This window comes from Amblyomma maculatum, chromosome 8 (genome assembly GCF_055883805.1).
Source record: "Amblyomma maculatum isolate TAMU_Amacu chromosome 8, ASM5588380v1, whole genome shotgun sequence".
Classification (NCBI taxonomy): Eukaryota; Metazoa; Arthropoda; class Arachnida; order Ixodida; family Ixodidae; genus Amblyomma; species Amblyomma maculatum.
In genome coordinates, this window is record NC_139351.1 from 81,179,092 (window position 1) to 81,231,285 (window position 52,194).

Below are 52,194 nucleotides of genomic sequence, written 5' to 3' on the forward strand. Positions count from 1 at the left end.
TGCACGCACTAAGAATTCACACTTCTTACGACAGGATGCAACAGCCTGGCATAATCATTGTGATTTTAGCTCTTGTGTAGCATTAAACAGTGACTCAAGAACAACTAAAAGATGACTGAAATTGGTTTTTATAATCTCAACTGAGGGGTCGGCAGAATTAAACGGCAGTTAACATCAAAAACAATAGGCATATGGTTGCTAGAGGTGCCACCATCAACTGTCGACCAATTGAGTATAGAAACACTACCAACTGGAGAAAGTTAAATCTCTCACAGATTGACTGTAGGCACATATGAAAGTAGGTAAACCAGAATTCATGCAATAAAGATTATTATTTGAAAGCCAATCCCACAGGCGCTTGCCGCAGGAATCCGTCTTGTAGCCCCACGAAACATGGTGCGAATTAGCCTCCAGTCAAAATAACCGGATTTCAACAATTAGTAAGTGGTCTAGCGATCTGGTGTCCTGAACACCATGAGGGGAATAAACATTCGCTAATGTAAACAGACTGAACCCTAGAATTTCAAAATCTAAAGCCAATAATTCAGAATCTAAAGTAGAATATTGAACAGAAATCTTAGCCTTATGTCAAAATTTCGAAGAAACAAGAATTAGTAAACCACCACCGCTTGAAATGCCGATCTTGTCGGAATGATCGATAATTTTGCAAATGAAAATGTTTTTCAGATGTAAGCCAAGTTTCTTGAAAAACAATTATGACTGGATTCTGTCTTAAAGAAAGGTAAACTAAATCTGTAATCGCTGAAAGAAGAGATCTACAGTTCCACTGAAGAACTCTTAACGCTCCTATGGTTGTGTAATCCGGGCAGCAACAACAGCCGCCTCAAAATGGTCCTTTCGTTTAGAGCCGAGCTGTTGCTTTTTTGGGGATCCACTGTGTTTTAGGATTTGCGTATCTGTCTTCACCATCTCTGCATCATGAGCCTCGTCTAACTTGTCAGAGTTTTGCATAGGAGATGTGGAGAGAGATTCATCTTGCGAGCAAGACATTGTAGCTAAGGGGTGCTGCACTGTTAATGAAGGCACAAGTGTCAAGGGAGAGACCATAGCAGTTTTCACAGCCTGAGTAATCTGAGCTGTCAGAACATTGGAGATGCACTCTGTGACCGCTGTCACAATCCTATCAACCATTTTGGCCATGGTCACTTCCACAGCAGTCGCTATGGCTTTAGACAGCGAGGAGTCTAATGTGGCTCCAGAACGGGCTGACACACCTGCATACCCGCGAGCTCTCTAATTTTTTGTATTGCCTCACGCCGCGAGCAATGTTTTTGGTCAAATATCTCCAGAATTTGCATTTCATGAGCCCACCGCAATGACAGCATTTGACGTTTTGATCTGAACATAAATTTGATTTATGGGCATCGCTGCATTTGCAACATCACAAGGAGGACTTGCAACCACCAGCAGTATGGCCATAATGCCAGCAATTGTTGCACAGCAAAGGCTTTGATGGAAGGGGATCTACACAGAATATCGAAGGCCATGATTTAATCTTTGATGGACAGACTGTACCTGCAAAAGTAGCAATTACCGATTCTGTTGGCACACAAACATTACTTACCTCCCGGCTACGCCGACAGACAGCAACAACACCTGCCGCGGAGAGAAGGTCAAAGGTTTCTTTTAGATTTAAGAAGGAATCAACACCTCGGACTAGACCTTTTGTGCAGGCCAGGTGTGAAGGAATAAAACTGCTTACCAGATGAGATGCAAGTGTAGAGATGTAGAGCAGTTTAGAAGATCCTTTAAACATGCCAGGTTTTGTGAACGGCACAAAATCCCGCCACAACCAAATTGAAGTACCTCAGCTATTCCTTCGTAGAAGGAAGTGGCTTCTTGAAGGGCAGCTCGAACAGCCCCTGGGTTGTTCATTTTAATGTTGCCTCCATCCATAGGAACGAGCGCCACAGGGATGCTGTGAACACCGGGGCTCTGAAAAGCAGATTAGGCAGAAGGGAAACCGACCAAGAGGAGTGCCCTTGGCCGGAGGAGAGCGTCGACATTATACCTTAAGTTACCAATCTCACCTCGTGCGTTAGGCAACAGAAAACAACGCAGAGGTGCAATGGGAAAAAACAAAACCAGGACCAGCAGCCCAATACTTAGCCAATCGGCGTGTGAGCAGGCCGAGAAGGGGCGTTCCTGTCTCGGGCGTTCCGAAGCTTTCAGCCCGGCGCTGCCTTCTCTTCGGCACGTGCTGGGCTCCTCTTTTCAGACGCCAACGCATGTGGTTGCTCCGGCGCCTGTGGGATCCACTTCGTCTTTCGGCGGGCACATGCCACGCGCGTTGCTACAGGTAAAAACGCCAAAGCGAAAAGTCAACAAAATGTATTGGGCAGCGTAGAGTGCAATGGGGATAACAAACATGACTGTGAGGTAACGGTTAGGTGTACGTACCTTTCTCCGTGGCAGTCGGAGAATGAACTAGGTCCCAACCACATAGGATTCCCAAAGCGCAACAAGCGACTGCGGCAAAGACATGCCAACAAAGGCGATAAACAGTTTGGGCAAGTTTGATAGCCGTGGAGAGAGCTGTAGAGAGTTCTGTGAGGAAAAGATTGGAGCACTTTCCTTCCTCCACTCCCTCTTTATAATTTTCGAACAGCACGAACTATTACGGCCGTTGCCTCGGGTGTTAAGCGGTACCGCTAACCACCACAGTCTACCCTACCGCTGCCGCACGAGAGTGGGTACACATGCGCAGATCACCATGACAGATGGTGCGACGTTCTCGTCAAATGCACACCAAACGATTCAGCATGCAGGGGCCAAAGTGCATTTATCCTTTTGCCTTCATGCCAAAGTATGTGCGTGGCTGAAGACACGCAGTAGCGGTAGAAATTCACAAGTGTAAGATGCCGAGGTAGTTGGTACTGCAAAACGAATATAACAGCGCAAAGCGTCCCGTTCTTTGCGCTGTTATATTCGTTAAGCAGTAGAGAGTTTACCGCGGCCGTGTACCACCACCGTGCGCCGCCAGCATAGCACGCGCTGATTGGTCCCTGCGTGCCGCGTCCACTGGCATTTAACGGGAACGTGGCGCCATCAGCGCATGCGTAATGATGCTCATGCAGTAGCGCTAAACTAAAAATTATGTATACAGACACCGCACACGTACATTGTGGCCGGATAATATTTTAGGACACTAATTTCAACGAAATACTGTTCCAAAGTGCATAAGCTACATTTCTCCTCAATCAAAACGAGGCTGCCGTGGCAAGTCTTAATAGTTGTCTTGAAGTGGACACCGTCGTCGCAGCGCCGTTGTCATGTCACAAGTAGCTAGCAGGTGTACAAAAGGCAAGATATTAGGAGCAGATGAACTTGATCCCTCCCTCAGCAAGCATCACACACGATTCACGACTGTGCTGCGACCAGCCGAGAAGGAAGACAAATTTCATGTGTTTTTCGTGGCGCCATTGTGTCATGTCACAAGAAGTTAGCAGGTGTGCTACAAAAGGCAAGATATTAGGAGCAGATTAACTTGATCCCTCCCTCAGCAGGCAACACACACGATTCATGACTGCGCTGCGACCAGCCAAGAAGGAAGACAAATTTCATGTGTTTTTAAAAACCCGTCCATTAAAAAGTTTATTTCGTTCCTTCACTGAATAAAGTTGTTCAATAACCAACACTGCAGATTCCTGTATCTGCAAAAAATACAAACTATTACAATATCTATAATGGCAACCTGAGGGGCAAAAATACATGACAATCAGCAACAAGACAGTTTGCTGGTGAGATCCTATCAGAGGCCGTATTCAGAGTTTGAGTCGTTTCCAAAAGTGGCGTTATTTTAACACATGATTGTTGGAAACGTCGTAACCAGAAGTGGTAGCCACTTCCGGTTCCAGAGTTTCCACAAATCACATGACTCGAAGTCACGGAGATAACACTACTGAAAACGAAGCAAACTCGGAATATGGACTCAAGAGACAAATGCAATTTTCCCGCTCTTAATGCATAACATTTTCATGAAGTAAAGCCAGCCTTGCTTTCAGCACCTAACAGTGAGAGCTGGGACTACTAATCCTTGGCAGCACTCAATAATAAAATAACATTTCCAGTTTCTACGCATATCTCTATAACATAGCGGCATATGCAAGGAACTTCTGCCTGAGATCTTTAAGGTTGGCAACAGTGAAAATGAGCACACTCAAACAATATCACTGAACTTCGATCATGAAGCTCCTGCAGCATTAACCCATTTTCAGTGGCAAGCAGAACATTTCAGTGCAGCAAGGGTCAGATATTGTAAAACTTGGGATGAGTATTATGCTGACTCCAAAACAGACTAGACCAACACGTACCACAGGTATCAATCACACTACATGAGGCCCTTGCACATTTAAATGTCATGTCAAGGCAGTCACTCCTCACTGAGACCCATCAGTGTAAAATAAACAAGTGAATCATGAAACAAGGTAATAATGCCTATGGCATTTGTGAAAGTGAAGCTCCCTCATATAGGAGATTGCATGTAAACATATAATAAAAAAGCACTGGTCAATTTCATGAAAAACTTCAAATACATTTGTTTTAAAAAAGCTGCAATAAAACGGTGGAATGTTCTACTGAATAGTAAAGAGCTCCTTAAATGTGCATCAGTTCTCCTGAATGTGAGTGGAGCTTTTTCTTCACTGAGGTACTCTTCATGGCATCTGCGACAACACCTGGACCAGATGCTTGTGGCTTGGAAGAACCTTTTTAGCTGGAGCAAACAGCTTGTTGACAATTTTGACTAGGTCAGCCAGTGCTCCCCAGGGCAGATGGCGGTTGCTTGAAAAGGACACCAGCATGTTGATTGCCTCGGCCCTGGTTGTAGTCGAGTTGGGAAGGGTGTCGTTGCCGAACAAGGCTTGGCACCTGGACAGAAGATCCTCACCGGGAGAGACTATTTTGTCGTAATCAGTCTCATAATCCGAACTGCTCTTTCCCGAATCTTTCTTGGGGCGGTACGGCTGCAGCAGACCAGCTGGAGGTATGATGCTGCTGATGGAAGCATTGGAGATGTCCTCAGAGTCGCTCTCAGAGTCGCCTTCTTCGAGCAGCCACAGATCATCATAGAAGCGCTCCTTGCGCTTGGCCCTTTGCAGTAGACCACTTGGAACTTTGTAGCTACTGTTTGAAGCATTTGACGAAACCTCGTCATCGCTGCCCTTACGCTTCCTCGATGCTCGCTTCGGTGCTGGATGGGCTTTGGTTGCAGTCTTCTTTTTGGAATGCTGTCCAGCATGCTGTAATGCCAAGTTGCCCTGGTATTCAAGCTTTTTATTTTTTGCCTTCCGAGCAGTTTTGTCTGCCTTATCAGCTTTAGGTCTCTTCTTTCCACCCGATAGTGATGGAAAGATGTGGCCTTTTGACGGCAGCTTCTCGGCATTTTCTTCCTCGGTCCTTTTGTCTGCCTTGTCAGAATTTTGCTCCTGGCTATCACCGGTAGTGGCAGCTGTGATGTCAGCACCAGTATTTGCGGCGATTGAACGAGCAGCTTGTTTGATGGGTGGGCTTTCTGCATCTGGTTGCAGCGATGACGGACCAGTGCCTGCGCGACCTCTCTTCATAGCCCTAGCTGCCTTCGCCGGCTGATCGACCTCCTGTGCACTTGGCTGCGGCGACAATGGATCAGCGCTGACCTTGACTGTGCCTGAACGACCTCTCTTCTTAGCCCTAGCTGTCTTCGCTGGCTGGTCGACTTCCTGTGCACTTGGCTGCGGCGACGACGGATCAGTGCTGACCTCCACAAAGCCTGCACGACCTTTCTTCGTGGCCCTAGCTGGCTTCGCTGGCTGATCGACCTCCTGCGCACTTGGCTGCAGCGACGATGGATCAGCGACGATCTCGATAATGCCTGCTCCTCTCTTCGTAGCCCTAGCTGTCTTCGCCGGCTGATCGACCTCCTGTGCACTTGGCAGCGGCGGCAACAACGAATCAGCAACGACCTCGACAGTGCCTGTACGACCTCTTTTGGTGGCCCTAGCTGCCTTCGCCGGCTGATCGACCTCCTGTGCACTTGGCAGCGGCAGCGACGACGGATCAGCGAAGATCTCAACAATGCCTGCTCCTCTCTTCGTAGCCCTAGCTGCCTTCGCCGGCTGACCAACCTCCTGTGCACTTGGCAGCGGCGGCGATGCCGGATCAGCGACGATCTCAACAATGCCTGCTCCTCTCTTCGTAGCCCTAGCTGCCTTCGCCGGCTGATCGACCTCCTGTGCACTTGGTAGCGGCGGCGACGACGGATCAGCGACGTTCTTAACAATGCCTGCTCCTCTCTTCGTAGCCCTAGCTGTCTCCGCTGGCTGATCGACCTCCTGTGCACTTGGCAGCAGCGGCGATGACGGACCAGCGACGATCTCTGCAATGCCTGCTCCTCTCTTCGTAGCCCTAGCTGTCTTCACCGGCTGATCGACCTCCTGTGCACTTGGCAGCGGCGGCGACGACGGATCTGCGCTGACCTCGATGGCGCCTGCACGACCTCTCTTCGTGGCCCTTGCTGGCTGATCAACCTCCTGTGCACTTGGCTGCGACGACGATGGACCAGCGACGACCTCGACAGTGCCTGCTCCTCTCTTCGTAGGCTTAGCTGGCTTCTCCAGCTGCTCCACCTCCTGTGCACTTGGCTGCGGCGACGATGGTTCAGCGCCGACCTCGACAGCGCCTGCGCGACCTCTCTTCGTGGTCCTAGCTGGCTTCGCTGGCTGATCGACCTCTTGAGCACTTGGCTGCGGCAACGACGGACTAGCGACGACCTCGACAGTGGTTGCACGACCTCTCTTCGTGGCCCTAGCTGTCTTTGTCGACTGATCGACCTCCGACGCACTTGGCTGCGGCGACGACGGACCAGCGACGACCTCGACAGTGCCTGCACGACCTCTCTTCGTGGCCCTAGCTGTCTTTGCCGACTGATCGACCTCCGGCGCACTTGGCTGCGGAGACGACGGATCGGCGACGACTTCGACAGTGCCTGCACGGCCTCTCTTCGTGGCCCTAGCTGTCTTTGCCGACTGACCGACCTCCGGCGCTCTTGGCTGCGGCGACGACGGACCAGCGACGACCTCGACAGTGCCTGCACGACCTCTCTTCGTGGCCTTAGCTGTCTTTGCCGACTGATCGACCTCCGGCGCACTTGGCTGCGGCGACGACGGACCAGCTACGACCTCGACAGAGTCTGCTCCTCCCTCCGTAGCCCTAGCTGGATTCTTCGGCTGTTCGACCTTCTGTGCACTTGGTTGCGGCGACGACGGATCAGCCCTAACATCCACAGTGACTGCGCCTGTCTTCATAGCCCTAGCTGGCTTCGAGGACTGCTCGACCTCCTGTGCCGTGGCGCCAGAGGTGCCGGCTTTGTTTAGCGCACCTGTCGGTTTGGCACCGCGCTTTGTCTTCGGTCGACCAGCGGAGTCTAGCGCCGCAGGTTGGTTTTCAGGTGCAGGTCGCGGTGCTTGATTAACTCCTTCAGATGAAGAGTCCGCGGTCCCATGAGGGTTGTTCCGAGGAGACGCATTGGCGTCGCGGGGGACGTCACGCTGTGATCGGTTGCGTCGCGCCTTTTTTACCGCCATGACGAGGAACGCCAAGAAGCCAACAGCGGTAATCCTGAGGGAGCAGCGCCGGCAATGCAGTGGTCGCAGAAAACTGCCGTGGCAGTAACTCCTTCGAAGGGCCAGGAACAACAAACTGCTGCTACTTTTACGGAAGTTTACTACGGCAACAGACACAACTGTCGACGCGTTTACCGCTAGCGCGACTGGCGACCGCGCAAACGTTCACCAAGCGCGCGAACTGGCGCGAACCGAAGGACAAAAGAAATAATGATAAAAAAAGCGTTTTTTTTTTTTTTTTTTTATCGTTGGCTCAACGTTGTCGCGGGAATGTAATGACGTCGGTCGAATCTGACCGCAGGCAAACTGAACAAAATTTTTATCAGTCATACACTACAATACCTAATAAACTATCCCTTTTATAACCTAAAATATTTTTTTATTTATGCTTTGTAGTTTACCCATTTATCTGTGCTAAATAAGGATTTAAAGCATTTATAAGCTTTGCAACTTGGCACAAAGCCAACTGAAGCCGTGCTGCATCGTTATCGTAGCCAAGATATTTTTTAGCACCACCATACCGGCACATGCGAAGTTTTCTGTTTACAACCCGGACAATTCAAGTTTCTTCGGCTTTCAGGTGGGGGCCTTCAAAGGTGTGCCGATGAAGATTCCCCCAGTCTGTGTCTGAATCTATGTCCCGTGTTCTTTTTGCGCCGCGTCTAATTGGCAGAACAGTGCTATCTGCGCACGCGCTTCAAGTAGGAGCGTCAACTGTTTACGTTCGGTAGGTCTACCTCCATAGTTTCAGATTGTCACGTCCTTTAGTCTCAGTAACTTATTTCACAGGCCCGTGTCAGATTTGTGGACAGAGTACGGTAACAGCCGCTCGCTGCTAATTGCAGTGGTGCACTTTTTTTTTTTTTTTCGCTTAATCTTGAGTCCTTGTTAACATTTGACCGTTTGATGATTCCCCAAAGTCGCAGTTCAGGACGCGCGCATGCTGTCTGTATCACGCTTGTTTGTAGAGCGCTGGAGCCGATATTTTAGTTCAGCTGCTTTAACCTGTACCTCTGCTGCTCTGGTTCTGCTTCAAACTGATTCCCCTGCTCATCCTACTCCAAACTGGCTGCCGCTGTGTTTTACAAATTTAACTCAACATGGGAACGATGGCAATGCAGTGATGGTAGAGGCAGAATGCATCTCGCACTGGGCTTAATACAATTAAAGTTTTCGAAAAGCGTGAAGCATAATATTTGTTCTCAAGTAAATTTAAAACGAGCCTCATGTGATTGGAGGGAACTAATTGCAAAAAAAAAAAAAAAAATGCGCTGTGCATGTGACGGCATCTCCTCCTCGCCTTTTAAATCGCCAGTGAAAGGAGAAGCAAGAGCTGCAAGCAAAGCAGATAGCGCAGACTACCGTGAGCTGGATGGATGATGGATGATGGATGGATGATAGTGGCTCTGCCCTTTGTATCGGACGGCAGCTTGCGCCGCCTAGCCAGAAAATTAAAAGAAATATATTTATCTCTTCCCTATTTTTAGCTTCTAATTCGCCCGTATCTGCCCCCCTCCCTTTTTTTCTTCTCTTTATTCTCTTGACTTTTTCCACCAATCCTCCAACCTCTCTTTTGTTATCAAAACGCATTCCTCATCCATTCGTCCATCTTCCACAGCAAATCCCAGCTCTTTCTCCAGATCTGCCGCTTTTCCCGCGGGAAGGGCAGGACGACGTTTTTGGCACCTTAGAACAACATGTTCCGTTGCTTCCTCCTCAGTTCCGCACGCCGCGCATAATATATCTACTTCCTGAAATTTTTTCCTGTACGTTTTTGTTCTGAGGGCCCCTGTCCTAGCCTAAAACAGCAATGAGCTCCCTCGTGAGTTGTCGAATAAACTTTCTTTCTTTATATCCTGTTTTCGAGTTCTATACATACCCAATGCTGATTTTCCGTGCATTCTTTCCTCCCACATTTTCCTTTCTGCCTCCTTTACCTGCTTTTCAATGCTGCTGTTTTGCTGCGGTGCATCTCCAAACTCTAGGTACTTAAATCTGAGCTTTCGGGTTCTGTTAGTCCATTTCGTATTCAGGCTTTTCATGAAGAGGTGCTTGTACATTTTTCGTGCCCACCTTGATTCCTCCATTTCGGTTAGTCTCTGATCATATTTTAGTTTGCTAATTGCCTCTCTAACCTCAAATGATGCCCAGCCCATATCTCCCTGGACTCCTTCATTAGGTGTGTTGCCATGTGCTCCCAATGCCAATCTACCTACCTTTCTCTGTCTGATTTCAAGGCCTGACTGTACTTCTGATTTCATGCACAGGACTGCATTTCCAAAAGTGAGTCCTGGTACCATAACACCCTTCCATACCCCTCTAACAACCTCATACCTGTTATAATTCCGGAGGGCCCTGTGTTTCATAATATCCGAACTCCTTTTCCCTTTGTCTATCGTAATTCTTTCATGCTTTTCTAGGTAATTTTTTCCTTCATTGATACATATGCCCAGGTATTTATAGCTCTCCACATGTTCAACCTTGGTGCCTTGTATTTCCAGCACGTCCCCCCTTTCATCATTAAATACCATTATTCCTGATTTTTCGCTGCTAAATTGCAGTCCCAGCTTTTCGCCCTCTTCTCCACAGATCTTAAGCAGCTCCTGCAACCCATCCCTCTTATCTGCCAGCAGTACAATGTCATCCGTGTACATCAATCCTGGTAGAACTTGTGTTACTTTCTGTCCTCCCTGCATATAGCTTGCATCGAATCCCATATTACTTTCTTCCAGGCGCCTTTCCATTTGGCTCATGTATATCATGAAAAGCAGCGGTGACAGTGGGCACCCTTGCCTAAGCCCCCTTTTTATTTTTGCTGGTTTTGTTGTTTCTGTCTCCCATACTATCACTGCCTCATTATCTGCATACACTTCTTGTATGAACTGAACCAGGTTTTTATTCAGGCCATATTCCTTCAACTGGTCCCACAGTTTTTTCTGATCTACACTGTCATATGCCCCTTTAATATCTAAAAACGCTATCCATAATGGTCTCTGACTTGCTGCTGCTGTTTCTATACACTGGGTAACCACAAATAAATTATCCTCTAGTCTTCTGTCCTTGCGGAAACCATTTTGTAGTTCTCCGAGGATATTCCCTCCTGCCCATTCCTCCATCCTTACTTTTACTAACTGCATTGCTACCCTGTATATAACTGACGTAACTGTGATTGGCCAATAGGACTTTATGTTATCTCTGCTTCCCTTGCCTTTGTATATTAGTCTCATCCTGCTTAATTTCCAATCTTTTGGTACTTGTCCGCCCTTTATTGTTTGTTCAATCAACTGTCGCAATTTTTCTTAGCTTTTTTGTCCTAATCTGGTAATCAATCCCATGGGTATGCTATCTGGTCCTGTCGCTGTTCCCAAGGGGACCTTCCGTTCTATTCTTTCCCATTCTCTTGCTGTCATCTCCTTGTATTCTTGCTCCTCGTCCCTGTGGTCCTCATTATTCTCCCTTTCTTCTGCGGCATTCACTTCCAGACTGGCAAAGGCTGTTTCTATTGTGCGCCTAACATATTCCTGTGCTTCCTCTCCCTCCACTCTTTTTCCTTCCTGTGTGGTCAGTGAGTGTTGGACCCCTTCCGTCTTTTTTGCTTGTAGCCTTATGTGGTTCCAAAACCTCTTTGCAGCATTTTTATCTTTTTTACTTATGTCCATCATCCACTGGACCCCAGCCTTTCCTATTTTGATTTGGATTAAGGTTGACGCCTCCCTTTTTCTCTCAAGGTACTCCTTCCATTTGGATTCTACTTCCCTTGGTGTGGCTCCCCTCTTCTTTGCTAATCTGTGCTCTCTGGATGCCTCTTGATGCCTCGTTATGGCTGCTTTAACTTCAGCATCCCACCAGCTTTTTGGTTTATATTTCCTCTTTCCTCTTATAATCTTGCCCTTTTTTAGCTCTCTTTTAAATACTTCTACTAGGTCATCGTATGTCCATTCTCTATTTGGTTGTTGGTTTACTATGTCCTCAATGCGCTTTGACCCTTTTTCCAACTGCATATCATTGAGTTTCTGGTTGCTTTCACATACCTGCATTTTTGTTGCGGCTGCTGTCCCGCCAAATTGGAGTTTAATTCTTTTGTGATCGCTTCCTAAGCTCTTCGCCCCTTCTTCATCAATTTCCATACCTACTAACCTGTCATACAGCTTGTGGGACATCAGACAATAGTCGATAGTGAAATGAGAGTTATTTCTTTCCCATGTTATTTTTCCCTCACACTTTATCTCTGAATTAACTATTGTGGGATCCTGGGTTTCACAAAATGTTCCTAACATTTTGCCTGTCGTATCGGTAGCTCCATCAAAAAATTCCATATGGGCATTCATATCCCCTAAGATTATCACTTCCTTATTCTGGCCAAATTCCTCTATGTCTTTAGCTAAACATCTGAAATGTTCTGAATTTTCTTCATTCGAGTCATTTCCTGTTTTTAGGTAAACAAACCCTAGTACTGTATCTAGGTTTCCCACTCTACCCTGGAGCCATATATGTTCTCTGCAGCTTTCTGTTATCCTTTTCCAATCTTGGCCTTTGATTAGCGCCCCCAGGCCACCTCCTTTTCGGTCCTTCCCTTTTATATTGCACCCCAGCCATGAGTATCCTTCAATGTGTGGAGGTTCTTCACTGTCTCTAAGGTGGGTTTCTGCCACACCATATACTACAAAATTTCCAGTTTGCAGCTGCTCCTGTATTTCATCCCATTTAATTCTACTTCTACCCCTTTGCATATTTGGGACGTTAAACCCCTCAAAACCAAAACCAAACCTTTGCATATTAATGAAGGCCAAATTTACGGGTTGTTTCTTTTTCCTCCTCCGTGCCTTCGTCCTGCCCTTCCTCCCTCCATCTTTGTCTCCTACTTCTCGGTATGCAGGGGCAATCTGCCCGCCTGTAAAAAAGCTAGCGCCCTTCGCCCCATCCGCAGCCCAAGCTGCCATCCCGCTGGTGCGGTGTAATGGATGCCATCAGGAGTGAAGGGGAGGTAGTTCCTATCCCCATGTATCACCCTGTTCACATCCATGACATCGCACCTGAGGGCCTTCCCTACCTCCCAGATCATCTCATTAGCCCTCAGTACTTGGTGTGCTACGTACGGGCCCTGTCCCTTGACTGCCGGCACTGTGCACAGCACTATGTGCACATTCTCAGCTGTAGCCCGTAGCTTCTCCACCCCTGTTCTTATCTGCCTGCCTAGGTTTTGTCCCCTGTTCTTCAGCACGTCGTTTACTCCGGCATGGATGATTACCAGATTTTCTCCTTCTCTATTTTCCCACAGCATATCCTTTGTCCTCTCCACTACCTGCCCAAAACACTCGCCCGGCCTGCTTTCCACTTGCACTTTCTCATTAAACTTCACTGTCTTTAAGACTGCCTTTTTAATTCTCGTGACATTAGAGCTCCCTACCACCCATACCCTCTTGCTGCCGGCTCCTGTCTCTTCCCTGTCAGTGCTATCCAGTCCCTGCTGCCTCGACCCCTGTGTCCCCTCTTCCCTCCGGTTACCATCGGGGCTCGTGTCCCCTAGAATCGCTTCATTCTCCCTGCGCGCCCCCTGTGACGCGTCCGCCCCCCCGTCGTCCAGGGTGGCATTACTGCCTGCATTCTTGTGGAGTGCTTTCCGTCCCTCTGCCTGTCTCTTTGTCCACTCTTCCACCTGTTCTTCCAATCTGCTTGCCTTATCGCGCACCTCTCTCAACTCGCGCTGTAGGCTCTCCACCTTGACGCCCCACTTCTTCTCGACTCTCGTCTCAAACTCCGCCCTTCTCTTCCTTTCCTCCTGAAGCTCCTTCCTCATCCGTTCTACCTCCTTGGTCAGCTCCCCCTCTACTTTCTCCACCGCCGTGCATATTTTGCATTTCAAGCTGGCCTCCTCAGCCTCCATCATGCTCTCAAACCCTGTCTCGTCCAGGAAGCTGTTAGGAAACTCGCCTAGGTTCAAAACCTACACCAGTTCCTTTGGTTCTGCTGTTAAAGCAAGCAGATACTTCACCATTGAGCATCTTTGTCAATGACAAGCGTTGCAGACCTACGTCAGACAAAAGCGTGCTTGAAGCGTGATGGCGAGGTGTGGTGAAGTTGTCATTCACTTAGAAACCTTCTCAAGAGTGTTGGAAAGCTACACAGGGTCTGTCACCAATATGTGAGAACTCGAGCCTCGGAACTGGCAGAAGGCAGTGAAGAAAAGAAGTTGAAGAATTAAAAGGCTGCCCTTTCAGTGCTGTCTATTCCTCCAGTGCTGGAGGCACTATACTGACCAGCATTTGGGAATTTGTCAGAATATGCATAGGATCAAAAAGGATGTGTACAAGATAGGGAGCTGAAATGTCATGCCCACTGATGTGAATTCCAGACTAGTGCGGCTGCTTGAGCACATCAGAGTGGTAGACTCCACGTTTGAATCCATCGAGTCAAAATAGGCATGAGCTTTAGGTCAAACTTGGTGTTCAGTTATGAAGTGCCTAAGCAAGCGTTCCATTTGCTGCTAGTCGTTTTCAAATGGTTGCTCAGGTCAGCCTGCATTTTTTTTTTTAAACATCTTTACACGTTTTGCCTATTTGTCTTGTCTTGTCTTGTCAGAGATACAGGCAGTTGGAAAACCACTGAACGTTGCATAAAAAAGAACCAGATGGGTATTTTTTATGCCATGAATTGAAAAACTTCAATTAGAATGCTCCAGAACTCATTTTACTGCTTTGAAGCTGCTTCAAAAAGTTTGAGCCTGCTTCCACACCTGCCACTGCTGCCTTACATGCCCTTGCAAATCAAGAGGCTCAACTCCTCACCATACATCGTCTGCTAGCCTCATGCTGCCTCAGTGTCATCGCCCACAAAACACAGTGACCTACATATCCTTTGGAGGTTCAGTGGATGGCGGGTTCGCCCCGCGTTGGCTCACCTTTTCTCTGGGCTAGATAGCTCTGTCGAGAAGAATGCTTGTCATCTGGCTCATTCATGCTGCTTCCCAAAACTATCATGCTGCCAAGATTTTGCATGAGTGCACATTAGGAAACTGTCTTCAAAAATATAATAATTTTTGTCATAACTGAGAAATGAAATATAATTGTGAACAGGATTGAATACCACTGCAATTCGCAATTTAAAAAAAAAAATTCACGAAAGAGGAAAACCTAACCCGTCACATTTTCACAGGAAATTGCAAGAAATGGCAAATTTATTCAATTTTAAGCCATCATCATTCCTGCCAACAAGAAGAAAACTCATCTATAAGCTTCGACAAGGCTTCAGATAATGCATTAAATAGAATAACCTAAATTCATCAAATATTGAATTTTTGACGCTACTCCTTAAGGAAAGATCTAAACAGTTCTGTTGAATGAAAACGTGTTCAGTTTCATATTTATTTTTAAATTTTTAGCTTACATAATGCAGCGTTTTTTAGTAAAGTGCCTGATATTTATAAAGTACTTAAAATTGTTTTTAGGAAATTTCAGTAAAATTTGAAGCTGTGGTAGTTTCCTTAATTTGAATCAAAATTGCCATTTCTAGATACATTTGAATTTTTTCTAATTTCAAAATAGTATTGAGAAACAATGGACAAAGCTAGAGGTACAAACTTTTGCCAGAATAAAGAACAAGGCCTGGACAATGCAGAGAAAAAGTTTCAATGGCAACACTTTAGTGCATCGTGCTAGAATGTAGAGCTTAATATTGATAATTTTCAGTACAAGCTCTCGGTTTTATTTTTATTTTTGTACTTTTAAACATTATAATGCAACCAGGATGTCGAACCAAACTGAATACCGGAACTGAACCTGAATTTTTTTCGCCATCTTGGAACGGAACCCGAACCTGAACAAATGAGAGGAACTGTTCCGAACCGGTTCGCGGTACTATTCCAACCCAGTTTTACTGGCAACTTGCCTTCATTATTTTTTCTTTTATCGCTACTTGTAAGGCTCTCTCCTCGCTGATTTACAAAGTTCCACAGCTCACCGCAAACATCACAGCTATATTGCAAAAAGGTCACAAGAACACAGGTAAATAATTGCCTCATGGAAGCACCAATCTCTTTTGTTGGGCTATTGTTTCGTCCCGAACATGGGTGGCCGCTGCGCCGCTCATGGAGAAAGTTGCCCCATTCGAGAGCCTTCCTAAGCAGTGAAATAATGGCAGATAATTTGTAAGTACAGTTAAATGTTTAGATAAATAAATATATAACTGTATCTGAACTTAGCACAAAGATGAATCCCTAAGTCGATTTCCCCTTCTGTCTTCTCTTCCTTTTGTCCCTAGCAATGACTGCTTGCTCATTTCTATTGGCAAGTTAAACAGTGCCAGGAATGAAGCTTCGATGTTCAAATGTGAAGACGGGATGGAGCAAGGAGCTAAGGGGAATTACTAGTAGCAGTACTAATTCACAAGCTCTATTTGGTGTGCTATTGTTTCGGCACACCTAACCTGAGGCTGGATGAGGACATAGCCACCTCAGAGGTACGGGCCACCCTCACCCACATCACTCATAGCACCGCACCCGGGCCTGACCAAATTACATACAAACTCCTTCGAAAACCTCTTATACATCACTCTCCCAACTCACAGCATACTACAACCAACGCTGGTGAGAGGGAAACCAGCATCTTGGAAACGTGCTACAATCGACTTCATTCCTAAGCCCGGAAAACCCCTTTTCTTAGACAACCTATGCCCCATTTCTCTCACAAGCTGTCTTGTGGCAAACTCTATGAATATGTAATCCTTATATGACTTCAACTTAAACTTGAATCTACCGCCTTATTTTCTTACACTCCAATTCGGCTTCCGCCCACATCTCTGTACCCAAGACATTCTACTACACCTGAAAGAGACCGTCCTCAACAACACCCTCCATGAACAGGCCATACTTGCCCTTGATATACAAAGGGCATTTTACAACATCAGCCACGACCAAATTCTGCTACCCTTGTCACAACTAAATGCGGGCCACACATCTGGCTTTACATTGAGGCCTTCCTATCCAAACGCGCTGCCCATATCACGCTCGCGGCTACTACACCTCCCCAACCATCCACTTACCCAACCGAGGCATACCACAGGGTTCAGTATTCTCATCCATCCTCTTTAACATCACTCTAACTCCCTTAGCACAGATACTCGAAAATATACTCGATCTTCAACACACAATATACGCAGATGACATCACATGGTGGACTACCAAGGGCTGCCTTGGCCAAGTTCCAGATGCTCTGCAACCGCTACGGATGCCATCCACACACACACACAGACTGTAGGTCTTGCGTGTGCACCGCAGAAATTAGAGCTCCTCCTTATCAAACCTCCTCCACGCGCCCCAGCCGTCACCGTGCCCCTTGACAACACTCCGATACCCACAGTGACATGACTCCGACTGCTGGGCCTCCACATTCAACAAGACACGAGAGCCACCCACACCATTGCCTCCTGCAGAGCCAGATGACACATCTCATCCGCCACATTTCAAGCCGCAATCGTGGCCTCAAAGAAAAGGACACTTTGACTCGTAGACGCCCTCATCGTTAGCCGACTAGAATACCACCTCCCCTACAACTACCTCATCAAAACTCAACTCACTAAACTTAATGTCATACATCACTCAGCTGTTAAAGCTCCCCTCCATTTACCTCATCATACCAGTACGATTCGGCTTCTTCAATTAGGCATACGCAACAATGCAGACAAAATCATAGAGGCGCACCTCTCCAAAAACAACATAGACTCCGCACAACGCCTACAGGCACTCATCTCCTGCACTCAGTATGCTGTAGCCCATTGAGTACAGGCAGATACCCCTGATCCCTCACCTCACTCTCAAACAGCCATCCCCTTGCATCTGCGGAGCCTCCTAGAACTCAAATCCCTTCCTCGAAATATGGATCCTGAACACGACAAAAGTCATCGCACAGCCAGGGCCTCATATCTTTCTAAGCACTGCTCTGAACGCCAGGACATCATCTACACAGATGCTTCATATAATCTAGACCATCCTTACAGTTGCACTGCCGTGTTCACGGACATTCGCCGATCAACATTCAATGCGGCCTCCATCCAACGCACTAGCATCGCCGAGGCCAAATGCCTAGCCATCACGCTCGCTATTGCACACATCAGTCTTACAGACTAAGCACACCACGATAGGCACAGACCCTAAAAAAGCATACCGATATCTCCTGCGAAGGACCCTTCCACGCTCATCTGCTAGAATATTGTCTACACAACCTAACCCTCCCGATCCCGTCATCATAACGTGGGTAGTTGGGTGCGAGGACATCCTCGGAAATGAGCACCTCGTGTGTTTGCTCGAGAACTGAGCTTCCGGGCACTAACGGGTGGCCTCCCCGAACCGTCAGTATGCACTCTCATCGAACCTTTTGGCTACACTACGATCGTCTACCACTGCCGTCGTTGCCGCGTCACGTACCCGCCACCACATCACATACTAAATCACATTGAAAGCACGTACTGGCGATGGGATTAACTACGGGAATGCCCACATCCCGTCCGTGTACCTCCCATCAAAAACCCCACCCAATCTTCCTGAGAGGCTGCTCTTATGGCCATGCAGCCTGCCGATCAGCTACAACTTAGAGTGGGCCAAGCTCTCTCCAGAGGGAATGGCCAAAGGGTTCTTGGGCTATAAGGGGCCTTTCTGGGATTGTCTGATTTAATTTTCATTAAATAAAGTTTTTCTGCCTCCTCCTTTTGGCCCGTACAACTACGGTGTCCAAGAAAGAATGCGTTTCATCGCTTCCTCCACCATCACTGATGCAAATACCTAAAACAGTCCAGAACATGGCACTGAAAGCTAGAAGTGAACTATTGAGAGAAAACGTAACTCATGATTAACCTGGTCGTTGGGTTTTGCGGTGACTAGGTAGTCGGGACAAAAACTTTGAAAAGCAGGGAGAGGGACGAGGTCAAGCGGACCAAAGGAGCCTGCGATTGGGCTCTAAGGAAAAAAGATAGAAGAGGGAATGGCAGTAATTGTGCAACCGGTGAACTGAAGCTCGATACCAGATTACGTTGACCAGCGAGGAAAGGTACCGAGCAAAACAGCGTTTGGTCACCATATGGAAGTGGTTTCATACCGCTACAAGTGGCAGCAGAATCTCTGCCCCAAGAGCTTACAAGCTAAGAATCAGCTTGAAGTGTTTCTTATGCAATGAGAAGAAGACTGCCTGTGCTAGGGCTCGGAGACACCGGCAGTTTTCTCAAAATTGAAAAAGTACAGAGCCTTCTCTATGCATTTGAAAAGGTGAACAGAATAAGCAAAAACAGGATTGTTTTGAAATTTTGGGAGGAGAGGACGTTGCAGCACCTAGAGCTGTATTCACTAGTTATTGTAGTGCTTGCATGCTATTTGTTGTACACACTTCAGCGTCGAGAGAGCATTTTCTGGACTAAAGTATATTCCCTCTTCACATCGAACCCAGAATACTTCAAGCATCCTCGACAATGTCCTCTGCCTTCGGTCTTTCTATGCAGCACCTAGAGCTGTATTCACTAGTTATTGTAGTGCTTGCATGCTATTTGTTGTACACACTTCAGCGTCGAAAGAGCATTTTCTGGACTAAAGTATATTCCCTCTTCTCATCGAACCCAGAATACTTCAAGCATCCTCGACAATGTCCTCTGCCTTCGGTCTTTCTATGCTGGCAAATAAAAAAGTCGGCAGCATTTACAGTGCACATAATAAAATATTTGCGAGTAGCCATGTCATGTTATGCTTGTTGTAAATTATGCGACTAAACACAGCGGTCTAGCCTTGGAGTGGTTCTAGAAAAAAGTATATAGTCGCCCATGCAGACGACCATGATGTGCAACAAGACGGTGTTTGTCTCGCGTCGCGGCCACAGGAGTGAAACAATTCGCCAAATATGATAATGACTCCAACATCAGTACATGGTCGAGGGGACCTTTATCAGTGCCTTTCAGGCCGCAACACACATCCAGATTCCTTTGCTATTCACCTCCATAGAAATGCGAAATGCAAAGGCGTCCGTGTGCTATGTGATATATAGTCACACATATGGTGTACATACATCATTAGTCTTGGACTAGAGCACTATAGTCTTAGGGGGTGTACTTGGTTCAACCTTGATCTGATTTCAAAGTCCTTTAGTGGGAGCCGGAAAAAACGTTGCACATAGAGTAGTACAGGTTTCGCTCATAAACTAAAATTCATGTGAAATTTTGTGTACCTAAAAAGCGCAGCAGGAGACATTATTTTCTTTTAACTTTTGGTGCCTGACAGCTTTGGTTAATTATGTGCCAATTAAAGTAATAATTACTTTTCCCCCATCTTGCTCTGATCGTTGGTCACTGATTATAACATTTTGCTGGTGTCTATACAACCAATTGGAGCCCATCACATCTGATGACAAAAACAATAGACTAACTACTATATGAATATTTAGCATTTGTATATGCTGGAACAGGAAAGAAAACTTTGGTAATAATAAAGTAGACTGAAAAAATACACTCGATTTTTTTTTCTGAATCAATTCGAACCGGAACGGAGTGCGTTTCCGGAGCCAAAATCGAACCCAAAATGCGTGAACCCAAACCGAGCCTGAAAAAAAATTCCGGTTTGACACCCTGTATGGAAAATGTTTTGAAGTCCAAAAGAAAAGGTTGAAAACGGACTTTCTTGCATCGCGTCGCTCTTGGAGCAATGTTTGTTATAATTTGCTGAAACATCTGCAGTGACATAAAAGTATTTAATAGCTCCTGTAAAAGTAAAAGTTGCATAGAACCATTGATGAAGACCAGCGTCAGTGGTCGCCACGAGGCACAGGAAAAACAATATTAAAAAGTTATTTAAAATTATCAGCTCACTTTTGAGGACTTATGTTGTATAGCATGCATGCATTGTGATGTTAGTGGCACACAGTGGCCCAGGTGAAATCTTGAACTGGTGGGGATGGTAGGGGTTTTTTAAAAATAATAATAATAATCAAAAAGGAAGGAAAAGAATGTTGCCGGCTGCGGCAATTACTGTTTAATATCCTAAGCACCTGAGCTGGGTTTGGCAGAAAGAAATGGGACAGGTAAAGGGTAGGGGGCACTTTGTGCATTATTTACAAAATACAAAATGTAGACAACATTGCGTTGCTCACACACAAGTCTCCAAGTGCTGACTGGTGAGGCCGGTTTGTGGCTGGATCCAGCTGGAGCCTAGTGGTAATCATTCCATAAACCAGCTTAACTCGTTAAGATTTCTTTCTGACAATGCAAGCATCCAGTAGGAATTTTTTTAGCGCCTTCTCGGAAACGCTAATTCCATAGTCCTTGCACTCTAAAAAAGGGAAATGCTTACTGGCATTGAAATCTTCTGGTAACTTAAGCTGAGGGTTGCAAATGATTCTGGGTAACTCGGTAGGAGAACTCTGTACACTGTTTAGAGCAGCTGTTTCACCATGCAAGTCAGGATGACTGTTAAAGAAGCTAACAAAGGCTTCTGTTAATATCAATACTAGGATACACACATGTAAACAAGAAAAATGAGGTGGGATTTAGCACTCTTGGGCCAAACACAAATTAGGTGCTCTAGCACTTTGGCTTTCACTTTGGTTTCAGGCCATGCATACTCATTGGCATCCAGTCATAGCCTACCACGTTATGTGAAAGACCACCTGACACAGATATGAAGCCCCACATTAAAGAAACCGTGTGAATGTAGCTGCATTGTCTAGGAATAGTGTGCCTGACGTAGGCTCCAAGGGTTGATCTCATTGCCATCGCAAAAGCACTGCCCAAGTTGGCTGCTCTTGCCAGTTCGGCCTTGACATGCTGTCTTGGGAAGTCGCAAACTGCCAACGTTAAACATTTTCATGTTGCACAAGCATCGCGTCTGCACGAGCCTGGAGGCTTCAGACATTGCACAAGGGTTAAGTGATGGATTGGAATCTCTAGCGCTTGCGCACTGTGAATACAGTGGGACCTTTCATTTTTAATGAGCATTGGCTCTGTTTCTTGTGCTTTTTGCTAAAGTGGAGCTGATGGCGACTTCTTGCTGTGCAGGTCAGCATCACTGATGGCAGGCGAGCCGCCCACAAAGAAGCCAGCAGCCATGGTCAAGACAATTGGCACTCACAATGGCACTTTCCACTGTGATGAAGCACTTGCCTGTTTCCTGATCAAGCAGCTTGCCGAGTATAAGGATGCCACCGTTGTTAGGTGGGCAGGCAATTGTGTTGAATCGGTGTTTAGAAAAGGGTCTTTCAGCAAAGTTGTTTTGAATATTTAGTTTTCATATTTATCATGGGTTATTCTGGCCAGCAGCCAACAATTTCTGACTTATTTAAACATCTTTTTACTCCTCTTGCATGTCATGCAACCTCTTGATGATAAATCGTCAGTGTGTTATTTGACTTGCTTAAGCTAGGCAGCTTCAGCAGTGAACCTCGGAATAATTCCTTTATTCTTGTGGTTTTGGGACCACTGAAAATGTTGCTGCATATTTTGAAAACAGCAGTTTCCTGTACACACTTGCAAATTCTGCATGCTCAAGGATATGTGCGATGTGCATGAATAAGTGTCGAGCTACAGTGCCCTTCGGATATTTTCGGCAAATGTGCTGTCTAAATGGAAAGTGAGTGCAATGCAGGTTGGAGGTGATTTGCCTTCATTTTAAGCTCGTTTCTTCGCAGTGCATGTAATCTGGTTTCTGGCATTGTGTGTACGGCTCCTGTCTGGAATGAAGCAGATCGCAAGATATGAATAATAAGCGAACTGGTGCTGACTGCCGATACAGGCTTGTTGGTATGTGTGTGTGTTGTCGTTCTTTCTGTCCCCATTCTTAGCACTGCTTTCTTGCTTTGCGAGCATGGATTTAAGCACGTGCTCAAGGAAGTGTAGTCAAATCTTGTACACACAATGTGGGCCTTCTCGCTGCGCACGCCTACTGCTCTGGTCACCTGTCTCATTCTGCTCGCATGTAAATTCCATAGGAATCGAAAAAAAACTTCACCTTGAATAGCTTTCTGGTGGCATTCCTGTCACTGTCGGGATAGTCAGAAGCGAAGCAGTAAGTGCAGCTGCGTGTTTCACTGTGCGTTTCTGTTTGTTCTTTGGCAAGGATTCCATGGGATCAAAACAGCCTTGGTGGTACTGGCGACGCCATGTCTAAACAACCACTTTTTTGCATCATGGCTCCCAGATGGCGCCACATGTATCGATGAAACTGCAGAGCGCAACAAACCCATTGTTGTTGCCATAATTATAATATCTTCCAGACCTCTTCATCCAATTTCTTCCAGACCACCATAAAATTTATGATGCATAACTTGAAAAAAAATTTTTTCGCTATTGTAACATTGTTTCATGCTGCTAATGCTATCCTTTGGCCATGCACATCATTTTATGCCTGTTCATTGTGCAGGTCTAGAGACCCAGCTGTCCTGGACACATGCGATGTCGTCGTGGATGTCGGTGGGGTGTTTGACCCTGCCAAGAAGCGCTATGACCACCACCAGAGGTAGGCACCTTGGGATTGGTTCACGACACCTGTGCACCAGAAACAGATTGTCTTTTTTTTTTTTTTTAATGATTAACCTAGCTGAGGTACATTAGCCATTCTTTGGAACAAGAAACACAGGTTCAACTGATGCATTTTGTGATGCGGCGCTTTCTCAGGTGACAATGGGGTTCATTCTTGTGGGGTGCAGTCACGTGTACTCAGAGCATTTCTTTGGCTGACAGCTAAAGAAATCATTAGTGGGGCTGAAGACCAATGTTGAGATATCAGCTTAGCCATTAATAAAAAAGTTTTTCATGCAGTCTTTGTCTCGATGAAACTTGAATCGCTGGATAATTATTATCTGGTACAATTACAAAAAGGAAGCAGCTTGGAAAAGTGGTTAAGAAAGAAGAAGAAAAATTTCTCGGGCAGTAGTTCAGTAGACCCTTGTTAATTCAGACTTCAAGGGAATAAAAAAGATGTTCAAATTACCATTGTTTCGAATTATCGAAAAGCCCCACAAAACTACAACTACCAAAAACTCCTCAGGGAAAGGAAAATTTACTGAGACAGTGAAAGCGTTTTGAAGTTCACGAATGTCTTGATGTATGCATGCTGCTGGGAGCGGTGGAAGCAGAATCACTTCGTAATTACAAAAAGCCTTCCTCACGTGTCATCACATGTGACAAAGCGAAGTCTCGTCACACACTAGAATAATGGAAGCACTACGCAGTTGGGACTGATCAAGGAAAGCACGCATTGATGTTTGGGCTGCGGGAAGCCTTCGAAAGACAATGAAAATAATAATAAAATAGATTAGTTACAAGGAAGTTATTACACCCAGCTGACGTATCGCACAGCCAATACCTGCTGTCGAGTCCGAAAGCAGAACTACGCTGCCGAACTCTCGAAGGCCAATCTCTCTTGGCTCGTCATCACACCTATGATTATGTGCACTTCAGAGGGGTGCGAAAAGCAATGTAATATTGACACATGCCATTCATAGAAGACGACAGAAAATGACACGGGCAGTTGGAGAAGATGACAAAATGAAACTGTGCTCTGTCTCATGCTCTCATGACTGGTTGCTGACGTTCCTCAGTGTCAGATTGCCTTTTGTGTGATGTTACGCTACAATATGCACTTTAGACCTAACGATGAATCAATGGCTGATTGCTTGTTGATCAGGCCTTACCTTGAGGTATGGCCATACTTCGAGAACTTGCCCCTAATTAACCAAAGCCAGCCCCAGGGCACCTAATTATTAAGCATGTTTATTGAAATCTAAGCTGCTAGTTTGTTTTTTTTTTTTTTTGTTTTTTTTTTTTCTTTTTTAGAGCATGAGATACAGAACTCTTAGGTCAACTTAGATTTGAGCATTTATGGATTTAATTCATGGTACAGAGTGAAAATTTATTGAAACTGGAAGCGTGGCTTATAGATGGTGTCCCCAATAGAACTCGATGAGAAGACAGCACTATAGCCATTACTAGACGCATCCTGTTACCGACGGAAACATTTAGAGGGCTTATTCTGCTGCATGACCTGGCAGCCTGCACGCTGGGTGTGAACTGCAGCAGTTCGCTGTAATTATTTCTCGTGACATACATAGCGTTAGTAGCCTCACACCTGCACCTCCCTCCTTATCTTTGATCCGACCAACGGAGTATAAACTGCTCTCCTTGGCAGCATGACAGGGCAGCTGCAGCCTCTTGACACCTGCATCAACAAGCCTTTTAAGGAGCGACTCTAAAGGTTCGATGTTGAATGGTTCACTGAAACGTATCAAGCCCCCATCACTTTGAGTAGTGCCAAGCTGGATTGCTGCAACCTTGGATGAAATCCCGGCTGGCTTGGTGGCACACTCATTCACGAAGTTTTGAATTTCGAGTGTTCCGAATGGAACAGAACATTGTGCAGTTTATGGTGAGGACGATGCCAAGGAAACCAGCAGAGATGATGACGAGTAAGCAGGGGCAGGCTGGTTCATAGCAAACAAATTATGTTGGTACTTTGTAGCTGTTGCCGTTCTCATGTTTCTTATATTTCTGTTGGCTTGTATACGAGGAAACTCTTTTTCCAGGCTTTCAGTTTTTGGTTGTCAGCTCAGGAATCGAGGTTGATCTAGATTTGAGCAAATACGGTAAGCTTCCATTGTGGCCGTTGGCAGGACTCTGGTGACAGGCTGAAGGAAGGATGGTGTAATCTTAATATTGCAGTTTCATTCCTTTTTTCTTTCTTTTTTTTTTTTTTTTTTGTTTTTGTTTTTTCATTCTGTGCTGCTGTTCAATGGCTGAAGTGATGCGTCCACTGTCACTGGTAGAGCGGAGCCAGTAAATGGCAGTGAGTGAAAGGCATATGGGATCCCTTTGGCCAGTGATGGAGGCTGGCAATCACAAACAATGAAGTTGCATTTATCTCTGAACAAACCAAGTTACATGAGTACCCTCACTAAGTTTGGTTTGGTTTATGGGGTTTAACATCCCAAAGCGACTCAGGCTATAAGAAACATGGTGGATGGCTTCAGAAATTTCGACCGCCTGGGGTTCTTCAACATGCACTGACATTGCACAACACACTGGTGCCTTGCTTTTCGCCTCCATCGAAAAGCGGCCGCCGAGTCCGGGATTCGATTCCGCATCGTTGGGCACAGTAGTCGAGCGCCTTAACCACTGCGCCACCCCGGTGGGACCCCTCACTAAGGGGCTCACTCGCAAAGTGATATGTGACACCACAGCATTACTACCTCGTTCATGTCACAACACTTGTGCACTAGAGTTATTGCTTCTGTCCTGAGCCCAAAAAACAGCAGGAAGCCTTGCGAGTTATTATTATTATTATTATTATTATTCCCCTCAACAAGGAAAAATGAAAAGATCAAATTGGATAGCTGTGGCATTGCTGAGCCAAGTTTTCTTCGTCTCTTTTTCATTGTTTTCTTCTTTTGGGAAGACTACAGCAGTTGCACAAACAGTGGGAAAAATTACTCATGACTGTGCAACCATGGGACCGTCACCCTAGAGCGACCCTGAAACAATACTTACGGTAATATCCTAATGCAACAAACCCATAGAGGTGATCTTTGTGATTATTGAAGCGAAATTAAGATGCTCTGCATGGACTCTTTATGCATAAACCGTTCGATCATAGTGGAATACCTTTTGCGGTGGTGGGTTTCTGCGGCGCGTTGCAGCGCATGATAATTGTACATTGACAATTCAATGGTCACTTATACCGGGTACTAAATCAACAGAAGAAATGAATGTGTGATCGAAACAAAACAATAAATCTAACACATTTGCGCTCTTGGGGGCTATTCTGGTAGGACTATCTACGTTTCACTTGGAAATAATTTTAAAAATTGCTGCTCGCCACTGCTCCCAACCGATTAGGACGACACCTCACTGCACCTTCTTAACTACCCATGCCCGTTCACATCAGCTACCCCATTCGGGTACACCATCTCATTGGGCCATGTGTCCGCCACTGGTCATCCACCACGTATGGTTGATTGCAGCCATCACTGGGCTTTTTTAAGAATGTGAACCACGCTCAAAGGGAAAGGTCGGTTTGATGAGGCCTTCTCCCCCTCATGATTTGCATTCTGCCACCCAGGGGGTTTGAGGAAACCATGCACTCACTCGACTCTTCCAAGAAGTGGACCACCAAGCTCAGCAGCGCCGGCCTCGTCTACGTCCACCACGGGCGCGAAGTGATTGCCGAGACACTCGGCTGGAAGGTCACCAATCCCAACCTGGAGAAGATCTACGACAAGGTCTATGAGAACTTCATGGAGGAGATTGACGCCATTGACAATGGCATCAATGCCTACGACGGGGAACCCAGGTATGGGAGAGGCTTGAAAAGTTCACTTAAGAAATAAACTGAAAATTTACCGAAAATAGCTTAGTTTAAAAGCCTCTTTAATACACTCGATGTTGGCATGGTTGTAGCTTGGTAAAACTGCAGTTTCAAGTAAGCTGTAGTCTCGTCTTGAGTTCCTGGATTGGCGTTTGCCTTGTGGGTTGAAGCATATGCCTGCCGTTTGTGTCACTATAGCACCCAGCTTTAATATAAGAAATCCTCTTTGCTGGCTAAGTGCCGAGACTGTCTGCTGCTTGGTCCATATCAGAGGCTTAATTCTCAGTATTTGTGGCTGCACTCCAATGGAAAAGGAATGCAGTTATGCCCATGTACTGCAGTTTCGATGCGTGTTTGTTAATCTTAGATGCTTGAAGTTGATTGGCAACACTGTAATCATGGCCCAAGAGTAGCTAGCTATTCACTCATTTCCAGGTCTTTTATTACAGTCTTCGTCGGAATGAGTTGGTGCAGCTTGGCATTGCGTGAGCATCAGTGTCAGTTGGGTTGCGACACATGGAAAGTTGTTAGTTCGACAATTCCTGACAAGGATCTGTGCATTCCATAGGATTCTTTAACGTGCACTAACATTGTGCGTTAAAGAACCACATGTAGTAAAAATTTCTGGACTCCTCTTCTATGGTATCCTTCATGGCCTTTGTCACTTTGTGATATTAAACTCCCTAAATGAAACGAAATCTTTTTTTTTTCTGACTGCCTTACAGGTACCGGATTAACACGAACCTGAGCTCCCGTGTGGCACACCTCAACCCTCCGTGGAATGAGCCAAACCCCAAACCTGACGTGAGTCTCCCTTTTTCTTTTCGTAGCCACAGCCGTTGATTGAGGCCCAGCTTCGAGGAACATCATCATGATAGTTATTGCTGTCAACTCTCTGTAATTGAACTTGCAAAAGAGATTGAAAATGGCACTTTTTGACTGTATTGAGGGACTAGTTGTCTTCTTTATTCATTCATTCGCTTTGGTCAGTTGCCAGCCTTTACAATGTGTGCTACAAGCCAGCAGCGGTTGGGGGGGGGGGGGGGGGGGGAGGAGACTAAAGAATGAATCAAGAAAAGGACTGTTACACTGGCTTGCTGCACTAGTTTTCGCTCTTACAGGCAACAGGCACACTCGCATTCAGTCTTTGGCTTTGCTTCGTATTGGTGTTTTCTGATACTGTGCAGTTACAAAGTCCAGTTTGCATCAGACTTGAGTGAAACTTGGTTGTGTTACCTACCTCACTGTATTGTCATCCTGGACATTGCAAGTATGTACAGTGTAGCAGCCTCATACAAAAAATGCGTGTATGCAAAAAGCAAAATGATGACAGTTCACTGAGATTTTGTTGCATGCTCATCAGTGTCAGGTGGCCAAATTTTTAATCGGGATCTTCTGAGTACAGCATGCCTTATGACCCGCAGTGTTGTCTTCGTTTAAAAAGATTTTTTTTTCTCATAACTGTTTCATTTACCTTTTAACGAATACACTTCAGGTGGCCTACAGGCTGATTTTGAATCCTCTGCAAATGGTCTGTGGTTGTGTTTGGTGCACAGGGACCTTAGTTGCTTGTGCACCGCTCAGCTGCTCATAAATGTCGCTTCCTCTGACTCTATTTGCTTGCTTGCATGAAAATTTTGCGTGGAGGTTGCATTTAAAGCTTCAAGTCGCACAATGGTACGCTTGACATCGATGCACGGATCTGTGTATTAGAAATGGGTAGTCGCCAGGCAGCCTGTGTCACTACTTGCCCATATTCGGATGGCAAAAGTATGCGGTGCTGAATCTTCTGTGAAAGTGCTTTTGCCTGACAGGATGGTGCCAATCCAGTTAACTAGCTAAGGTTGCCGTCATGAAGGCTGCATGTGAGGGCGATTTCCTCGTCTGGTATGACCTGTACAGTTACTGGTCATGGATCAGTTTCTACGAAAAGACCGGTTTCAAATGCCATTTCAGTATGGATTCGAACGGCAGCGAAGCAAAATGCTGAGTAATGCTTGGAGGAGGTTTGGATTGCAGTTTAATTCCGATTCTTGACGACTGAAAGTCAAAGAAAATTGAAAATTTGAATTGTAGAGCTCAAATTGATAGGAGTTAGCTTTCATGCATTTGATTTTAATGAGACCAAGGCATCAGCTCAAAAGACTAGAATTGCGAATCAGGTTAAATAAAATTAGTGTCAAGTGCTGTGTACCATCAGTGTTAATTGAAATATGAACAAAATCTCGTGCCGTAGGCTGAAGTACACAAAAGTACTAGTTGCCAGATAAGACATACTGCAGTTGAAGCGTATTAACACTTCCACATAGCTGTATTTGCACCATTGGAGTGTACTGGTACTAGTCCTCCTTCAAATCCATTCTGCTCATTTTGCTACTCCCATGTCAGATGTCTTGTTTGGGCTTCACCTGACCTGAACAGGGCACACACACGGTGTGTACTTGCGTGTTTCTAAAAAAGTGCTGCATTTGGGACTTTGGAAAGTGCAGGAGCAGTTCCAGAAGGCCATGAAGCTGACTGGCGAAGAGTTCCTGGACCGCATCCACTACTACGCCACCTCCTGGATCCCCGCTCGGGAGCTCGTCCTGTCCGCACTGCAGCAGCGGCAAAAGGTAAGTTCTTTTTTTTCTTTTTTTTTAATTTCTGTGGAAGGCCTAATTTGAGGAAGCATTTTAATTTCTCCCCCCGGCATTTTAAAGCGCGGAAGCGCTGCTAGGCTAGCAGGGTGGATTAAGCTGGGGTCGGTGGGAAGCCTCGGGTGAGCTTCGAACTCAGGATTTTCTCATAGGTAGTTAGTACAGAATTCCATAGCTATTGCTGCAGTCAGTCACTTCACATGTCAAAATGCAGCGCACTCTAGGGCTGTGCATTGCATATCGTCTCTTCACCAATTTCCAAACACAGCACTGGCACTAAGGTCTCCAGGTCCCCAGTCACTGATTTTGGCAGTCTTTGTCACGTACAGGAGTACCCAGGTTTGAACCTGACCACTGGCGGCTGTGTTTTGATGGAGGTGAAACAGAGAGGCATCTGTGTGCTGTGCGGTGTCAGTGCACGTTAAAAGATTTCAGGTGGACAAAATTACTCCCTCCACTGCAGCTCCACTTTCACTCCCACCTTCCTCTCTTTCCATATGGTGCGCTTCAGGTGTTCAGGGAAAAAGTGTAACAGTTACTGCACCTTTCCTTTTTTGTAAACCAACGAAAAAAAAATCTTTACCTGGAGCCTGACCTTGAAATCCTGGCCTTTAACTGACAGTGAAATGAAACATTACGTGCGGACCACCTGAGCTAAATGTGGTGCATCACTCCCTGTGGTTCAGGTGGGTGAGGCAAGCAGTGTGGTGATTCTGGAGCGGGGCGGCTGCCCCTGGAAGGACCACCTGCTCGCCCTGGAAGAAGAGCTGTCCATTCCAGGCGAGGTCAAGTTTGTCCTCTACCAGGACCAGAATGGCAGCTGGCGGGTGCAGGGAGTGCCCGTCACTCTGGGCTCCTTCGAGTGCCGGTCAGTGTCCCTTCCACGCCGTTTCACTGGTGGGGCGCTTCCAGCAGTTGTGCCTATGCTCCAGAGCTGCGTCACCCTGGTGTAGAGCACTCAAGCACCGTACACCACGCAGTCAGAAATCATCCCATGGCTTTATTTCCGCACTTAATTTGTTATGCTAGAGGAGATTGTGAGCAGTGTGTAATATATAACACCGCCTTGTGAAATCGTCAGCCGTTGACAGTCGCTGTCGTGCGTAGTCACTGATGGTCAACTTGTCTTTCAAATTTCTACGTTTACTCATTTCACTTCTGCCAATCTTACAAGTTCTAATGTGAAGTAATGATCACTCTGTTAGGAAGTAGCAGGGCTTGCCACTGTTTCATTGTCACTTTCATCGCAAGAGACACCACTGCTGTGCTTGCGGTGTAAAGTGCCAGAAAGCATGAGGTATTGGATCATCAGCACTGTGAGAGTAGCCGGAATTGTGGAAGCGGCGGCACAGCAGCAGTTCGCAACGTGAACAAAAGGCATCGGGGATAAAAAGAAAAAAGTATATAAGGGGAACAGCTAGCACGGTGTCACTAGTATTTTGCTCTCTCTCATTCTTTTTCTTCCCATGCCAGAGTTCTGACACTCCGAAAGAATGACAGGCTATGAACTGCTCTCTCAACGTTGATTGCATTGATGGCATTGTTGCATAGGAGTACTGCAGTACAAGGCCGAGCGAAGCAGGCACATGCGCAGAGTTGCAGAGCCTGTCGAACAGCCATGGTGGTCAGTAGTTGACGCACATTGGCACTGGTCTATTTTGTGTGCTCAGAGTTTGGTGTAGCCAGTACTCAGTTCATTGTAGAAAGTATATTTTAAGTGAGCACCTTGTATATGCCGAGTTCTGTAAGCAGAGATGGAAATGCTGCTCCATTCTGCTCCAAACAGCTTTCCCTGCTCCAAAACGCAATATTACTCCAAAACTGCTCCAACTCAACTGCCTCAATGTTTTGCCATCAAATTTAGTGGGGCACGGTTTTGCCACACTGTGGGCCTATATTTCCTATTTCTTATATTTTTCCTGTATTTTTCTATATTTCCTATAGCAAATGTGTTCTCATGCAATTCAGTTGAGCAGCTCTGAGAAGTGCAACAGAGCAGTGGCATTCTGCAAGTTCTGCACACGGGCTATAAGAGCTGCCATTGTCGAAATGATGGCAGCACGCCGGTGGCAGAGGTAAAACATATTGTGCTGAGCCTAATACATATCAAATGTTCATGAGGTAAAAAAGCATGGAGCGTAAGAAGTATTTGTTTGCCAATAACGAGCCACAAATGATTGGAGGAAGCTAATTGCTAAAACATGCTGTGTGCACATGACATGGCACCTTCTACGAGGCTTTTCAGTGACCTGTGGTGAGAGTCCAGGGTAGAATGAGAGAAAGAATATGGCTGCGCAGTATGAAAGAGCACTGAACAAGGATTGAGGGGGGGGAACCTCATTTCGCAAGACAAGCCAAGGTTTCAATTAGGGAACTTGTCTTTGTCTGGTGGTGAGAGAAGCAGACATCGCAAACTACCACAAGGCGTTAGGGAGCTTATCTGGCTGCAAAGGACCATGCGAGTTGTTCTGATGGTTCTGTTTTGAAAATAAACAGGTACTTTACACTAAAAAACTCTTGGTTAATAACAAGCGTGGGTAAGAAAGAATATGCACAATATAGAGAGCAAAAGCATGCTGCTCATTGGTCTGAACTCCAAACTAGTGGCAATGCTTGTATGCATCAAACTGGTACACTCTACGTTTGAAACTATCGAGTCAAAATAGGGAAAAGCTTTTAGTTAATGTTGATGCTCAGTTATGGAGTGAAAAGCAAGCATTCCATTTCCTGCTAGTCTGTTCCAAATTGTTGCGCAGGGCATATGTGTTATTCTAAGAATCTGTACATGTTTTGGCAGTTTGTCTTGTTTTGTCAGAGATGTGTGTGTAGTTAGCAAAGCGTACAACAGTGAATAAAAAAGAATCAAATTGGAGATTTTTTTTTTTTTTTTTTTTTTTGTGTGTATAGAAAATTGCAGATGTTAGAAGGGTTTTACATTAGAAGCACGTTCCAAAACATAATAAGAATGCTCCAAACCTCATTGTATTGCTCCGAAGCTTCTCTGAAATGGCTTTGTTACTGCTCCTTGAGTTGCTCCAAAATGCTCGAGCATGCTTGCACCCCTGCGCAAGCCTCATTTTGCAGCCCGAGTTTCATCCCTTTGTCCTGCTGAATGTAAATTTTCTGTTCCACTAAACTTCTGCCGTCTGATAAAAGTACATTTAAAGCTACTGCAGCTACTTCAGCAATTGCAGTACTTTACTGAAATATACATTTTTTTTTTTTTTTTTTCGTGAAAGGAAAGTGGAAATCCATCCCTTGCGTTATACATAACACCGATTGTGAGTAATCGAATATTATGTCATGACTAAGGCACGCTCTTCCTTACTTATTCGCATATCCCCCCCATCTTCGGTTTATTGAGAAAGCAATATGAACGCCTTTATGGTGCGCCAAATAAAGCTCTGAGCTACAAATAAGTTAAGATGACTGGTTCAGTTTGTTACATATCAAAGCAGTGGTTGTGTATTGAAAACTTGAGACGAGACACCTGCAAGCCAAGCAGCATGAATTTGACGCTCCATCCTGGAAGAATGTGTCCATGCATGCAGGATGTAACGGTTTGTGCAAATGCTACAGCGATATGCGCGCCGCAAAGCAGCAAAAATGCAAATCAAAGCTCTCTCATCCTCCCCTTGGGGAAACCAGCTTCCCCGGAGTCGCAAACGACATCCATTGGTCCGTCTCGCTGTCTGACGGGTGAAGGATGGGTGTACACCACTAATTGTGTCCACCGCTCGCTGCGCGCTCCCTCGCCTTTTTTTTTTCTTTACGCGCACACTGAGTACCACGCCTCACCTTCCGCCAAATGCGGAGGAGAAAGGGGAATTTGTCTTACGGAGGCTAGACGACCAGGCAGGAGAGTGAAAAACCTTTGCGAGAGAATGAGGAGAGAAACACGACAGATATGGGTGATTGCGGTGGCTGTAACTGCGTTAATAATTACTCTTCAAAAACATTTTGCGGCCTTGCATTTGGGGGGCTAAGCCTCACAGTCACTGGGGAAGAAAATACTTTCGACCAGAGGGTGGGCAGTGGGCCTTTAAGAAACTGGGATAACTATCAGTTGTGCAGCAACTTTAAACTGCATAGTTGATACGGCGACAGCATAGTAGGATTCCATGCTTAACATTATGTCTGACTAACCTTTTACTCTTACCTGGGCACGGATCTTTTGAAAAAGGGGCGGCGTGGGCTTCCTTAGCCACAAGAAACGTCTTGCTACCCAGCTTCCTATGGACCATAACCTTATTCCTCGCATTACAATCACGTGTTTTCTTTTTCTGCAAAGGCGATGCTAGCAATAAATTATGGTCACATTACATTCGGGTTAGTATCATGTCTTGTTGAACTTTATTAAAGGGACAGAACACTGGCCAAAATATGTCATGAGATTATGATGGAGATGAAGAGACCTTGCCTCATGTAGTACAGATCGAGCTCTACAATATCAAAGAAAAGAGGCACTACAATTTTAATTTGCCATTGAAAATTGCATAAAAATAACTGAGGGGCCATCTAGCGGGGAAACTCTATCACTGTAGTACCCCACGTGACCTCATGTTAGCAAAATAAAGCTTATTTTGGTAAGTGCAAACTGTTCTTTTTTTTCTAGGAGTGCTTATCATAATTTGTTATATTTTGCACTCTCTGCACTGCGTCCTTAAATAAAAAGCACTCCTCCATTCGCACCGCAAAAGGCATGCTTTCAGGATTTGCCACTAGATGCCGCCTCAGTGTTTGGAATTCTGTGAATGAAGCAATGATAGTGCCCACTAAAACTTTCATCGACGAGGCGGGCGTTATTGTGCCCTAATAGCCTTGAGTGTGAAACTGAAGGACGTTACTCTAAGCAAAAATGTTTGATAAGCTGTCTGGCGAGTAAAATTTATATTTGTTTTCGGTACATTTTCTTTTGTTGACCACCAGTCATCATCTCGGTTGTTGCTCATGGTTTCCAGCATCGGACTGCATGGTTTCCAGCATAAAAACGGGCACATGCACTGATCGAAAAATTCTCGGTAAACATTTTCTACAGCGTTTCTGCCAAAGCCGATATAGAATCAAACATTTTAGACATTGATCTTTCCATTGCCCTGTAAAAAAATTTGAGACCTAAATTCTAGTGTTCTGTCCCTTTAACAATGCTTGTTATGTTTCACTGCTCTTAAAACTGTTAACTTGTGTGCACAACTCTGAAACATTTCTGAAACCATCATACATGCGCTGTTAAAGGTGAGAATCTAAAATAGTTTACAGAGCGTGCTGCCAATTTGTTGCTCAAAGGATCACTTTGGAGCCTTATTTGTTTCTGAAATTGCTATTGTTCCTGATTGTTTGCCTCGTGTTTGGCATGTAACATTGTGCAGAATCCACCTTCCGGAAAAGTGGCGAGGTCTGCGGGATGAGGAACTCTCCAAGGCAACCGGCATCGACGGCTGCATCTTCATCCACTCCAGCGGCTTTATCGGCGGCCACAAGACCAAAGAAGGCATTGTCGAGATTGCCATGCGAACGATCCAGGGTACTGCTTAGGCTCAGGTGCGTGGTGACTTTGGGCCCTTTGGTTGGCTGTGTGGGATGCCTGTTGGAAACTGTGGTCATAGGTTCGAAAGATCCCAAGCGAGGTCAACACTTCCTTTAGTCTGGTTTGTGTGGCAATTATGCTTTTAATTACAGTGAGACCTATGTACCGTATAAAACAAAGTGCATCGAACTTCACATCAATTCAAGCTTACGTGAGGACTGGCAATTTTTCTTAAGTGGTGTCCAAATTAAGGGCACCCTTTTTGAATGTACTGTGTGTTATAGTGTTGATGCGTCAGTTCGAATAAAACGGATGTTTGAATTGAGTGAGTTTAAGACCACATATTGTGAAAGAGCGTGTGAAAACCATGCTCTTTCGTAATATTAACACACCAAAACATTAATGCACGAATTTGCATGTTGTCACTATTGTCCGTGCAACACTATGTAAGTAAAATCTCGGTGATACGAGTCCCGTTGGTACGATTTTCAGGATTATGAAGTTCCCCAGCCAGGCTGCGTTCTGTACATGTGTAGAATTTCAAATGTTTCGACCACTTTGCACTGCACTGTGGACGATACAAATACGCAGACCGCGACAGCAGCCTTGAGCACTACACTCTGCCTGCACATCGTTGTCTCTGTGATTGCGAGCCGCGCTGTATGCTCCGTGAGCAGTTTGCAGTGGCCTGCGCGGCGCCGTCGTACTCACAGCCGCCTGTTGCACTTTGCACGTCACCTAAAGTTAAGGGCACTGCATTGGCGGCAAATCGACGACTTGTTTTGCTTTGTTCTCAGCACACTCGCTGTATCATGCTGCGATTTGAGCACGCACACTCCACTGCCACAAAATCATTGGAATGCATGTTAGCAGCAAACACGTTTTGAAGCCAGCATCATGATCGCGACTGACCGCATGCTTTCGCCGATGATTTATAGATGGAAGGGTGGACGACTCTTGCAAAGAAAAAAAGAAAAAGAACCTGTCAAGTCTTTCCTTGCTAATTGACACAAATTTTTCTTGAAGAAAGTGATTTCGTTGCATGAGTAAGTGCGGTAAATCTCCTCAGTCATAAACAGATCTGCGTGAAGGACTTTCACATGCTTCTGCATACAGACTTTTGTTAATTTTCATGGTACAAATTTTCGGATGCTACGAATTTTTTTTTTTTTTCGCAAACCCGTGAGGTTTTACGGTAGTAGAAGGTGAAGCCACAGTACTAGAGGTGAACACACCAAACCTCACTGTTTGGCAGTTGTTTTCGTGCAGTGAAAATTAGTTTCTGTACAAGTACTGTTTGAAACACAGAACACAAAGCAGCCACAGTCTCACCTGAGTGACCTGTTTCCACATGACTTTTTTGTTTGTTTGTTTGTTTGTTTGTTTGTTTGTTTGTTTGTTTGTCTGTTTGTTTGTTTGCTGGAGTATTTCTGCTTACTTCAATCCAGTGCTGCCACCACTTCTGGTGGCAGTACTTCTGGCCGAGTGTAAGTCGGACACCACAGCCATCTACTGTATAAACCGTATTATTGGTCAACTGGAAATATAGGTCGACCTCCTTATCCTGAAGTGAAAAAAAGAAAAAAAAAACAAGAAAAAAGCGGAGAAGCACATATATTTACATAGGCTGTGTCCCTGCATCACCAGAGCTATGATCTAAACTTCCAAACGATCTCAGCAGCGTCGTCAGAAGACAACTCTTTTCTGCTTGCCACTTCACAGAGTGTGTTATCTAGTTCCATCAAGTGTGTTCTTGAAAGGCTGCATGCAAACAGCTGATCTTGTCCACGGCACCGCACGGCGAACTATCGCTGAGAGAGCGGCCATGTTGCCGTTCACTTCGTCGAATATCATTTTTTCTGGAAAGCCACTGTAAACTGCCTCCACATGCTGTTATTCTTTGCTAAAGAGGCATTTTATACTCTCACAGGTCAAACGAAAAACCGCATGCAAAGATAAATGTGCTTGGGACAGAAAAACAAAATGCCAGCAACTGCAGGATGTCGATACGGTTTTGCCTGTTCGTCCTCGAGCGATGGATTGGATTGGTACTGAGGCTTCTCTTTTTTACCAGGCACACCACTTGTCGCCAGACTGTGCCTCAAATTCTGCTAAAGACCGCTATATAAGACGAGAGATGACTTTAGCTTGCTTTTTTCAAAAAAAGCAAAGGTTGCGAAGCATAAGCTTTTGAAATGCCATGCTGCCTCTTTGCATACCCATTTCATAACTGGAATCAATTTTCTGAGAAGTTTTTAGTTTTATTTCGAAACATTGCCAAAACACAAGAAAGTTTTGGGTTTAGCGCTTGTCCTTCATGGCCATTTGTCTGTGCAAGTAAAATATCAAGTTGTTTGTTTACTACCAACACCCAGGCATGTGTTAAATCCCTGAAAGTTTTAATCCGGAGTCCTCTTCCGTTGTGGTAATATGCATGGTCCTCAATGTAGTTGTGGATGCTCACCCTCCTTGTAAATATTCTCATTTTTTTTCTTCGGGCTGACGTGTAGGCGGCAGTAATCTTAGACTTAACTGTGGTGCAGTCCATAATTCATTTACTTGAATACTCTGCCACTCTAGCATACGCTGTGCAGTTGATACTTTTGTTAGCAAAATCAGTTTACGTACACAAATTTAGCCACATCGTTATCGACCGTTCTCTGCCTAGGCACCGGAAGATTGGAGCAACAGAGCTCACCTTCGTCACTGACTCCTTTGTATTTTTTTTTTTAATATTTGTATTTGGATTTGGATCATTTTTGCTAGTTTCATCCCAAATGCTGGGATGCAAACAGTTCTTGGCAGGGTTTTTTAGTCGAATAATTCGAGCTTTCAGTTAATTCGGACATTTTTTCTGGCTACTTGAAGGTCTAATTATTGAGAGCTTGCTATATTGAGCAGTGATACGAGTTCCACCCAGCGAGTCCTTCCTTACAAAAAACTGTTATATATGAAAATCGTGTGTAAAATTTATACCGGACTGTTCAGTAGGTTATACGGTTATGCGCAATTGTAGTTTAATTTGATTGAAAATATTGTGTGAATTCTAAAATAAACAACCTGAATAATGTTGCTGTTTTTAATTTTTTATTTCACTCATCAGATATCCGATATTCGAAGCCAATCTTTTTCCCATATTCACTTTCGATTCATATTCGAAAATTTCAATATTCACACACCCCTGACTTATTTAAATCTTGTTGGGAACGTGTAAAGACTGGCATGAGGTGTTAGGCGAGGAGGCGCAATCTCTCCAGTACTATACAGTGATTGAGTAGAGGAAGTATTTAGACTTGGAATTGGAGCAGTTAGGGATAAGGGTTGATGGAAAATGCCTGGAGTGACTTGCTATTCGCTGATGATGTTGCCTTGATAAGTAACTCGGGATGAATTGCAAAGTATGATGCAGAAAGGTAGACTTGAAAATCAATATTCAGAAGACTAAGGTAATGTTCAACAGCATCGGGAAGGAACAGCAGTTCACAATTGGTAGCGAAGCAGAATCATTGGAAGTGGTAGTCGGATATGTCTGCTTAAGACAGGCATCACTATGAAAGGGAAATAACAAGGAGAATAAGATTGGGATAGAGTGCATTTGGCAAGTACTCACAGATTGACTAGCAGCTTACTAGTATCGCTCAAGAGCAAAATATACAACAGTTGCATCTTACCTGTACTCACCTATGGGGCTGAAATGTGGAGGCTAACGAAGAGGGGCATCCATCGGAGAAGCAGCCGACAGAAGCCGAATCAAGCCAAAGTGTTGGTAGCTTATTTGCTGGCATAGCGTTCGAGAAGGCTTTGCAGCTGCAAAAGTGCTCTCTCCACGAGGCTCCCAAAGCAGCTGGCCTGGTGCTGGCATAGACGGCAAAGTTCTTGCTGCTAAAGAGCTGTTTGGACTCTGCATGAAATTCAAAATGTGGGCCAAATGCAGCTACTCTCCCCTTCCCTCATGGCATGAGTACAACCTCTGTATTTCTAATATAACCATGCTGGCAAGTATGAAATAGACTAGCTTCATATGTAGGTCAACTGCTGCAATTTCGGGTGCTGGTCAGGATGGCTTTTGCTGTATACATGTTGATATGACCTAGTGTGACAAGGCCTCAGTGCACTTTTTTACAGTGAGCAAAGGGTTGCTGTCTAGGGTGACCATCAATGCAGTCATTCAATTCACGAGAAGGCAGAATAATCGTAATAAGCCACCTAGCCTTTGCTATTCACGTACACATTGCTTAATCCCTAATACAGCCTCTCACTGCATTAATTGCATCAGGACAAAGCTTCAACTTATTTGTTGCCATTGCATACTAACTCATTTCTTGTCTTCTGCAATATAAAAATACATCATTTTGGAGAAACCCTTTGTTCCATTCAACTGTTCTTGCAGTCCAGAAGTATTTGAAATATTCTGTTCTCAGCTAGAAATTGTTAGATGAAAATGGAATGACTAGCTGAAAAGCCGCCATTTGCACATTCCTGTGCATTATTTGAATGCCCTTTCCAAATCCTTTTATAGTTTCTAGATATGCATTAGACAGGCAGCATGTTGTGAACAGCTCAGCAAAAGCTTTATTTGCTGGCTTTCTTTTTCAGCCATGGGCCAAAGCGGGGTGCCCCAAGGCGACATTGGTCGTGGCAATGAGGGCAAAGCCGGCAATCATGCAGGTGACCTTGACCATGTGATCCTGCTGCCGTCCCAGCTCTCGCGGCAGCACCTCCATGAAGGTCACGTGGAAGAAAGTGCCCGCAGCCATCGCCTGCACCATAGCCTTGGCCATCGCGTCAATCTCACTGCCCAGCATCAGTCCCACCATCTGCAAGGAAACTGCTTTTGAAGGACACTTTCTTGCATCATTGTGCGAGTCTCGCACCCACTTTCTCGCAGCCATTGTTCTTACTTGTTCGCCGATGCTAAGATTAAACGGATGTTGGCTATCTTTGCAGTTCTTGTAACATCTTTCTCTGGCGTCTAATATTTGTGATTATCTGCTAGGCTTGTATTGGCCATACGTGCTCCACCCATGTGACAGCAGTGTATGCAAGGTGAAATGACAGATGTACAATACCAAGAGATTGAAAAGAAAGCTAAGGGTGGTCACAAAACCCATTTAAAGCTGTGCTCACCGTGCACTTGTCATTGGCAAAGATTGTGATATGACGATGATGGCTCCATATCATCAGGTAAATGTTTTTAAAGCGATAGCCTTACGTGGCTCAGGGTGAAAATCTCACATAGGCGAGATGTGCACGCAAGATTTCGCGAGATATCGGTTGGGTTCTTTGTAGCCTTTAAAGAACTATAGACACCAAATTTTGGTGACATTTTTCTTCTCGTTAATGATGCCCAAGTCATTCCTGTGCATCGATCCGCATGCAGTTTTCGTCTACGACTGCTGAATAATTTATAATTGAATTTTCTTTTTTCATCATTTTCTGTTTCGATAGCTGAGAGATGGCTGTTTCATCTCAATCATGTCTTGATGCCCGGTATGAAGAAAAGCGATATAATCACTCATTCTTCACTTGTATTGATTCCTGTCCTTATGGCAGGCTGGCTTTATCACTATAGTGAAATCAAATGACACAGCTTGCGTAACCTAGACTCATGGAGGACGAAAAACTTAGGAGGGAGTGCGCGGCGATAGTCTTGAAGCCTTGTAATAAAAAATAAAAGGAGGTGAGTTGGTTTCCACGTGATTAGATCATGCGATAGTGTGCAGTGATATCTACTACCACTGTGCATTGCGCATGCGCGAATCGGCACCACGCGGAGTTTGCCGCGCGCTCAGCACAGGGGAATTGGCGCGATTACCCATACTCGCCACAGCAGACAGCCGCGCGCCCACGCCAAGGCAGACGCGCGCATTAAAACATGCCGACATCAAAACTTAGGGGCAGACTGGGAGAGTGAAAAAAACGGGAGGGAACTGCTTCCTCTGCACTTGGCTTGCAAAGGTTGGATGCTTGACGTCACGCTCTCCTATTAGTTTCTTTCACTTCCACGCCTAGACTTGACTGTGACGTCACAACCATCGCTCGGCTGTTGAAACCGAAACAGGTGAGAAAAGCAATTCGATTACAAATTATTCAGCACTCGTAAGCGAATGTGATGTGGTGATCTGTGTACAGTAATATTCTAGGCATCATTACAAATGATAAAACACGAACCCAAAAATGAGGTGTCTATAGTCCTTTAAAAAAATGGCAATATTAGTGATGATTAAAGACATCAAGTGATGATGAGGATAGTCATAGTGATGTCGAGATATTTAATTTAGTTATTGATATATACCGTGTATACTGGAATGTAAGTATAGATTTTTCTTGGAAAAAAATTCAAGCTAAAGTCGCCCCTCGTCTTATATAGCAGTCTTTAGCAGAATGTGAGTCTGGCAACATACGATGTGCCTGCTCGTTAACGGTCAGGCAAAGCCGTATCTGCATCCTGCATTTGTATTGCTTTTCTTTTTCCCAGTCCTGGCATATTTGTCTTGGCTTGCACTCTTTCGTTCGACCTAAAGTAGCATATAATTTCTCATTAGCAATGAATAGCGGCATGTGGGGGCAGTTTACAGCGGCTTTCCAGAAAAATGTAGAGTTCCCAGAGGCAAATAGCTACATGGCTGCTCGCTCAGCAACAGTTTGACATTTCAGAAATGAGCATGCGAGATTAGCATGGACAAGTTTAGCTAGCCTTTCAAGAAATGCTGCGTACATAATGCGCTTGATAGAGCTTGATGACGCACTGTGGTAGATGGCGCGCATCATCTTCTGACGCTGCTGCTGAAAGTTCGAGGTGACGTCGTAGCTCTGGTGATGCATGAACATAGTCGATAATGTAAATATACGCATTTCAGCAATTTTTCTTGTTTTATTATTTGTTCCTCTTTTTTTACTTCAAGGTAAGGGGGTCGACTTATATTCCCACTCGACCTATATACGGTTTATACAGTAGTAATAAATAGTGATAGTGATGAGAAAGAGAGTGTCTCTTTCTCATCACTGAAAGGGCAGAGAGCAGCGAGTCTCTGTCTCTCTCTTTGAGAGAGAGAGAGAGAGACTTCCTCTCTCAAGGAATCAGGGGCGTTCCAAGGAATGTAGCAGGAGGCTTTTGCCTTGCTGCATGTCAGGCGACTTAAGTGCTCCACTGATATTTTGGTTCTGAAAGTGTCTGCAACCGGGCAGTAGACTCAAAAGCATGCACTTGAAAGGAAGCAAAAATCTATTTGATAAAAGAAGAACCACCATACTGAGCTTTGTAGTCACGAGATGAAAAAGAATGCGTTATATTTGGACCTTGGTTTCAAGTATAACGCAAAGTACATTGTGAACAATTAGATTCCTATAGAAAAAACACTCATTACAGTCGTGTAAATACAGTATCCACGCATTTTCGCAAGTGTAGCTTCAATGAAAATGTAAACTGTCAGCCCGGTCAAGTTACCTGTCCTGATCAAGCTCACCTGCCCAACTGGCACAGCAGCGGCAACAACGATCCCAGCGCCAACAACACTGGCGGTGCTTTGCCCTGTGGAGGCTGCATTCAGTGCCACAGCCATTACCATCAGTGACTCATGCAGGTACACGCCCAACACGAGGCGGGCCAGCTTCTCCGTGCTGTCCTGTTGCACAACGTGAAAAGGCATCAATCAGTGGTAATGCCTTCATCACAATGTCACACGTCCTGCATAATGCTGCTAATGCATTGAATATTTCAGTAATTGCACTGAGAATACGGCCACTGCTAATTCTGGAGCAGAGAAGAGGTTGCAAGCACCGTACTCTGCTTGCAATGGTTTGCTGGGCCATAAATGTCAAAACAGCGGTGCTTGGTTGAGCTTCCGATTGGCCCCACCGCTGGAGACAGCACTGGGGCGCTTCGTGCCGTTCAACGCCAAGGAAGTTCTCTCTGTGCAGCTTTCTCAGTGATAATAGACTTCGCACCTGAATGTAGCAGAGTGTACGTTAACTTATCTGAGTGAAACGAAGCTGATTTGTTTGGCTGGAGCCTTTAGGCTGTAGACTAATGGATTGATTACAGCGGGTGGAGATACAAGTCGATCAACCTGCAGTGATAGGCTGACTTGCTATACCTTTCTAGTCACAGAATCAGATTAATAGGGGAGAGCAGTAGCTTCCTTGCTACTCGCCCTCTTATGTGTCTGATAGGATGCCATAATGTTTTAGACTCCCTCGTGTTAACGTACAGCTGTTGTGTCTGGATGGCAGCATATCAAAAAAACAAAATGTATGCACTGTTGAGAGATTCGGCCTTCAGCAAAACTGCCTTAGTGAGTTTAGCCCAGTGTGGTCTGTAGTAATGACTCCCCAGTCGAACACTTTGCCACGCTCTCGTGCAATGTTCAAACCCCTGGGTCCAATGATATCTGCTGCTGTCCTCTCTTGGTAACTCACAGCTTCCTAATTTGACAGCTTTTACATTCACTTCGCCGAGCACATTGGGCTGGATCAACATAGTCCTTGCCATCCGGCTAATTCGTCCTGATCCACTAGGTTTGCCCAACAGGACTCAAACCCCTTCTGTCGAATCCATGGCAGCAAGCCACGCGACATGTTTGGGATCGGTGGCCGCCAGCAGGATCTGTGGAATGGCATCTGTGTACCTGCAGACCGAGTGTTAGTCCATCGAACACCGAGTGCACAGCCATGGCGCCCACCAGCATCACCAGGCGGTGGCAAGAGCCACTGGAGGGCCTCTCTCTGTCCTGACCGTCTCGCTCCAAGTCGTAGCACGAGGGCACTGCTTCAATGTTGGGCTGGGAAGAGGACGACGTCGTAGGGGTGGTAAGGTGCTGTCCTTTTGCTGTGCGTGGGAGATGCGAGAAAAAGAAACACATTGCTAAAAAATAATTGGTAACAAAGATAAAGGTTGCAACTAGAAAAGGGATACTTTTTTTTAATCAAGTGTCGCCTATCTGATTCATTTGGTGACAGTTACTCAGCTGGTTCATAGAGGGATGTTTATGTGGAATCTGGTGTCTGCAAAGGACATGCCAGTTGGGCTGATGATGGTCTTATTTCACATGTGGCGAGAGGACGGATATTATTTAGAGCAACGGTTGGCCTTGGTCCTTGTCTGCCCTGAGAGGGCTTTTCTTTTTTCTAGTCTCATGGTCTCGTGGTGAAAATCTCACATCGATGAGATTCTGCGAGTGATAGATACTGCACCTTTCCTTTCCTGTGAATCAATTATAGAATGTTAGTGAACTTTGATGCATTAAACAGAATGCAATTGATTACAAATGACTCAAAATGCTTAGTAATGAGAAGTAATGATCAAAGTGACTACTCTTGAAAGATGTCTTAGGAGACTAATGTTTTTTCTGTGCAGCTTAATGTGCAGTATCTCTACCAAAGCTTTATAGATAAGCTACTAGCCTCTGTATGGTTCTACCGGTCTCTTGTACAGCTTTCATGCAGGTTCTACAGGTGCTGCCTTTAGAGCATGCCTGGTGAGCATAACTGGTTCATGAAAGCAGCCAGTCTAGTCTGTACAGTACAGTTCACACTTAAAGGAAACATAATTAAATCCAGGCTAATGAACAGAGACCTTTCTTTTGAGTAATTCGAAGATAATTTGGCTATACTGACAGGTTGCACATGATATCATGTGTACTATTATGGCGGACCTAGCATTCTGCTTTCACGATGCACATGACAGTAGATACAAGCTTATTTGGTAAGTGGACAGCCTTTATTCACGATAGTCCCAGTCCACTAACATGGTGGCTGCTGTAGTGTTGAATATCTTGTCTGCTAACAGGGCGCAGGCCTCTCCGCTTAACGTATGCAGTCCTACACCAGATGTAGCTACCCTGTCTTTGAAAACTTCCAAATCTCTGTCCACCTATCCCCCTACTGTGATGTCTTTAGTCTTTGGAATCATCCCATTATCCTCAGTGAACATCAGTCCGCGATCAGGTACAGCCTTTGTCAAAAGTAGAGAGTCCGAGGAGTTCATGCACTCCTAAGCAACTGGAGTCAGTGTTGAATTACAGGAAGTCCTATGTTTCTGAAGGGTGAAGATTGTCCTTGCCTTCAAAGATTTCAATTTCAATGCTGGCGATGCACAATGATCCACATAGCACTCTCAGAAGCAAACTTCTCAAGCTGCTTTTTTTTTTTGTTTTTACAGATGACATTTATTGAAAACATGTAAAGCATAATACACTTCTGTGGAATGTCGGATGTAGTCAATGATGGGAAACTATCTTCATGCATGGACCTTACAAACTGCCATACCTTTGGCAAGCAGCTTCTTCCGGGAGTCCGTGGGTGAGTCAATAAGGTCAGTGTCGCTACTGCCCGGTGACATTAGCTGTGGCGCTTGAGCACGCACACTGCGACAGTTGCCCATCATCATCAGCACGCTCTCCACGTACAGCATGCCGCAGAAACCGATGAAGATGAGTGTCTCGGCCACTGGGAACACTGTGGGGGCAGCACCTTCGCCACCAATACGCTCATCTAGCAGCGCTGCTTGAACTGCAGAGCGCACAGCAGGCATCAGGCCCAGGAACAAGGTCCCCAGGAAGATGCCAGCTGCCAGACATCGTGCTCGCGACAGCGTCTTCCTGCTCTTGCCGCTATTACGAGGAAAGAGTTGAGCTCCATGAACGACGATCAAAAAAGTGCACGAAAGAGAGGACTTTACCTCGGATCCGCCAAACTCGAGGTGCCCCAGACGTGTTCAGAATTAGCTACAATAGCACAGCTCAGGGTCCCACAAGTATAGACCTGAGAGGACTGTATATTTGAAAGCAAGGACGTGGCTACTGCCATCACTCTTTCGCACTTTGTGTCCAAGACTAAGCTGCATCTCCTGATGGATGAATTTTAATGATTTTGGCCAAAGAGTACCACCACAAAGGGAAGCTGTAGTTGTATGCCTGGTGGGTACCCTCCGGCTTTGGGGATGCAACCGACCTCCCGCATGCAAGGCAGGTACATTAACCAGCCACCACTGCGGTAGAATTTTCTTACCTGCATTTTGTCGAACACTAAAATCCCCTGCCACTGGAACTCGTCTGCAGTGACCCTGTTATTTTAAATGCCGCAAAACATTACACATCAATCTCGTATTTCACCCCCGACAAACTTACTTTCACACTGCAGTGACACAAAATGGAAGAACATTTTCTTGAAGGAAAGAGTTAGTCGATGGCCAATGGGTTTCAAGGCACAGCAAAAGCCAATATAATGAGTAGTATTAAATTTTTCTATTTGCGAATTTGGCAGCTGCAATGCACTCTTTCGCTGCTATCATCTGTAGAGTATTCCTGGTAGCTCAGCATTAGAAAGCTTCAAGCCCTTATCCAGAAAATGTCTAGGCGCTCACGAACTTAGGCTCAAGTTCTCGCAAGTTCTCGATTTTGATGAATGGGGAAACTAGCACCACTAGGGTTCAACCTAATTGTGAACGTTGCTTCTCTTTTACCGTCATCTGGCCTTCATCTGGCAAAGTTGAAACGTGTCTGAGAAGCTGAAGCACTTCTGCCAGACCAGTTTACCCACACTGAGGATTGCTAAGATTGCCGCTGTTGGTGAGCTGCAGTCACATTCCACTTCAACTACGGTCACGTTGCAGGCCTCAGCGCCCCAGTCTGTGAGTATTGCATATGTGCTACCTTCTTTTGACGCTTGCACATAAGTTTCAGTTTCTTCTGTTCCAGGAGCTGCCTTTTGGCAGGTTGCTTTCTTATTTGAAGCCTTCGAAATGTAAACAGGGCGTTGAGAAAATATTGTTGGCACAGCTGCTAACAGCAATCGAATATTGCAGCATGCTTTGAAGCACATTCCCATTGTACTCATATGTCCATGTTTTGGACACAAAGCTAGGCTCAAAATGTTTCTTACAAACATAGCCTGTTGTTTCTAGAGCTCAGTTGTTTCTTGGTATAGCTCGCCACCATAGCTGGAGCTGTTTGTCGTTAGACAAACTTTTCCTTGCAGGATGTTTAGCACATACTGAAGCTGGGCAAAAATCAATTTTTCTCCATGGCACAAATGCAGAATGCTCCATCATAGAAAAAAAATAAGGGGGGCAGCTAAGCTCCACTGGTAAGGGTTTAGTATCACGATTGCGTTTCACACATGCGGATTATGTTTTTCACTTTTTTAATGCTTATCTATTTCTGTTATTTCTTTTACGTATAAGATACTTAGCATCAGCAAACATTGCCGTTTCATTCTGAGCAATTTGATACCTTTGAACCCCCCCTTTTGGCAATTTTTCCTCATTTTCAATTATTTCATTTAATTAGTCCTGCTGTTGTGATGCAGTGGTTAGGGTGCTCGACACAGAATCATAACAGATACTGAACCCTTCCTTTCCTGTAAACCAGTTACTAAGCATTAGTAGGGTATGTAAAATAAATGATTAGTGATGATGGTAATTAATAATGTTGTTATTATCGTCTTGAATATAGACGTTACCGTCCAGGATCGGTGGCTATTGTGGAGAGCAGGGAAACTGGCTTTCGTAGGGAAGCATGAGAAAGCTTGATATTTTTTTCTGCTTTCTGGCATGCACATTGCTGTAGTATCTTGCAGGGACTATCTTCTATACTTGATCGAAACTTTGGGCTTATTTATTTAAAATGTCATACCTTGGTCAATGGCTTTTTAAAGAAGGGCACTTGGCCCTAAACTGAATATTGGTTAATTTAATCACATGAATTACAAAAACTCAGAGGAGTGCTTTGCACTTTTAAAATCCTTGGTTCAAGTTACATATATATTTCATTTCATTTCATTTAATTACCCTAAAGGCCCAAGTGGGCATTACATAGGGGGGGAGAAGTCATAATAACATTGTACAAACGTTTCATAGTGTCATCACATGTTAACAACAAAAAAATGAGAAAAAGTGATATACAGAACTAACAAACAATTACAAACAATATTACATACGTAGATCAATGGCAACACGAGCACAAATCAGAGAAAAACAAAAATAAACGAGCGTAAAAACTATAAAACAGGCGTAGTTCTCAATTTATTAAACATTTCCGACTAAGCAGGGAACATCGTTTCCAAGGCTTCTCTAAATTTTTCATGGTTCGTGAGGCAAACAATATTTTTATTTAGATCGTTCCATTCACTAATTGAGAGATGAAGGAATGAATACTTTAACAAATTTGTTCGCGCAAAAGAAGGCTCCACTTTGTGATCATGGTCGCGGCGAGGAAAGATTTGAGTGGCCGGTTTTATTTTCTCGATGCTGTAATTTGAAGGGTTATAGTAAAGCTTGTGGAAAAATATTAGGCGATTAATTTTTCGCCTGATCTCTAAAAGCCGGAGACCTAACTCTCGCTTAATTAAAGAAATGCTAGAATACGAGGAATAATTGCATGCAATAAAACGCGCAGCTTTGTTTTGCAGAGATTCAAGTTTAGCTATTAGGTATGATTGATGAGGATTCCAGATAATCGAGGCATATTCGAGTTTCGGCCGTACGATTGTGTTATAAACAAGAAGTTTAGTGTCTTTGTTGCAATGACGTAATGACCGTCGCATGAAACCCAGGGTTTTGTAAGAGTTCCCTAATATGTTGTCAATGTGTGTGTTCCAAGACAGGTTGGCTGACAGGTATACTCCTAAGTACTTGTGACTGGATGTGTTCTCAATGGCTAGGTTATCAATCTTATAAGTGTAGTAAATTGCTTGATTACGTGTTGTGAAACGAACAAGTTTAGTTTTTTTAATATTCATAGTCATCTGCCATTCAGAGCACCATTTGATTAGGCGTTGTAGGTCATTTTCTAGTTGTAAACATTCGGTGAGGTTAGTCACAGAGCGATAAATAACGCAATCATCTGCAAACAATCTGAGCGAAGAAGTAATGTTAAGAGAGATATCATTTATGTATATCAGGAATAATGTGGGCCCTAAGACGGAACCCTGGGGTACACCGGATTTTATTACCTGAAATGAAGATAGGGCATGCTCTATTTTAACGGCCTGTCGCCTATTGCTCAAATATTCCTCAACCCAATTAACCACTGTGCTATTAATGTTAATGTGCCTCATTTTAAGTAATAATCGTTTATGTGCTACGCGATCAAAGGCTTTTTCGAAATCAATAAATATGGCATCTATCTGTTCTAAATTGTGTAAACTGTAGTGGATGTCTGTAGTTAGCTCAAAAAGCTGGGTTTCACACGACCGCCCACGCTGAAAACCATGCTGGTTAGCAAAAAGTATATCCTCACTGATGAGAAAATTTATCATTTGGGAAGATAGAATATGCTCAAGTAATTTGCACGCTATAGATGTAAGAGATATGGGCCTATAATTACTTTTACTATTCCGATCACCTGTCTTATACACGGGAACTACGTAGGCAATTTTCCAGTCATCTGGAACGTGTGCTTCATCAAGCGATTGCTGAAAAATGCAAGCAAGAATTTGTGCCGAATTGAGTTTTGTAATCTTTAGCAGCTTAGCAGTGATATTATCAGGCCCAGGGCTGCAGGACGATGGCAACCGTTCAATCGCTTTAAGGACACCTCCTGTGTTTATGGTAATGCTAGGCATGAGGTTTGTAGCATGAGGACTTAAGCTAGGTGAACATGTGGTTTGTTCGTCCTGATAAACACTACAAAAGTAATCATTGAGTTCGCATGCAACTTCCTCGGGCTCTAAATAAATACCAGAATCATGTTTAAGGTTCGGAAGTTCCCTCGAAGACGCAGGTGAAATGACCCTCCAAAATTTTTGTGGATTGGTACGCAAAAAGTTTGGCATATCAGTGTTATAAAAGTTGTCTTTGGCCTTCTCAATTTCTTGTTTGCATACCCTTGCAAAATCCAAATATTCTGACCAGTCAGCGTCAGTCTGACTACGTGAAGCTTTGCTGTACAACCGTTTCTTTTTATTTAGGGAACGTTTTATATCTCTTGAGAACCATGGCTGATCATTTGTAATGTGAATGCACTTTTTCTTTATATATTTTTCTTGTAGTCTTTTGAGTTCATCTCGAAATGTAGTCCAGTAACCCTCAGTCCACTGCTGAGGGTTAGCCAAGCATACATATATAAGATGTATGCTTGGCTAACCCTCAGCAGTGCATGATGACTCCACGGAAAAGGCACTTTTAATTACTGTAGATGAAGTACCTGATCAGTGACATTACACCAAGCTCTTGTAAGAGACATCAGCCTGGATAACCGTTGTTAAATTAAACCAACCAAGTTTAAGCCATAGCTGAAATTGCCCATTTTTTTGACAAGTGAATGCAGTCATTTTTAAAATGTGAAAGCATTAAGGCAAAATCCGCAAGTGGCAAGAGCTGCCTGCTAGCACAGTTACGACATGACAGTCACCTGTCAGAGTTGACAGCTAGTTGGCAAAATAAACAGAGGGAAATCTTGCCTTTCTTGTAAAGAACTGGGATTTTTAATGAGTTCTTCAAGGACCTCGTTACTATATAAGACGAGCCAAAAAGGCACGTGATGTCATGTTTCCCCCGCATCTACCAAATTGATCACCAGAATTTTTATTGTGTTAGGACGTTATATGGCAAACGGGAAGTGTTGCACAAAGAACCCTGGATGGCCAAGATTGCAGTATAATTACAGCCAGTGGTGATGCAGTCCCCTCAGTCGTGGATGGTGTACCCAAATCCAGCACTCCAAGTCAGGTTAAAGCTTGTGACTAAATAGCGAAGATAGACTTAGCGATAGGATCGAGACTGGGGGCTTATTTACGTTACCTTCCCGTGGAGGATTCGGGCTCAAGGAACAAGTTCCCCCCCCCCTAGAATAAAAAGTATGAAAGAAACAGACAGTACTGCTACACATATCATTGCAACGAATTACGTAGCAGCCAGTGCTTTGGGTCCGGGCGGCATCTTCAGCCAGTTGTGTGAGAGCAAGCTGTGTTGTCGGGTCCGAGCTGAGTATCAAGCCTCCCAGGAGGCCTCTGTTCTTTCTTCCTGATGTGTTTGCATTATGTTTGGGCATGTCCAGGCCATTTGCACTATGGCTCCTGTGTTTTTGCACGTGTGTATTTTGTTGGGTACCATCTGCTCATGAGGAGGGGGTTGGGATATGTTTTTGTCTGTAGATGTCTCCGAATATACTCTTGCTCTTTGTTTAGTGATCTGTTGGCCGGTGGGTATACCGGTGGACTTAGTCAATAGTGTTGTATGATGTCTTTATATATAAGTAATCGGCCTAACCCCACTTAAAAATTTAGACCTCGGGCGAGCTAATGAACCCCTTAATTTCCCGGCAGCCTGGAGTGGACCAGTGTCCATAATAACTGAATGTCTCTACGAGTAGCCTAGATTTATTATATTGTTTGCTTCTTTAGATATTCTCCTTTATGCATAACTGCTGACCGCAAACTTGGAATCGCTGATTATTTTTGCCTCTTATACCTGTTATTGCACTGGCATCGCATAGTGCATTATTAAAGGAGTATATACACTTAATTTTTGGGTTCATGTTTTGTAATGCGTGAGGTATCACTACTGTGATATTCGCCTTCGACCACTAAAAAATTTATAATTGAACTTCTTTTATCAGCTGTTTCAGTTTCAGCACCCAAAAGATGGCTGCGACGTCAAAATCAAGTCCAAGTTGCACATGGCATGAATAAACAGTGATATAAGCGCCGACTCTTCACTTTTGATGCCTGTTTTGGGGCAGGCTGGCTTTAGCATTGTAATGAATTCAAACGATGCAGGAATGATCATATCGCTGTTTTTTCATCCGTCACGTGACCTAGATGACACGTTACAGCCATCGCTTGGCTGTTGAAACTGAAACAAGTGATAAAAGGAGTTCGATTATAAATTATTTATAATATCCTGGCAAGAAAAGAAAATTCAGTGAAAGATTATTTAGCGATCATAGGCGCATTCCGCCTGATGCTCTGAATACAAGTGTGTCTTACGCATCATTGTTGTGGCTGTAGGAAGAAGGATACTCCAAATACAGGTGTGTCTTGCGCATCATTGTTGTGGCCGTAGGAAGAAGGAGAAGAAAATGCACGGGCCTGCTACTGGCTCTGTAGCTGAGCCGCCACCGCTGATTGATTGATTTATTTATTTATAGGAAG

The 52,194-nt window shown here is 44.8% G+C and overlaps 3 protein-coding genes across 5 annotated transcripts; 1 reads left to right on the top strand and 2 right to left on the bottom strand.

The window, feature by feature from the left end:
• Window positions 1-3,565: 3,565 nt before the first annotated feature.
• On the bottom strand, window positions 3,566-7,814 carry LOC146181605 (uncharacterized). 2 transcript variants are annotated; one of them, XM_084576612.1, is made up of 2 exons: window positions 6,570-7,814; window positions 3,566-6,170 (listed from the first exon to the last, which is right to left on the bottom strand). In XM_084576612.1, the coding sequence occupies exons 1-2, from the start codon at window positions 7,581-7,583 to the stop codon at window positions 4,677-4,679; spliced, it is 2,508 nt and encodes an 835-aa protein (XP_084432738.1). In that variant the 5' UTR covers window positions 7,584-7,814; the 3' UTR covers window positions 3,566-4,676. The 2 variants fall into 2 exon arrangements, with proteins under 2 accessions (XP_084432738.1, XP_084432737.1); XM_084576611.1 differs by having other exon boundaries at window positions 3,566-5,759; window positions 5,964-7,814.
• A 254-nt stretch (window positions 7,815-8,068) lies between these two features.
• On the top strand, window positions 8,069-40,049 carry LOC146181606 (MYG1 exonuclease). 2 transcript variants are annotated; one of them, XM_084576613.1, is made up of 10 exons: window positions 8,115-8,202; window positions 8,296-8,349; window positions 21,642-21,797; window positions 23,002-23,097; window positions 26,695-26,925; window positions 27,666-27,744; window positions 29,430-29,552; window positions 30,263-30,444; window positions 34,946-35,117; window positions 39,700-40,049. In XM_084576613.1, exons 1-9 carry the CDS (start codon window positions 8,150-8,152, stop codon window positions 35,109-35,111), a joined length of 1,140 nt encoding a protein of 379 aa, XP_084432739.1. In that variant the 5' UTR covers window positions 8,115-8,149; the 3' UTR covers window positions 35,112-35,117; window positions 39,700-40,049. The 2 variants fall into 2 exon arrangements, with proteins under 2 accessions (XP_084432740.1, XP_084432739.1); XM_084576614.1 differs by lacking the exon at window positions 8,296-8,349 and having other exon boundaries at window positions 8,069-8,202.
• LOC146181607 (zinc transporter ZIP3-like) lies at window positions 39,696-44,078 on the bottom strand. The gene is made up of 5 exons (XM_084575812.1): window positions 44,066-44,078; window positions 43,731-43,930; window positions 42,570-42,728; window positions 41,853-41,916; window positions 39,696-39,931 (listed from the first exon to the last, which is right to left on the bottom strand). Exons 1-5 carry the CDS (start codon window positions 44,076-44,078, stop codon window positions 39,696-39,698), a joined length of 672 nt encoding a protein of 223 aa, XP_084431938.1.
• Between the last annotated feature and the right edge of the window lie 8,116 nt (window positions 44,079-52,194).

What these genes read in the sequence shown, in the direction of transcription:
- LOC146181605 (XM_084576611.1), bottom strand. Translation starts at nt 7,583, where the DNA reads ATGGCGGTAAAAAAGGCGCGACGCAACCGATCACAGCGTGACGTCCCC. An exon ending in GTCGTACAGGCACTGTCGAG is followed by an intron (nt 5,760 to 5,963) that starts GTCGTTGCTGAT and finishes GGCTTTGTGGAG; the next exon opens with GTCAGCACTGATCCGTCGTC.
- LOC146181606 (XM_084576613.1), top strand. Translation starts at nt 8,150, where the DNA reads ATGCGAAGTTTTCTGTTTACAACCCGGACAATTCAAGTTTCTTCGGCT. An exon ending in CAAGTTTCTTCGGCTTTCAG is followed by an intron (nt 8,203 to 8,295) that starts GTGGGGGCCTTC and finishes TCTAATTGGCAG; the next exon opens with AACAGTGCTATCTGCGCACG. An exon ending in CGCTATGACCACCACCAGAG is followed by an intron (nt 23,098 to 26,694) that starts GTAGGCACCTTG and finishes TCTGCCACCCAG; the next exon opens with GGGGTTTGAGGAAACCATGC.
- LOC146181607 (XM_084575812.1), bottom strand. An exon ending in GACTAACACTCGGTCTGCAG is followed by an intron (nt 42,729 to 43,730) that starts GTACACAGATGC and finishes GTTGTGCAACAG; the next exon opens with GACAGCACGGAGAAGCTGGC. An exon ending in CTGCTGTGCCAGTTGGGCAG is followed by an intron (nt 41,917 to 42,569) that starts GTGAGCTTGATC and finishes ATGCATCACCAG; the next exon opens with AGCTACGACGTCACCTCGAA.